Source organism: Corvus moneduloides, chromosome 2, assembly GCF_009650955.1.
Source record: "Corvus moneduloides isolate bCorMon1 chromosome 2, bCorMon1.pri, whole genome shotgun sequence".
Lineage (NCBI taxonomy): Eukaryota > Metazoa > Chordata > Aves > Passeriformes > Corvidae > Corvus > Corvus moneduloides.
In genome coordinates this window covers 92,840,360-92,898,375 of record NC_045477.1, presented here as the reverse complement: position 1 = coordinate 92,898,375, position 58,016 = coordinate 92,840,360, and the positions used below count along the sequence as shown (strand labels likewise).

At 41.6% G+C, this 58,016-nt stretch overlaps 2 protein-coding genes across 5 annotated transcripts; one reads left to right on the top strand and one right to left on the bottom strand.

The window, feature by feature from the left end:
- Positions 1 to 10,365: 10,365 nt before the first annotated feature.
- On the bottom strand, positions 10,366 to 30,396 carry NMS (neuromedin S). 4 transcript variants are annotated; one of them, XM_032100362.1, is made up of 8 exons: positions 30,179 to 30,396; positions 16,435 to 16,490; positions 16,013 to 16,063; positions 14,859 to 14,918; positions 12,460 to 12,495; positions 12,001 to 12,042; positions 11,006 to 11,036; positions 10,403 to 10,517 (listed from the first exon to the last, which is right to left on the bottom strand). In XM_032100362.1, the coding sequence occupies exons 1-8, from the start codon at positions 30,246 to 30,248 to the stop codon at positions 10,501 to 10,503; spliced, it is 363 nt and encodes a 120-aa protein (XP_031956253.1). In that variant the 5' UTR covers positions 30,249 to 30,396; the 3' UTR covers positions 10,403 to 10,500. The 4 variants fall into 4 exon arrangements, with proteins under 4 accessions (XP_031956254.1, XP_031956253.1, XP_031956252.1 ...); XM_032100361.1 differs by lacking the exon at positions 30,179 to 30,396 and adding an exon at positions 16,619 to 24,596; XM_032100363.1 differs by lacking the exon at positions 12,460 to 12,495 and having other exon boundaries at positions 10,366 to 10,517; positions 30,179 to 30,282.
- Positions 30,397 to 33,223: 2,827 nt separating this feature from the next.
- Positions 33,224 to 54,304, top strand: CHST10 (carbohydrate sulfotransferase 10). Its single transcript, XM_032100359.1, has 6 exons — positions 33,224 to 33,329; positions 38,053 to 38,187; positions 40,910 to 41,007; positions 43,711 to 43,945; positions 46,196 to 46,301; positions 48,177 to 54,304. The coding sequence occupies exons 2-6, from the start codon at positions 38,088 to 38,090 to the stop codon at positions 48,712 to 48,714; spliced, it is 1,077 nt and encodes a 358-aa protein (XP_031956250.1). The 5' UTR covers positions 33,224 to 33,329; positions 38,053 to 38,087; the 3' UTR covers positions 48,715 to 54,304.
- Positions 54,305 to 58,016: the final 3,712 nt, after the last annotated feature.

Below are 58,016 nucleotides of genomic sequence, written 5' to 3'. Positions count from 1 at the left end.
TTTGGAGATGCAGAGGGTACCCCATACCAGTTGTCCAATGCCCTGAGGTGGTGGGAAACTCAACCTCACTCAGCTTGGACTAAATGCTCATCCTTATGGGAAAAGTGGGTGAGTGCCACAAATACAGGTGCTCTGAGGCTCTGACCCACAGTCGGTATCTGGCAGGCAGAACCAAAGGCTGAGCTGCTCATGACAGTTCTGTTGTCTGAATGTTTTGCCAGAGCCTGGGCTTCTGAGAGTACCCTCTGGTTTAAATAGTCATCTTCTGTGGCTGAAATACTGTTCACACCCATGGCTCTTGTATGTTGCTGGTTGGAACCTACTTTGAATGCCAGAAAACAAACACAGAATGAGCAGGCACTCATTTTTTTAAAAGGCGCTCAAAAATATTCCTTTGCCTGAGGTGAGATTTTTGCCCAGGTGAACTGAGAGGAACTAGCCAAGCACCCAGAACCACAGTAAACCCTGAGCCCCATCTGCGACAGTTACCAGAAGAGGGGGCAGAAGCCTAAATCTTAGGAGCAGCCCCATCACATCACTTGGTGGGGGTCAGACACAATGTGAACCAAGCATTACTCTGCCCAGGACACATGTAAAGCAAAACACAGTTTCCCCCTCCCACCCAACTAAAAATATATTTATAAAGCCCACTTTCCCTATGTACTTTTTTTATCCAGCTTCATCAGGAAGGAGAGGACTGTTTTTACACATAGCGTACAGACAGAAATACTCCAGCCAGAGTGGGTGAGAACTGGCAGTGTCCTAGTGAGACTGAAATGTAGCTATGGCTCAGCCTTCGGAGACAGCCTGCCTTCTTCCCCCTCACCCCAGAGAATTTGCTTCTCAGCAGCTGTAACATATTTCTTCATTTTGCCCCAAATCAGGGATTAGGTGAAGGAAGATGAAGCATGTGTACAAATGACTAATTAATTATCCAGGTGACCCACTGATGAAGAGAAAATGTTGCTAATAAAAAGGTTCTCAGCCCAGGGGTAGAGGTGTTATGTGGCTTGCCTGTGGTTGAGGCTAGGTTGCAGTAAGGCACAGACTAGAACAAAATAAGAATTTTTGAAGGTAATGTGATGCATTTTTCATTTATAATATATCTTGGAAGGTTTAGAGTAGTTGTGGGCTTCACGTTATTTTGTAAGTTAGCTGCCTCTATTGCACAGTATGCCTGTATTGTGAGTAATTTAGAAAAAGTATTGTCTGGTAATAGGGATAAGGAGTTATGGTTTGGTTTGCTTGAATTTTATTACGGGCTGGGGTTTTTTTATTTCTACTTTTTTTTTCTCCTTCTTCTCAAAGCTTATTCTTATTTTTCTTAAATACTTAAACCTCTGTAAAAACCCTATATATTAATGTAGGGATGGGTGTTCTTGTATATTGCAAACAGCTGTGCTGGAAGCTAACTGTCCTATTTACTCATAGACTAGAAATGTTATTTAAATGAGTATTTTTGCTACTCTAGTTGTAAGAGTATTCTAGTTGGGCTGAATTTCCTTTGTCATGAGGAAGTAGATGGTAATTTCTATTTTTCAGTCTGCGTTGTGCTGTCCAAATCAATTCATCCTTTTCCTGGTGCAGAAGACTTCCAGTAATACTCTCATAGCAGCCAGAGAATAACACTTGGGGAATTAATTTAAAACTCTCTATGAAAATGTCCTGGAGTATTTTGGGTATAACAAGCTGTGGGATGCAAGAATTTTTCCATTTTTAGATTTAAAATTGGAGGAAAGTTGTAACTTGATAGTAGAAGTTGTTATAATACAGATTCCTCTTGGAAGAAGAGACAGGCTTGGCCTCAAGTTAGCTCTGAGGTAACAGCCGTGGTGTTTAAAAAAATCTTACTGGAGAAGATCCACTGTGCCTCAATCCCAAATACATTCCAAGTAGAGGTAAAGCCTCTCTTCTTCTGAGCCTTTCATATCTAACTTCAGTAACCCTTGACAGGCTTTGCAATGAGATCCTTCTCCTAAAAGGCAGGCTGTAAAAGGGCAATAACAGCTAAAATTTTAGCTCTGCTCTTGATGGACTGTGGTGTGTGGTGAGCTCTTTCCTCAAGAAAAGCATGAGCTCTGTCCTTGATGTGGAAGAGCAGAAAGGGTAACTGACCTTGCTCTTGCCTCCTCTTGCTATCCATTAGCTGTAGCCCAAGCACCCAAGTATTTTGAAGACCTCCAGCCCTCTGTGTCTCCTTACCTGTCAGAATGTCTGGACGTGGAAAGAAACAAGCAGTGGCTGGCAAGCCTGGAAGTGCATCAAGGAGAAGCAAATCAGCCAGGGCAGGTCTGCAGTTCCCTGTGGGTCGTGTCTATAGATTCCTCCAAAGAGGGAAGTATGCTGATAGGATTGCTTCTGGTGCTGCCATCTACCTGGCTGCAGTAATGGAGTACATGGTAGCAGAGGTCCTGGAGCTGGCAGGGAATGCTGCACATGAAAACAAGAAAACAAGGATCCTGCCAAGGCACATTCAGCTAGCTGTGAGAAGTGATGAAGAGCTGAACAAATTCTTTGCCTGTGTGACCATTCCTCAAGGCGGGGTTGTACCAAAGATCCTCTCTCAGCTCCTTCCAAAGAAAACTAGTAGAACTGTTGCTTCGTCTCAGGAATATGGTGGTAGCCACTGAAACTCGCTTTTCCTGGTCTGGTCTGTGCACTTATGGATGATGGGACTCAGTACCACTAATTTGTATGTGTTTGCTTCTTTGTCAAGTATTTTGCCTGCTAATTTTAAGGCATTTTTAAAGCATGTAACAAAGTTTCTAGAATGCAACACTGGTCTCCTTTTCTCATGGATGGAAGAACAGAGAAAATATTAAAAAAAAAAAATAGCCTAGAATAGCACCTGAATAACTTTTTTTTTAAAAAGTCCAGTACATGCTTACTTTTGAAAACATGTTACAGGTAAGTGTTGTGAATCAGGGAGAGGAGGGAAAAGATATACACTGCTATTCCTGTGAACTTTTCTTCCATCTAGCACAGATTCATGGTGCAATTAGTTCAGTGCCTCAGAGGTTGTTTAACTCTGCTTTAAAAGTTAGTAACCCTGTGCATTTTAAAGCTGTATTGCTCATAAAACTGTACTGAGCATCTGCTTCTCTTTACACTGCTCCATCATTACTCTAAGTCTCTATCACGGCAAAGCATGCAGAAACTGGTGCAGCCATGTCTTCTCTCTTAACACAGATGACAATTTCAGTGTTTGTCTATTGTACAAAGTTATCAAGAACGTGAGAAGGGGTCTTACCCCCCTTCTCCCCTCCCTAGTCCATTGGCTTTCCTCTATGGATCCATAATTTTTTTTAAATAGTCATTTTTGCATCTTTTTAAAAAAGTAAAATGGCTCTTCCATATTCAGGGACATTTAACTTACTTTGACTGAAATTAACAAGTAACAGTTCCTCTCAAAGGAAACTTTCTCTGGTATTTGCTTTATAGCATGTTCCTCGTCAGAGCCTGTTCATTGCCTTCTTCCTCTGTACCAGGACACTCTGTGCTGGGGCAACAGGAGGAGGAAAAGGTCAAGTAGAAGTTGTTGTTGAGAGAAATAGTTCTGAAGTGGTGAGAAACTGTGAAATGTGAGAATGGAGATGAAAATGCTGTAAAAATAGAATGAGAGATAGATATAGACCATGAAGGAAAGAGCAGCATAAATGTCAGCAGGAAGTGAATGTAAAATTTGTGTGAGGTAGCATTTCACAATAGAATAAAGCGAAGAAAAATTCCCTGTGTGGCAGGAAGAACTGAGTGATACTCTTTTGTTTACACTATAAAGCTTGTCAGGCAAGAGGAATGTCAGGATACTTTCTGGCCATTTTTGCTCTGCATTTATACCTGCTGTCCTGTTACTTACACAACGGCACTACTGATATTTTCTAGACATATTCTTTCTTCCACAACACTTGTTAGAAGTGAATGCAGCTCATTAAGTTTCAAGCCAGCCCTGGCAGGGGCCACCAACAGATCAAATGTTCTCCTGCTGAAGAGGAAATAAACACAGTTATGGCACTTCACTGCTGCCTTACAACACATCAGCAGTGAAATTATAGATCCTCAGAAACCTGGGGATAAAACAATAAGAAAAGTTGGGGGGTTTTGTTTTGTGTTTTTTGGGGGATTTATTTGGTTTTTTTTGCTTAGAGGCGTTGCGAGTCTGAGAGGGGAAAAATGCAGAACTCAGTTTTGGCACCCAGTTTTGCAAAACATGCTGAGAAGCACTTAAACATTTACTAGAGTAGCACTAATTAAACTGATAAATAATGTTGCATTCATGTAATCAGAAAACAAGTTTTTTTCAAGGATAAATTCTCTTATTTGATCATAAGGTAAATTCTCAACAAATATTACTAGTCTATCATGGTCATTAATATCATTATTTGTTCTAACCATAGGCATTGGGAACAAGTTCAGACAAATATCCAGATCATCAATATTTGGCTTCCTTGGAAAGTTGGGGTTGTATCCAGGTTGATTAATAAGCCCTCTGAATTATTTTGAACAGAAATGCACAGAGTATCACAGCAAAACTTTTGAGGCTAAGTAACTATACCCTTTTTTCACAAAGGGGAAAGATAAAGGTGTCATCTTAGTAGTGTAGATGTTTAGCTTCATACCCACAGGAAAGCCCTTCTTCAATGAAGTGCTTGGAAGCATGGAAACTGTAGTATGGAAATCATACCCCAGGTGATTCTAATGAAATTGTGATTAAAAACTTTCTTTCATGTAATACAGTATAGGAGATCCTCTTCAAACTACAAATCTAATAGAAATAAGTTTGCCTGTTCTGTTGATCACCAAAGTGCTCATTTACTGTGACAAAATGAGACATTAAGTGCATGGTACTTTTGCACATGACTAGTTCTCTCATGTCTCATGCTATAGGTTTCAACTTGGCTCAATCACCTGTAGCTGAGGCCGGTATGTGACTTAGTTGCAAATCGAAGCAAAAAAAAGAAAACAACCATTCAAAACACAGCTCCTCTGGCAACTCTCTTGTTACCTATGCTGCAAAACACATTTATCTTGATGTGATGTTACTTTCCTAACTCAGTTATGTCATGGCACCAGTGTCTCTCAAGGAAAACAGATGTCTTCAATAACACCCATTAGAAAATGCATGTACATGGTGCTCCACAATTCAGTGAAGTGGTGGGCAGATGGAAGCATGGAGGTGAAATGATGCCTGGAAAAACTCTTCTTCTTTTATCTGTCTAGAGGACTGGATGCTGTTGATGGATGTCTTAGTTGTGCAGAGTGCTTGTAGTTCACTCTGCATTGAGATTTGTGTGTTTATAGGCTTGATATCTTCTGTCACCTTCACTTTATCTGTAAGGAGAGGAAGCATCCCAAGTTATGGCCTCAGAGATTCTTGTCTTGGTGAGTACAAGGTCTGAACTCATTCACTACCTGAACTGGTCAAGCTCAGCGCACGGTGGAGAGAGGTAGGGCCCGGAGTGCATCTGCTTTGAACACCCCAAATTTGATCCTGGCATTGCCCTCTGCTGACCAGTCTAAATATTGCAATTCCTAAACACTGTTGTCCTGGAAGTCAACTGCTGCTCTCGTGAAAGTCACAGTGTAGTGAATTTGGGTTGTAATCTGAGACTATACATAGTCTGTGGAACTATGCAGACTACACAGAGCTGTGAAAATGAAGGAAAAGATGTAGTATAAGACTACTGAGTCATAGCAAAAGCTATTTTTGGTGTTTTTTTCTTGTAGCAGTGTCTCTGGTGAAGTCTCTGGAGAGGCCAAGCTGTGCAGCGGTGTATGTAGGTGGCTGTGGCACATCAGTTCATGCCAGGGTCATGAGAGGAAATATGACCTTGGTGCTGTGCTGAATGAGGCTCCTGAATTTTGCTTCTTTTCTGATGGATCACACATGATTGCCTGTGGGTGCTCTGAGGTCGGTTCATGTGCGTTGCACATTTTTGCATTTTCTTTTGGAAGTTCTAGTCCATATTTAGGTATTTTTCTGGTTAATATTTAGATAACTGTACTCCAGAAGCCTGTACTTGTGTACGCATCTTTCAGTGCAGTAATCCAGCAAGTACTATCTGGACTGCTGTGTGGTAACCCCTGGGTGCAGAAGCTTTGTAGTAAAGATATGCAAAATACTTTTCTTTCAAGTTTGCCTTATGTTGTCATTCAGTCTACCTGTATTGATCTCTTAGCAGGTTGAAGGCTAATAGAGAGATGGTGTTTGGTGTGCAAGGTTCTTTGCACAAGAGAAATGTCAAAATTTTAGGTGGTGAATCATAACCTGCTATAAGATCAGTCATATTTTTGGTTTTGTACACTGGAAAAAGTAGATCCAGAAGTGACTGAAGGAGACTTAGTAGCTCCTTCTAGTTTTTCAGTGGAGAAATCTATCAGAGTGATAGATATATAGATTAAGACAGTTTATGCACTCCAGCCCAGTCAAAGATACGTTTCTACCCTGTTTAATAAGGTAGAGGGATGGCAATTGCAATGTGTGAGCTGTCTGGAACAGGTAAATCTGTCTTAAGAGTGATTTCCACATAAGAAACCAGTAGATATCCTGGAATCACTGCTTGACTCTAAGATCCCAGCAAATAAGTAAACACAGGCATTGATGAATGCCTACAGGAATGGTGAGCTTAAAATGAAGCATTTTATCATTCCCCTCCTCACACTTTCCTTCTTGAAAATCAATCCCACTTCAGAGTTCCAACTTTCCTTGACCTCTGCCTTTCCTCTTTGCTGGTGGTTCCCCTTTCTTCTCCTGTATTGCTCTGTACATGAAGCCTTACCTATATTCAGTAATGCAACACCTCCCCTGTGACAGTCTCTACAGTTTCTTATTCATTCCATGTTGTATTTTTGTGTTCTCCTCAACACTATGGTATTTGACTCTCTACAGTTACCCATCCCCTTTGCTGCAAAGCTGCAATTGATTATTCTTCACTATGTGTAATCACTTCCTTTCATCCCCAGTGAGCTGTACATATTTTTTTCCATATGCATCTTTGCCAAGATCATTCTGAATGCTGACTCTGTCCTGCAGCATTGCCATCCCTCCCAGCTTGCAGTTACCTGAAGATTCAGTAAGTGAGCACTTCCCTGTGGGAGCTGAGAAGGGAGTGAGGCTGTCCAAGGCACAAGATCACGAAGGGACCAGAGAGAGGGAAGTAAAACACCAAGAAGGTTTTCCTCTTGTGCTTCGTGCTCTGTCTCTTTGGTGAGCAGCATGTCATGAGGCCAGGCAGCACTCACTCCCCCACAGGTGAGTGCATTTCCAGGTCCCTTGCTGTGCGCTCTGCTGAGCAGTGCCTTCCTGAGCCCAGCTCCAGCAGGCCAGGCTTTTAAGGTCCTAGGCCAGCCTGAAGTGATTTTTCAAGTCAAGTTAGGAGGCACGAAGGTGTGCGCTCCTGACCATTCCTGCCTTTCCAAGAGTCCTCTGAGCTGTTCGTAACCACATGCTCTAAGCTGTGGCAACTGGTTTCAGGAGTTGATTAAGTGCTACAAAAAAATTCCCCTTTGCAGCTGAAATATGTTGCCTCTCAGTGTAATTGACTGTGCCTTCTTGATGCTTTTTATTACAAGAGGATGGATAGGCCCCAATTTACTCTTCTAAACACACTCATTACTTTGTATACCTTGTCATGAAACTCTTGATTTGTCTCTTTGTCTGACAGTGAGAACTGAGCTTTCACCTCTTTTTCTTGCAGAAATATTTCTGTGCTTCTAATTGTTGTTGTCACCTGTGTCTGCGCTCCTGAATTTCTGCCGTGGGTTTTGAAGTGAGATATTCAGAAAGTTTCAAGCCAGAGATGACCTTTGCATTTCTATATTATTAATTTCTCTTGTTTCACAGGTGACATTTGCATTGCTCCAGGGAGCAAAGATTTCCACTGAGTAATGAAGAAGAGCTCTTCTGTGTTTTTTATGGAGGAGCCAGTTACTACAGATGGCTGAGGAGCCTGATAGGTTCTCACCTGCAAATTACCACCTATTTATCAATCTTATTTAAGTTTCAAGGCCCAAATAGATGTTATTCTTGAAACCTGTTGAGGGTGAAGAAAGCCATTGCTGACTGTGAGAGCACAGCATGAGTTGCCTGTGGTGCAGTACTGCTGTGGTTTAACCCCAGCCAGCTTGTTTACTTTCCCCAAAGGTTGGGGAGAGAATTGAAAGGGTAAAAGTGAGCAAAGCTGTGGGCTGAGATGAAAGCAGTTTAATAGGTAAAAGCAAAGCAGAACAAGGAATTCATTCACTGCTTTACATCAGCAGGAAGGTGTTCAGCCATCTCCAGGAAAGCCAGGCTCCATCATGCCTAACTGTGACTTGGGAAGGCAAACACCATCGCTCCAAAGGGGGGGGGATGTCCTTTTCTCCTCCCAAATTTTTATTGCAGAGAATGACAGCTTATAGTGTGGGATATCCCTTTGGCAGTTGGGTCAGCTGTCCCAGCTCTGTCACCTCCCAACTCTTTGTGCACCCCCAGCCGCCCCACTGGTGGGGTGGGAAACAGGTCTTGTGCAAGTCCTGCTCAGCAATAGCTAAAATATCCCTGTGTTATCAACACTGTTTTGGTCACAGATCCAAAACACAGCACCATAAAAGCTGCTGTGAAGACAATTAACTCTATCCCAGCCAATACCTGTACCAATACTTACGCAGAACTGAGCAAAACTTGATACTTTTCAGATTTGGCCTCTGACATGAAACAAGCCAGAAGTGCCATTGCAGTGCTTTTGTGTCATTATCTCTTATTTATTTGCATTTCCAGAGTGCATCCCCACCACTTTTATTTGGCTTAGTTGTTCCTTCCAGAGGGACATCCTAACTGGTTCCAGATACCTGAGAAGCCAGAGGAGCCAGCATCCCATTCCAAGGGTGAATAATTTCCTACAGGATTTGACAACAGCAACAGGGTGCTATGAGGGCACAAATAGGCCTCAATTCTCTGAGGAGCCTGCCTGGGAACCCCCCCCACCCCACCAGCACCCTCTGCCCAGGAGCTGTAATTCAGCCAGGTCTTGACCCTGTTGGAGGCTGAAATAAATAGCATGATATTGTACTCATGTCACAGGATAACTGAGGCTCGCAGGGACTTCAGGAGGTCTCTAGTCTGGTCCCAAGTGGGAATTCAGACCAGCTGTTGTCTACTCTGGTCTTGAAAATCTCCAAGGACTGTCCTCTCTGGACAACTGGTTGCACTGCCTGGAAATTTCAACAGCTCTTGCTTCAACTTATGCCTGTTGCTACTTGTCCTCCCACCCCACACTGTAAGGAGCCCAGCTGTCTCCTTGATGACCCTCATATGCACTAGAGGGTATATTAGATTCCCCTGAAGGCATCTCTCCTTCAGGCTGAACCAGCCCAGTTGCCCTTGCATCTCTTCAGGGGTAGGTGATGCAGTTCTCACCACCTTGGAGGCCCTCCCTCCAGTTTTTCCATGGCCTTCCTGTATTGCGAGGGTCCAAACTGAACACTCTACTCTAGATGCAGTCAAAAATTGCCGAACAACTCCTCACTTCTCTCTATCTGCTGACCAAACTTCTGTTAACACAGCCCAAATTGGGAACTTGCCCAGATAAAACCCCACAAAACAACAAAATTGCAGGTATCTCAGGGTTTGTTTTTAAAGGTGTATCCAAATCACATGTGGCTGTGCCAGTGTAACTGAAATGGTACTATGCCCCAGTAGCCAAAGAGAAGGAGGGGTAACAGAGGGCTTCAGGAAACCAATCGTACATTCAGGAATTGCAGCCTCATTTGTATCCCTAGACCCTCAATTTTACTATGTTCTTCTCTTCCTAAGGAAGTAACTGCTTAGTACTTGAAGTTTTGTGCCCATAAATGTCTCCAAAACACTCCATACAGTGCAAGCACAAGCAGCTGCACTACATTTTTAAAAGCATGATTTCAGGAGAAAAGGGCAGATGTTCAGAATATTTCTCCAAAGTGCATCATTTGTGCTTTATGATAGCCAGTAAGGCAAAGCTGAAAAAAAATACATGATCTGATCAAATCATGTCTGTGTGTAGCAGCAGTACTTGTTCCTCTTCTTTCAAAGTGCTTTGGCTTCATCAATTATCACACTCAAGCACTTAGTTACTCAAAATAAATCATTAAAATGTCCGTGATGATTTTAATATTGTGCTGTTCCGGATGCCTATTCTGAAATAATGGGGAAATATATTACCTAGTCAAAAGGACAAGCTTATCATTTATGACCATATTAAAGAAGATGTTATAAAATTCACTGTTGGATTTGAAAATTGTTGATATTGAGATCATCGATTTCCTTTGATTACAGCTAGCACCAGGCACTGCTCCACTATAGCCCAAGGAAGCCTGGTATGGGCTTCAATAAAAAAAAGACAACAAAAAGAATTACTGATTGCAAATTTATTACATGGAACAGCAAATTCCAGACAACTGCGTCACATAATAGACAACCAGTGCAATGGGAAGTCTCTTTCCTTTATGTAAACCAAGTCATCGAGTTGGTAAATGAATCCATGAACTTCATATTCCACGGTATTCTGAAATGAATTAACACAGTATCATCTTTTATGTTGAGATGTTGATGTGAATATGACTTAGTACTCAGAGTTCTGTGCATCTGGTTCTTCTCAAAGTTAGAAGTTAAATAGCTTCAGATTCTAATACCAGAAGATTAAGATGCTTGAAAGTTTAGATAAGCACCCAAATCTGTTATTTTTGCTCAAACATGAATCCTCCCTCCTCACACAATTCTCTTTCTACCATGTTGTAACCCTGCTGACCTTCTTTTAGAGTATGGAAACATGACGAAGAAAACCATCCCTTTGTCAAGGGTGTGTACTCTTAAGTCTGTGAGCATGAAAAAACCCCATGTTTCTGTCAAGACAACTCTCAGTGGCCATATGAAATGTGTGTTTCATAGATTGGTACTAGGTTTGTAATGCTTCTCAGGACCTTCTTTCGTCATGAGGATCATCATTAGTGAAAAGGAAGAAGAAATTCGTGATGCTTTTGGCTGCCTACTTACCACTGCCTTCAATAGTTCTTCCATTTCGAGGCTGAAAAATATAATAATTAGATGATTGTAAAGAAGTAATGGATTACAGACCTATAAGCACACCAAAAATACATTCCCATTGTGCAGAGGACTGTATAAGACTGTAGTAAGATTTTCTTTACAGCAACATGTCAAATTACAGGGGACCCATGCAGGGTGGGTTATGCCTTTGAATATGAGAATTTTCATTCAGCCTCTGCCCAAAAACCTAAACATTCTGGCTTTAATTATTCTCATTCAGGGTTTGGGTCTCAATTCATTGGGGTAGTATAGGCACATACCTAAGAAAGAGCATATAAATACCAGCACTGAAAGAACCTGGATGGACACACTTGAAATAACTTGAATTAAACATAAATTACTGCTGAATTGGGACTCTGGTTACCTGACATGACCTACTTTACAATATTTTAAATTTTTTAAAATGTGTTCAAGATATTCCTAAAAATTACTTTGGTGTTAATCAGGGAGTGTCTAAACCAGCACATTGGGTATTAGACCATGTCATAGCTCAGCAAGCCCATGGGTGAAAACCATGACAGAAATGATGATCATTTTGCTTTGGCTTTTCACCGTTACGCAGCGACTTCGCTTCCTGCCAGACCTCTCAAACCAGGTGGACACTCAGCTCAGGCACATGTTTGATCTAATTTATTTAGCATCAGTGAACCTTGACAGTCTCAGAGATACAAGCCACATGGATGATTTGGCTCAAGATAAAACATTTGCAGAGGCGTATCTTCAAACAAAAAAAAGTGTTTAATCCATTAGTACCCCAGATCTCATTATCTTGTCATATTTTAGTCAAACCAGAGCTTTTCGAGCAAATGGCTCCCTAAGCTTTCAAGCAAGGGATATTTGGCCTCTCTTCAAAACAACTGCAGCAAGAATTTGTGAAACAGCTGCTCATCTGTGAACATATAACAACGTTATTGAGAATCTTTAAAATGAAGAGACTCAGATACCCTGAAAAGGAAGAAAGGCCGCCCCAGAGTTCCATGACTGTCCTGTAAAATCAAACACAAACAATGACAAAATACTTTAAACTCAGTTCCATAGATCCGTTGCCAAATTTTACCTTTCTATCAGAATATCGGTAATTTGGGGCCTTTTTCAGCAGCATGCAAACAAGATGTTGATAGTCCCCAATGCCCATTCATCTGGGATGCTGATTAAAAATTAATGCCTAAAGAACATTGTGTCGAGTGTAAATATAATAAATTACCATAATTAAAGATTCACAGGGTTTAGAAGAGATATAAAAGAAAGCTTTACGCATCGGGTATAAGCAGGGTCAGCATAGATCACTTCCCAACCACTGAAAAAAAACAAGGTGACTTTAAAAAAGCAGCAAAAGAAACAAGGAAAGGGACATACTTCCCTAGCCACTGCTACTGCCACTGCTTGTCTTCACATTTACATACCTTCTTTGTAAACTTTGCAGAAGCAATCTGTGATTCCTGCAAGTGGACACTGTAAGTTAATCAAGATGCCGGCATGTTTTGGTTTGTTACAGTGACCCTCTATTACTGATGAGGTTGGTACACTCCATGTGAGAAGAGAGAGAACCTTACACTTATCACCGACTGATGTAAGAACAGCAGCAAACTGATCTTTGTAAAGATTAATGTGGAGTCTTGCCTGGAATGTTACTCTGTTCATTACCATCATTCAACAGGCTTCCCTTGCTGTACAGCAAAGTGCAGCCATGCTCTGGGGGGTGAAGCAGAGCTTAGACTGGAGCTCCACTCCTCAGGCTAGAATTGTACTGATAGCTCTTACCTTGTTAAAATGTGGCTGCTCTTCACCTTTCAGACTGCTCTTGGTTTTAACCCAGGAAAGATTGCTGGGTTTAAGCCTTCCCCTGCACTCTTTATTCTTCAGAAAATTGCTCATTTTTCTACTCAGCCTTACTTCAGGGAATAGAAATGTTCCCCATGACTTTACGTGAGCAGACTAAGTTCAACATGTAACGCAGCCCTGAACCTGCAGCCATGGTTTGGGAGCCCTCCTGCTCAATCAAGGTGCTTTAAAGTATGCAAAGGAGGAGACTACTGCAGAGACAATATGAATGCTACCCTTGTTCTGATATGATTATTACATACCAAGCAAAGACAGAGATTGACTCATGACTTAGCCTGAAGTTTCAACTATCCTAACTAATTTATAACAGGTGAGAGATTACTACGTGGAAGAAATATGGTAAAAACTGAGCTTCCAAACAACTCTAGGATGGAAATTTCAAACACACAGTGAAGTGATTGTGATGTACATGGGTTTAGATAGCTCTTTTTGCTTTCTTTGAAAGCACCATCTACAAGGTTTACCCAAAGATTAGACAATGATGTTAGTCTTAGCTCTCACAAAATATTTTAAATTCCCCGGGTGGGGTTCAAGTCCCATTCAAGCCCAAATTGCCATGGACTTCACCTTTCACAGTGCTGAGGCCTCATTCATTCTCTTGAAACCCCACCTACCTTCTCTATAGAATCTCTGACTCTGACTAAATAATTATTTTTTTATTCACAGAAATATAGGATAATGTAGAAATTTAAGTTCAGCTGCCATTAGTAGGATTTCATAACTTTTTCCTTGGACTCACTACGTACAGACTCATGTTTGTAGTGTATTCTCAAGATTCCTTGTGGGCTAAGAAAGTATAACTTCATGTAATATGAGATTTGATCAGCTGGGTAAAACTTCACATAGTTCTTTTTCCATATTTCACATATTTACTTTATCTGCTGCTTTACTCAGACCACACCTAGAAATCATATTGCAGACATGTAGCTCATATTTTTTGAAAGGCTATTGTATGAGATTCAGCTTCTAATCTTGAGGACACCATTTTTTGCAAAGTTAGTTACTACAACAGTAACCAGGAATAGGACTCTGTTCAAAGTTACCAGATGATTCTGGATGTTCCCTCATTGGCTAAGTCGTGGAAGCATAAGAGTCAATAGTGAACTCAAAAACATTTATTAGACATTCAAGACTGAAATGCTAGAATTTTTTTATACTATCAGCTTCAGTATTGTAGAGTTTTATTACTGCTTCAGGAAAGCATGCTTGGAATTATAATAAGCCAAAGACACTGGCAAGAAGAGATATTGAAGTGCATTTCAAAATACTTTCTATTATTGTCTTGCAGGATCTACTCTTGTTTTGAAACAACAGAGGACTCAGCCTCCACAAGTAAACTGGCTTTTTAGCTTACACCCGGGGGTGAGTGAATTTTCTGGAAAAGGTTGTTAATGAAGTGGTGATAATAAAATAGTGATATAAAGCAGAACTGACACTGAGGTGGGTCTTTATATGACTGCACTAACAAAAAAGAACTATACTCAATAACTCCTCAACTTAATCTCTTTAATCTGAGTCAGAAACACAAAGAAACCCCAAGACCATTTCAAATAGAGTATTAAAATCAGTAAAGCAATTCATACACCTCCATGTTCAGCATGATACAAGGTATGCTATTGATCCAGTGTTATGTATCTTTTAAGCATATTTAACCCAGTGTTATTCAAAACTGAGGGTCAGGTTAAAATACTCTGACTGTAGGTGCATGTTTTGGTTCTTGAGCTCTAAATTGGTGAAAAACAGCAATTTCATATAAATAATTTAAAGTAACTAAGAATTACAAGCAAACTACTAACAAGAAGAAAATATTTTATATACTCTCCTACATCTCTTAAACCATCACACTATTAGATTCTACATTATTGTTTGGAGAGAAATGTCAAAAAGTTGATCGTGGAGTGGTTGCTTTTTAAGTTTAAGAAAGGGGTGCTTTGAAACAAAAGAAACAATGGCCCCTTACCTCATTTTTATGCATGCTGTTGAATATGGAATAACAGAGATCCAAAACAGTGCTGGAGATCTGAAAAAACAAGCAATACTTTAACATATTTACTGGGAGAATGTGGTGTACATGGTTTGATAGAAAACAGGCTTGATTCTGATCCTGAATCAATTTAGATTGAGCACAGTTCACTAAAAACACTCGTAGCAGGGGAAAACTTACTGATGCTATTATGAGCTGAAAAATTAGTCTCTTGTTTGAGGAGAATACGCAGAATACAACAGTTGTCAATACAGTCTGGTGCTATAAAGAGATCTAAATCAACCTCACATTTAAAATACATTTTTCTATGCTAATTGTTCTAGGGATAGCTTTGGTTTGTGGCATGTTTAATCTGTGCTCATTTTCACCTACAAGCATTTCAGTCAATCAATGCTATAATCATTAACCATGAATACTGAAATTACTGTCCCATAGTCATTGCCACAGGACAGGGATTTGCTTATGCATGCAATCACATTAGGTAAGAACTACAGGAAGTGAGGTGTAAGACACCTCAAAAACAGGCTCTGGGAACAGTTTTCTACAAGTCTTGGTTCACAAAACTGTAAGATTTCAGACAGAAAAAAATCAGCACAAAATGTTAAAAATTTCCAAATACTTCCTGATCCTGCAAATATTTTTCTCCCCACTTTGAAAATAACCCTTGGGCTCGATATTAAATGCAGTGTAGCTGATCTTTCACATACTAATTTTTTCTTCTAAAGTGTTTGTAAGCTCTGGGCCAGCAGAAGTGATCTGTGAAAACTTCCCCTTGCTCCCCTCTCCTCTGAGCACCCCAGAAAAAACCCATCCACCCACCAAGCACCGAGCCAGGACCACATAGGACCTTTAACTCCTGCAGAACTGTCCGTCACTTCTTGCTTCAGTGTTAGCTACTACTGGCATGGCAAGAAAGGAAAAACAAACCCGTGCTTTCCTTTAGGTCCGCATTAGCTTCACTGGGAGGAGAGCACATACACCAACAAACCAGCTCTGCTCTCCAGAGCTGCTGGCTCTCTGGCAGAGGCTGTGCCACCTGCAGGCATCGATGCTCCGGGTTATACAGGACAATTAGTATGTCTGGAGGAGAGAGTCTCAGCAGATCAAACACACTACCAGAGTCAAATTACCTGAGGCTGATCCGACATTTCCATCCATTGACTGAAACACAGTGCCAGTTGCTTTAAAAAGTAAAGAATAGACATTAACAGTGAGTCTATCATACCTTCGGACCTGTGTTTTCACTCGGGAAGTCGGGACTGGCTCGTTATTAGCCTGTCCAGCTTTTGCTGACCCAGGTGTCCTATTCTGCACCCGGCTGCACACCACACCCCTGCCCACACCTGTTCCACCTGCCGCTGCGGAGGGCACAGGGCGCCAGCCTCCCTCCTCTCTTTACCATCTCCCCCAGGGTTTTTAATAAGGCATTGCCACTCCGTTGCCGATTTCCTACCTCTTTTCCCTGCCAAAGACGAGTGTCGTTTTCCACCTTCCTCGTCTCTACCCTACCTCTCCACCGCGCATCGCTGTCAGACGACAATGACAGACGTACCTGGTTTTGGGGCAGCTCCACACCGTCCCGGTAGCGCGAGAAAGGCTGCGGGAACCCTGCGGGACGGGACACGGGTGCGTTGGGATGCCGCGGAGCCCAGCCCCGACGGCGCTCCTCTCTCGAGAGGAGCCGACCCTTTCCGCGGGTTCTCCCGCGTTCCCCTGACGCCGGTGCCGGGACGTACCTGAGCCGCGCGGGAGGGCGCAGAGGCAGCAGGCGGCCAGGAGCCAGGGCAGGGCAGGCGGCGCCGAGGGCATGGCGGGCCGGGGATGGACGGATGGGCGAGCGGACGGCTCCTTTATGGGGCCGCGCCGAGCCCCATATGGAGCCGCCGAGCCAATGGGCGCCGGGGCGGTCCCAAGCAGCGCTCCCACTGTCGCTCCCGGTGTCGCTCCCGCTGCCGGACAAGCACTGCCGCCCCCACCGCCCCGCGGCTCGGCACGCCGTGACGAGAAACCCCCACCCCAGCCGTAGGGACCCCGTTCTCCAGCCCCGAGAACTCTCCGTCAAAGCTGCTTTTCTACAAGAGGTGACTGAGAGGAAAGAGTGAGAGATGAAAAGAAGATGCTGTGCATGGTCACATGACGGAGCAACAGAAAATTCTGTTTTGTAGTAGGGCTTGCTGAGTGTTTGGAAATTATTTCTCCTCATGGCAGTTTGGGAAATAAAGTTTGCCTTCTAATTAGAAAGGATGTGAACTTTCATATTGAACAAGTCCTGGCCCATTTTACTACATTTACCTTCACGTGAAATAAGGAAGGCCATCCACCTCTTTGTTCATTTCGCAGTGGGTATGGCTGTAGAAGAGATACAGATCTGCTCTCGACAGAAAGTGAATCTCCTTTCTTCCTGATTTAATCATTGTGTTTGACTATGGAAAACTCTTCCTGGTTTTCTCTGTGCAAGTTGTAAGGGCAATGCTTTCTAATCAGATCACAGACTGAGAAGGGCAGAGCCCTCCCAAACTCTTTTTTTAATAGACTTTGGGCCTGCTGAAGCAAATACATATTCAGTTGTCCAACTTCTAACATAGCGGGGTTGGAACTACATGATCTCTAAGATCCCTTCCAACCCTAACTATTCTATGATTCTATGTACTAGACATGCTTGGGAGGCAACGGCTCCAGTGTGGGATATGAGACATAAAGAGCTGCAGAAGCTATTATTTTCACAGCATCCCACCTCATCTCATAATGTCCCTCAATGGCTGTGCTGCACACTAAAAGGATGACGGTAGGACTGTTCCTAGTGGGAGCATCTCAGAACAGTCAGGGAGGAGACACACCTGCTTTCTCACCAAGAAAAAGGGAGCCAGACTTCATCGACTTTGTCAGCTACACAGCTGTGTGTCCTGAACATGTAAAGAGGCACTGGAGCAGCCGAGTGACCCCAACAGTGTTAGTTCACCCTTTGTTCCTTCCCCTGGGAGATACAGCTGTCTTCGCCTCATCACAGCCTTTTGGGGGCAATAATCTGAGTAGGGAGATGTCAGGAGAGGTCAGACATTGCTGGAGTAGACACTCAGCTGTCAGATTCACACTGTCTTAAGTGGAAATGGGAGTTTCAAGACAGGATAGAATTCAAAGAGATTAGTCCCTCTGACTGTATAATTAGTGGGAGCTAAAGCAGATTGCATCAAGTTTTGTGATGATAGTTTCTCACAGCAAATCCTCCCAGGCTTTCATTAACAAGAAGATGCAGGGTTCCAGGAAGCCCATAGCTCCTATTTGCAGTGGTCCTGCTTTCTACCCAAGCCCATGAAATCCTGGAGTGAAAGGACTGTCTGTGTTTGTTAAATTCGCTCATAAAAGGAGGATGGTGTTTAATTTTTGATAGCAGCAAGAAGCAGGTTTGTGTTTGGTGTAATTTATTTAAGCCAGTGTAGTCACAGAAATGTGAAAGCAGAGCCCCACTAAGTGTGAGCTGGGCTCATCACAGGCAGACAGTAAAATGAGAGAAGGTAAAGATACTCTGAAGGATTACACATTTTCATATTAACTATCTTCTTTCTGTCTTTCAACACTTTAACCAAACTTAAAATTATTTTTCACCAACAGTTTTTCTCTTGCCATGCTTATCACAGATCTTGCATCCAAATCACTCCCATGCTGCAGACTCACGGGATTTTGGAGAGCCATTAAAGATTCACTATTTGTTATTATTTTTTTAATGTTAACATATGAGATACCAACCCTTTTAAATCCTAATAACTTGCTATCTTTTTACAAAAGAATACTTATAAATTATTACCAGATTGCTAGTGATAGTTCACTGTAATGGGATGTGGTTCTCTGGCTTTCCCTATCTGAGTAGAAAAGCACAGTCTTCTGCCTTCTTCCTCAGGTCACCCATTACCTGCCTAAATTCCCACTTCTTTCTCACACAGCCTGCTATATAGTAGCCTCTTTCAACACATCTGAGTTTAGGAGTGGGATTTTTTTTGTAACAGCATAGGAAAAGTGGCATGTGATCATGCTGGGTGAGTAAAATCTACTTCTACCTTTCATAAAATACTGGATGCTACCTGAACCTTTCCTTCCTCCTTCTCATGCACAATAAACCATCTGCTGCTTTATTTCACCCTTTACCATGGAGTGCCCTAAGTGTACTCTGTGTCTTCTTTCAGCAAATTTTGCCTACAGTGAAGCCTATGGAGCTATTCATTTGCATCAAGTGAGGCGTAATACTTAGAGATGAGATAAAAATTTACTCATTCAAACTCCACTAAAAAAAATCACAACTTATCTCCTAGCTGAAAATAGTATTTTATCACAGCTGTGCAGTATGAGAGAAGAATGGGGAAAGTGTTGAGAACTAAAATTTCAAATACATGAGGGTGTTTTATAATGAACACACTCAGCTTCCTAAAATCAGAACTTTCTTTGTTGCTGGATGTTTCATTTCAAAGGTGTTAGCTAAGGTGCAGCTCTGCCAATGGATATATCAACACCAAGCCACATTAATGAGCCACACTTTTACTGGATAAATAAAATTACTGCTTTAAGTTCCTGGGCTCTCTGCACAAAGAGAGAAAATTAGGGTGACTTTCAGTGCCCACAGTGATTCACAAGTGAGTTTAAAATGAAGCTTTAGTAGGGAGTTGATGAGAAACAAGAGGATTTTTTTTTTATTGTGAGTAAGGAGGCTTGGCATATATTTAGCAACAGCAATATCACCCATAATTTTAGACTAAAACATGCTGTGATTGATAAATGAATAAGAAGAAAATTTGGTGTCAATGGGCAAAACAGATGAAGGGCTGGTTTCCTTTTTGTAAGTGATTTCTGCAATGAAATCAGTAGTTATTGCAGACAGCAAGGACAGAGTCTGCAAAATGTCACCATCGAGCAGTTCCCGAGTGCGTCCCAACCGGCTGCTTCTGCTTGCTCATGCCTCTCCCCCTCCGCAGCTCAGCAGCACTTCCTACAAAGCCTTATCCTGCTCTGAGGGCTTTCAATACCTCAGCCACGACCTGTTTGGAAAGATGAGGAAAGCTGCAGAAAATGGAGAGGATTTATGAGGCAAACCTGTCACAGAGCCTGCAGACATCTCCCACTGTTCCTATTACATATAACAGTGCCTACTTACGTTGAATACAAGGCTGTGTTTGATGTGGTTTTAGTTAACATTTGTTTACCTTTCCAGCACAAACAAGTGGTCCAAACAGTGGGAGCTTGTTTCATTTTTGTTTTCACATGGGCTCCACTGGGCACTCAGAGCTGTGTGCCCCAACTTTGCTTTACTAGCACATATCACACTTTTGTAAAACTGGTATCTGCTATAGGTGCTGATTTGGTTGTCAGAATGTCAAGTAAGTACACAATAGTCAGTCTTATGCTTCTGCTTGTGGTTGGGTTGCTATACCTTACAGCTATAAAGCCGTGGTCTTAAAGTTGAGTAGGCCAGCAAGTAAATGTTTCAAGGGGATCAGTTAAAAGCATGTCCCACAGGGCAGGAGTTCAAAGACAAGAACTAACCAAGAGCATCAAAATGGAGGACAGATGCTAGTGGTGAGGTTAGGAAACTAGACCAGGAATCTAAATATTTGCATTCTTTTGGATAGTTTCTTGGCTAATTTTTGGAGAAATGTGATTTTATGTCTGCTACATTCAGCTCCTCTGAAATGGAGCAATTTGTACCTATCATGTTGTGCCGTATGGAAAGAGTGCTGTAGCAATGGGAAGTATTTGGCTACAGTGGGATAAAGGATCAGTATAATTTCTAGATTTTGAGACATTTGAAAAGATCTTTAACCTGGAGCTCTGACTTGGCTTAATTTTATTTGGTGTTGCCCCAGCTGGACAGGGAAGCAGTATGCTCTTCTGCTCAGGCAACTGGTGGGATAACTCAATCAATATCTGCAATTGAGCTTTCATCAAGGATTTGTCCAGAATGATTAATTCCTGGCATCTTAGCCCTGCCATAAATTTCCAGGTGGCCTCTGAGTCAAATGCTGGAGTGGCTGACACATACTTCACAGCACCAGCTGAACAAATTTGATTTTAATAGTTGAATTATAATGCTGACACTGATTCATCCATGCCTCCTAAATCTAAATGACTTCATTTGTATCTTTAATTTTCTTTGAGTATAGCTATATGTAAATCATAATTTTGTGTTTATAGAGGGATCACCACAGTCTATGGACACCTTACACTGATTACTAGAGTAAAGGACTGAACATATGTATCATTCATCTCAGATTTCTGGCAAATACCCAAATCCTACATATCCATTACTATATGAGAAGAGAGTAGCTGAAAATAAATGTTTGTCTCACCAAGAACTGACTACAGGGAGAGCCAGTCCCAGACCATTTTTACTACCTGACTATGTTTCCTCAAAGATCACTCACTCTAAACCCACCAGCCAGAGAGAAGAAATCACCAGACTGTGTTACTCTATTTCAGTATCATATGACCCATCCACCCTGTACTAGTGATATGACCCATCATCTGCCTGACTTTAACATGATACACAAAAACCAACCCATCTGGGAAGCTGAGTGCTTAAATAACTGGAGCTCAAGCCTCTGGACACTCCAACTTACATGTCAGTTATTGAATGAGGAGCAAAGAGTTTAACCCAAAGCTCTGCTCCCTTAGCCATACTTATCAACAGTTAATCCTGTCAGACATCTGAGTTGAGGGCCATTCAAAATGAGTAAGTACTCAAACACTGTCACTTACACTTATTGCTGAAAATACCTGTGTTTTTCTTAAGTAACTTGACTTACTTAATATGAAAGCAATTCATTTTTCTCATTCTCTTTCAAGTCAGCTATATCTTTACAGAGTATTGCTGGTATTGAAAATGAAGTGATTGCTTCTTTTACACATTAAATGTCATTTGTATGAACTGTTGTATGCCTTCTGACTTAAGATGTAAAACTTAAGCTAATTTTTATGCTGTCCTTTGGCCAAAACGGTTATGCCTTGACACTCATTGGCCTCAGTATTTTTTAAATCTCATTAGATTATATCACTCCACAAAAGCTCTACTATATCAAAAAGCAAAACTTTTCAGTTGTTAGAGGATTTTATTGGCCTCAAAATATTGGAATTGCAAGTTTCATGGAAATGCACTTCTGGGTCTAGCAGTCAGACCAGACTGTAAACCAACAATAAACAAAGAACCACTAATACTAATCCTACTGCTTAGATTAGGGTCCAAACCTGTCTGTCAGTAGTGATGTGTTGTCCATAGCCTCTATTGAGAATTGCGTCTCATCCTCAGAAGCTGTTTCTCTCCCCACCTGAGTCCTAAAGCCCTTTGTGCCCAGAACACATACATCTTTCCTCTATGGCAAAAGATCTGCCTGGTCTGCCTGCAAGCAGCTGTCCAGAAGAATCACAGGCAAACAAAAGGCAGGTTTTCCTTTGAAGAAACCATTTTACAGTTGAATGTCTTTTAAAAGCTTTTAATCTCCTTCTCCAATAAATTTGAATGAGATTTTTTGTTATCCTTTCCCAAAGGTCTGTTTGCAGAAGCATGGTGGTATTTATTATAGATACAGAATTAATTTGTATCCATTAACACCCAATTTACACATTATCTTCTTGATTTTAGTTGCTCCATGTAGGCCAAACCTTGAATTAAGAAAGCTCTCCCTGCCTGGGGAAGGACTCCATGAATGAGCCCTTCTGCTCACTTGATCTCTGCTCTGGGAACTGTGTTGCTCAGCCCTTTCCAGGCCCAACGGGGGCTAAAGTTCCAGTCCAAGATCTAGACACACCATTAGACAGAAATGCATAGAAAAAGACCTCCCATAATATGATGCACCAGCTAGACAAGACAAATGAGGGAGAATGATAGTGTGGTGGCAGGAATACAGACGTTTTGGGAGTTCCTATCCTCCATCTGTATTTACTTTCTCTTCTTAGTAAGTATTTCTTTACAGCAAAATATTGGGGGGGGGGGGGGAATGCTTTTGTGGACCACCCTTCACAAAATAGCTTAGTAAGACAGGAAGCTGATTGTCAACAAGCACGAGTGGAACACCAGAAACTGAGAAGATGCTTGCCCAAACAGGTGCTGCTTATAGATGAAGACCATCACCAGGGTTTAACAGGAACCAGGATATTGGAGTCTGTTGAAATAGACTGAGCTTCAAAAGATGTGCAAAAGATGGACCAAAATTTCCAACAGAGGGTAGTGCCCTGGTGATGGTAACAGAGCAGGGTTTGACAGTGACGGGGGCCTTGCTCAGCACTGGCACTGCAGCACCCATGTGGATTGGGGGACACAGCTGGCACCCAGTAGGGATGACCCAGTGGATGTAGTGCAGATCGTGCACCTGTGGCCCAACAGGTCTCACTTGGTGGCATGAGGGTTCAGGGAGTGTTGGGAGCAGTGGGGGATCACACACAGCCAGAGCACACACATCCCCCAAAGGAGAAGTAGGCAGGAGTGGAGCCCATTACCCTGGAGACAGCGGTGGGCATTTGTCCCTCCCTGTGCAGAATTTGAGCATTTGGAGATTAGTTATACAAGGGTGTTTAAAAATTTCCAGTTCAGTAACAGTTTGTGAGTGTCTAATGTTGAGATTTATCTCCTGGTATAGCTCTTGAATATATTTTTCACCAGTTGCTGACCAATTATGTGCTGTTAATAATTCAATAAACTACTTCAGTCTTGAGTTGGTTTAAGCTATGAGCAGTTTTTCCCTGGGATAATTATGCACCTGAATGTCCCTCAATGCTAGCAACATCGTGCACAAAATGCAGTAAGGCCAGCTTGCTTTTCCCCTTCATAACAACACATCTTGACAATGCATCGTCTGTCCTAAATGGCAACTGCTGCACTATCTGCTGGCTCTGAAGGCTCCAAGATAAAGAAGGAATTACTCCAAAGCCAAAGAAGAAGGGGAAAAATTTGAGAGAATTTGAAGGAAATAATGACCAAAGAACAGAGCGGAGAGCTTATCCACAGGGAAAACTACTTTCTGACTCAGCAGAGGACTACTCTATCCCTCATGTTTTGTCAAATGCAGTCCCTGCCTGTCTCAGCCCTACTACAGAAAAATGTGGAGGCTGGAGCCTCTGTAGCATGTAAGTGGAGAAGACAGACTTTTCTCTGCAGTATAATTTGCTGTAAGGCACCCCACTTAAAAGTGAGCAGAGAGCTTAGGGTTTTACCTGGAAAGACTTAATTGTTAAAGATGAAGGAAAAGCCAAAACAGGCAGCCACATCAATGGTTATATCAGGTACCTTTCTTCTAAGTACATGTCACTGAGGAGAGGTTTAGCAGAGATGACACATTGGGACCACATCTCATAATTTGTTAATATAAAAAGATACAGTGCACTAACTGGCAAATCCTGTCTATTTTATCACTGCAAACCTCAGAGATTTATGATGGCCAGAGGTATGTGCTTATCATGAAGTCACATGAAACTGGAGATCATGTAATGTTTATTTAGCTGGATGAATAGTCCTGAGACAGGAGAATTAACTGCATACAATTTCAATTTTCTTTTTCTTTCTGTTGACAGAGTTAACATATTCCCAGCTGGCAACAGAGTGTCTGAAGAAGATAGTGTTTAATGGGATAGTGAAGAATGATGTAAAGTCAAAATCAATTCATCTATGATGAAATACAGTAAGATAAATGAGTACAACATTAAAGAAGCCAATAAAGACCTTGATAAAGCTTCATGAGGCATAATAAAGTTACAGAAACAATTTCTAGAGAGTGTATTGGATATATTTCCAAAACCCAAGCTATCATTTGAAAAATATTTTTAAATGTCCTCTGTTCTACATGAGAAACATATTTGTGTATCCAATTTCTGTTGGTTTTACATTAAAAGAAATACACATTCACTTCAGAGCGTAGCCTGGCAGGTTCTAGCAATTTGCAGAGTTTTTGGCATAAAACAGTGATGCTGCTGCAGTTCCTGGTCTGCCTGCAACTCTGAAAGGCAGTCTTGAGGTAACTTCTATATCAAACTACCATTATCAAGCATTGTTTTAAAGCAGTGTTATTTTTGCCATGGAATCAATAACATGCTTCACTTATCCAGTTGTAAAATGCTAGTGAAGAAAAGAGATTTTTCCTGTGTGAAGGAGTTGGATAAGATGAAATCTGTGTGCAATGGCTTAAGGATAACCTCATAATGATGCCTTTTCTTGGTCTTAAAATTAAGAATCAAACATGGTTAGAAGGGAAAAAGGGGTTTTACTTCAGTATTTATTTTAAGGATCCTTAGGTGCACCACATCCAGGTGGAATGTGTTGAAACGCACACTGCAATGCCCACACCCGATAGATCAGGTATAACATTATAGGTTTTACTAATTAGCATATCTATCAAAGATTCCCCAATGAGAGGCTCAAGTGAGCCCTTCTCCTCAAGGAACCTTCCCCTGGATGGTTCTACCTTAGTTTAAAAAATGTGTTCTGGAGAGGACCTTGGTGTCTGGGGCTTTTTGATCTTTAACTATGAGGCTTCTAAGATGTTTGGTCTCCTAGCTTAACAAAATAAGTCTAAGAATGTAGGCTAAAAAACACTAAGAATACAAAAAGCTATAAAAAGGTATATAAAAGGGGTATAAAAGAAAAGGCAAAAAATCATCATGGCATCAATAATGACTACAGTGTGATAATTAAAAAAAAAAAAAAGGAAAAATCAAGCAGGGCTCCCTGCCTTCTGTTTGGAGAAAACATAGCCAAAATTAATTTTCCTGTTCTAACTCCAGCAATATCAAGAGAACAGCAGAAGCTGATATGACCCATCCCTGGATGTGTTTAAAAAAAGACTGGATATGGCACTCGATGCCATGATCTAGTTGAGGTGCTAGGGCATGGGTTGGACTCAATCATCTTGAAGGTCTCTTCCAACCCAGACATTCTGTGAATTCTGTGAACTTCTGTAACAGGAGCGCATTTAGACAACAACAGAGCAAGACACAATGTGGCACCACGAGTTACCCAAGAGAATGAGGCTCAGTGTGTTGCTGTTGTTTATCGTTCCTGAAGGAGAAAATAATCTGCCCTCTTTGCAGCGGCTGGATCAATGAGTCACTGCTTAGTGACACAGTTTCCTTAATGAAGTGAGTGCTCAACAAAGATGTGTAAATTAGGGAATAAGGATGTCGCAGCAAAGTACATGCTAACTGCTCTGGTAGGGTTTTTTTCAAACCAGGAAAGCCCACTAGTTAAATGATGCAAAATATAAAAGGACAAAATCTCTAGAGGGAATTGGTAAGTGGATGGATGGATGGATGGATGGCAGCCTCCTTCTTTTCTGGGGATACAACTTAAAAGAAAGACAGTGTTGCTGTGGAAATATGCCTGCCTAAGTGGTGTGATGCTTCCAAATGCAGGGCTGGGGTGTTCCTTATACTAAAAAAGAAATAGTTGTAATTCTCAAAGATTATTGTGAGCAGAGCCTGAAGGTGAACAGAGGATCTAGTGCCTGACAGCAAGAGCTGACAGCCTAAGAAAGGGAAAGGTTTGGCTCCAAATGGTCAAAAAAGATTGTATTTAGTAAGAATTTATGCTGCAATATGGTAAGAGAGGAATGCTTAATACAGCTGATATAGGCTACCCACAATATTTTTAAAAGAGCTGAGAAAGAGTCTGTAGGATCTGTGCTACAAGATGGTATCTTGAACCACTAAAAAAATGTACTTTTAATCATAACACTTGGTTCATACTTGAAAACAACATCTTGGCTTGGCTTACTCTTTTTTTATTTCGTTTCATTATTTTGAGCTCAGATGTAGATTTTGCAATTTAGAGCAACATCACTTGAAAAAACACATAATGATACTTTCATAAACACTACAGTGATGGATATAAAGCATTAAACAATGACTTTTCTTTTCTAGAAGTATAAAGCTGGCACCTTCAATATTGCCTTTTATCAAATACCAATTGCAATAGCAACAGGTGACTTATTCATTTAACTATGCTTTGTAACTGAGTATCTTATAATACTTTTCAGAGATCATCTGTGAATATGAATTTCATCTTGTTAACCTTCTTTCATTTAAGTTGAATGCATAGAAAGAAGATGTAAAATCATTCTCCCTCTTTTTAGGTGAATAAATTCTGGAGATAAAATCTAATGCTTTTCATGGTTGATCTATCATGGCTGGTCCTGACATAAGGTTTGATGCATGGCTGGCGGTCACAATTCCAAAACATCAACTGCTCTTTGGGTGAACTGAATAAATTGAGAGGCTAGTTGGTGACCATCAGTTATACTTCGGGAGATCTCAAAGCTTTACATTAAATGTTGAAATCATCTTATATTCTCAAGCCTTTTCCTTGTAGTGAGGCTGAAAGCAGTGTCACTAAAACTTGCCATATTTACCCTACCCGTCATATTTTCAGGGATCTTTTTGGTGGTGGTTGCCATAACTGGTTAAATTACACCTATTTTAGAAGTGGGCATTTTCAAATAGACAATCTCCTATGTGTTCTCACCTTAGTGAGAACAAGATTTTATTGTTGCAGCCCAAGACGGGCTGTGCTCTAATATCTTCAGAAACATTGAGTTGAAGGAAATAAAATTTGCCACAGAGAATCAAGGTAAAGCTAGATCTTGATGTCTCTGTTTTTCAAGGGCAAGAAACTTCAACGTAAGTTTCAGTGACTGAAGAATTCATCTCACCTCAGTGTTACAACTCCAAAGGCCTGTTCTTCAAAACAATCCAACTACTTCCTCTTAATTTTTCCTACCATCCCTATTTCTGTCTATGTGGTGACTGGGGAAATTCCTTGTCCCTTTTTTTGTTTTTTTATATTGTAGCATGTGAACATGCATGGTAAGTTAAGGACATATGGTAACATAGTTAACAGCTCATATTCAGGAAGGCAGCAAAAAAATCCCCTAAAAACACAAAGAATTTGTGTTTCTCTTCTTTTGGGGGGTGAGGGGATTTTTTTTGTTGTTTTTTGTTTGTTTTAAAGAGTCAAGGAAACTATGGAGTAGGCATCAGATTTTGTAAAATGATGGGTTCTTAATTTCCATTGGAAACAGTCACATATAAATAACTCCAAAATTATTATTGGATGAGGACCATGCCCCCAGAGGACCACACTCTGAGGTATGGCACAGGGGCCACACTGTGCAGGAGGACGTGGGCCCTCCCTGGGGAGTCACTCCCTGTGGCCAGAGCACAGTCTGCATTTGCAGTGCCTTGGTCAGGAGGATGTGCCAACAGAGGTGAAGTCCCACCTCTCACCCACTTGCCCTCCCAAGTCTGGATTGTAGCACAATGCCTGTCATTTTAGGATAACTCTTTTAGACTTACATTTCCTTGAATTTCTGGCACAAACATTTTTTTCTTGCCTTCACAAGAGTGGTGTGATTCCTAATTAATTATTCAACTATAAGGATATGGGAAACAAATGTTCAAATTCCTCCTGATAGATACCACATCTGCCACCTCCCAAGAGCCAGCCCTAAACAGCAAGTTATAAATTATTTGAAGCACTCAGTGTCCCTGTGAAGGCTGTTCCACTTAACGTAAAATATTCTAATCCTACATACATTCATTAGCAAATGGGACCCAGGTTCTCTGCCTGCCCCCTCTTTTCTTTTTTAATCTCATCCCCCCATGACCCAAGTCACCCCTCAGCCTCCTTCAGGTGTTTCTGCTTACCCCAAAACTGGTCAGTTTTCTCATGTGGAGATAATCAAGCAGAAGACAACAGCTCTCCCAACCCTTGCTACAGCAGTACTACTGGTATCAGATATGTCAGGAATTGTGTCTTCTGCTTAGCATGCTGTCCTTAGGTGTTTTTTCCAATATTTTAGAGTGTAATCTCAAACACTGGTAAAGAGAAGTATTGGTTCAGAGCAGCACAGCTGCCTCCACTCAATAATCCTTTTTGAAATGCAGTGACAAAAAAAACCTCCACCTGAAATCTGCCTTACTTCTTACTGAGCCTAGAGCAGCTCTGGTGCTCTTTATTTGTGCAATGCCAATCTTGCAGCTCCTCTTGAGGTAAGGCACAGCACTGGCAGGTGCACGGGCACCTGCAGTTTGTCCTCACTGGAGCCTAAGTCACAGATGCAACCGTGAGCGCCATACCTGCAGGGTCACAGCAACTTTGTCACCTGGGAGTAGCCTGGAAATAACTTGTCCCTTGGGGAATGCAACAGGTGAATTTAAGACTCAGCTGCTTGCCAGTTTGACTCTGCCAGCCATAGAGCAAAATGAAAGTTGGTGAATCCAGCTGTCTGATTTGAGCTGTGGGGAGAGCGGAGGGTTAAAAGAAGGTAGCAGGTCGCTTTGCAATACACTAACTTGTTTTGAACACTAAGTGGTTCAGTCAATTGTCTTAATTTCTCTACTTTGGGAAACACCCATAACTGGGACTTAAAATTCAATTGTTATTTCTGATTTTTATTTAAAGAATTGACTTACCTTGCTACATTGACATGATAGTTTGCTGATTGGCTGCACTCATTTTATGACCTATATAATTAATTTTGAATTATTAGGTTCAATTTTAATTGAAATTGGTTTGATAATTAAATGTAGTTCTTAGCTACTCTAGTCCAGCATCTAGCAGCATGTTTCGTTCTTTGCTATTAATAAACTTCACAAAGCTGTTTTCCCTTTTCAAACTACCAGCTCAGACTAAATGTCTGAAGAATATAAGATAAATTAGATGGTTCAGCTAATGACCTACTTACCTCAATCTAAACTTTTTGTCTCCTTCTCAAAGGGCAATCAAATTGTGTAATGATATGCAAAGATTTAAGAATTCCAAGGCACTCGTCATCAAGGTAAAACTTGCCTCTAACCCAAAATAAAAAGTTAACTTAATCTTCAAATGAACACATCTCATTTGCTGCTTATGGATTTGATTATACTCCTACTACAGGCAGTATGTTTTTGCTACAGATATCAGCCCTAAGTCCCCCCAGTCCCTCCACACACCTCAATCTTTCCTATGAAAGAGCTGTTTTTGACATGCACTTTATTCTTTGTCAAAGTTATTTTATATTTTAAAAAATCCAGGAAACACATGCTACTTTATGTATGATATTTATGCCATATTAGTAAATCCTGCATCTGTGTGAGGCTGTATCTCCCTGCATTCTTTGGCCTGCCTTTTTTTTTTTATTTCTACAGTGTCTCTTAATAATGTAGAGGCCACAAAGTATATTATATGTTGTATCTTGTATCAACACAAACCACATTTAAATAAGTTCCCTTAAGTTCCAGAAAGAGACAGAATCTGGTGACGAAGATCACACTCTAATAAATGTGTTACATACCAAAGGTGCCATGTCTGATCTGCAAATCAAGGTACTTGTACCCAAGACATCTCCTTTGGTGATCAGTCATGCTTCAGAAATGCAGTCATGAAACAAATAGATGATTTCACTAATAATGGCAGTGCACTAGGAAAAGCACGTCTTCCTACTGATTTAAATAAGATTTAAATCTTCGCAAGTACTTGATGCTGAGCAGGTGACTTGTCTTAAGGTCAGCTCTTATGGAAACAAAGCCTGACTCAAAAGGGCTACCAAGACTAATCCTAGTAATTGGCATTGGATTTAAACCTGAAATAACTGCAAAGAGCAAAAAATAAACATAGCATAAGTTTAACAATATGGGCAAGCCCAGGCTTCTGCTGAATAGGATGAGCTTGGAAGGTCAAGGAAAATAAAGGTTCTTTCAGTGTGATTAGGCTGGATGTGCTCAAATGCAAACTGCACTATGGATGATTGCTTACCTTGTCCAAGACAGAGGCTCATTTAAACATTTTGGTATGCTTAAATGCTATTTAGAATTAACTTATACCAAGGGCAGTCATGACAGCCTGCCACTGACAGATAACTTCTTAAAATGCTTGTATGAGCTATACCTGGTCTTCCCTGAGTGGCCAACCTGCAAATGTGGATCTTTTGTAAGACTGTTCCAGGAGAAATGTCAAACCCGGAATAAAGATATACAAGAGTTATTAGGACATACACCCCTTTTTTTAGTGGCATAAACATTAAACATGTTATAAAGATCAATTTTTTACATTTAGGCCCATGTCTTTACAGAAAAAATGGGTACATCACTTCCATTGGCTTTAGCATCATATATCTGGGAAAAACACTCTAGAATATCCCAGAGAGAGCAGGGTGACTTTTCACCAGCTCACTTATCCTTTACATCTCTTTGGCAATGTAAAAATTCTCTAGTATTAAAAAGAACCTAGACTCACACATCAATTTTGCTGCCTATTTGAAATGCTAAACTCCACTACAATTTAGCATTATTAGTAGCAAGAATCCTGTTGGCCTGAAGTAGCAACTATATAATCCAACAGTACAGTTGCCTATGCAACACATTCTTCAACTTCATCAGACACTTTCAGGCCTGATTACTGACAACAAAGCTTATTGACTGTGCTTAATTTGGAAAATTGGTCTCTTTTGTACTGGATTAATTATTATACATGTCAGTAACAACATACTTGAAAGGTTAAAGTTCCTAAATTGAGCCTGATAATCTGGCAGGAATTGGTTCCACAGCTGGAGACTGCTTATTAATAAATCTGTGTGTAGCTGAAACGGTAGTCAGCACTGAAACCTGAAGAAAGGAGTAGCTTTCTAGCCTGTGCAAGACTCAGACTGGTGACAGCCACAGATTTCCAACGTGCTTTGCCAACAAGGTAACTGTCACAATCATCATTTCTACTTCACAGGTAGAGAGGAAGGCATGCACAAGAATGTGGTGTCCCAAGGTGCTGATACAAACAAACATAGAGTCAGTCAGAGAATTGGTTTTCTGATTACTGGCTTTTGGCCACTGGTTCCCAGTGAGATCTGTGTTTCCGCTGCTTCACTGGAGACCAGCAGCCATCAGCTGAGCATATAATTGCTAACGCATTTGCATTACCCTGTTCTGCTCCATAGGTTGGCCATGGTATCTGTACCAGTGACAGAATCCTTGGACTTCCTTGGTCAGGCTTCAGCAAAGTGCACCACGGTAGTCAAGTCTGAAAAGACATGGATCAGAGGGGCTAAATCCTCCTCTAACAGGGAGGAGTGCCCTGTAAGACTGCAATATGTCCTCAAGAGGACCTGTTTAAATAGATGTTAAGAAGATCACCATCACCGGGTTTTCATGGGGTTTGTGTGTATCAGAGTCCTCAAGGTGAGCATTTTGCTTGTCCACTGTGAGCATGTTTCTTGTCCAGTGAGCTGAGCACTGAGTGTACAGCTGTGTGCAGTGACTGTGTGCACTATGCAGTGCCTTTGGGGGAAAAGGAGCCTGGGCTTAGCTAAAGGCTGTGGACAGCAGCATTCAGACAACACCCGCCTTCACACTACAGCTGTTTCTCACAGTGGTTTAGGGCAGTGTTCCTCTTCTCCTGGAGCCTACACCCGCCCTGTGTCTACCGTGTCAGGGTGAGGCGTTGGGCAATGCCTGGCTCTGCCAGCTGCTTTTACATTTTTTTTTCATTCCTGCCTGGCCAAGGGCAACTTTCCTGCCTGATGGTGGGCCTCAGACAATTGAAGAAATAGTAAGAAGTGTTTGGAGAAACATCAGGGAGGAAGAGTCACATGGAAAGGGACTCTTCATCTCTACAACTCCCTAACAGGAAGCTGTAGCCGAGCAACGATCGATTTCATCTCCTAAGTACAAGTGATGGGGCCAGAGGAAACAGGCTCAAATTGCACCAGAGGAGATCTAGGTCAGGTTTTTGGGAAAATTTCTTTGTGGAAAGGGTTGTCAAACATGGGTGCAGACTGCCCAGGGCAGCGGTGCAATCACCTTCCCACAGCACCCATATGGATGTGACCCTCGGGGACACGGTTTAGTGGTGGCCTTGGCAGTGCTGGGGAAACGGTTGGACTCGAAGATCCTAGAGGTCTGTTCCAATATTAATGGTTCTGTGATTTCCACATCTATATGGTTTTTTTAAACAGGAGCATTAGTGACCTACGAAAGATGTTTTAGCCGTTAAAAAAAAAAAACCGCAACAACCCAAACACACGTATACACGTGTATTATATGAGTCCAGCCGGAAAGCCACACTCGAGGGGAAGGAGGGAAGAGGCGGGGAGAGGAGGGCAGAGCTGCCCAGCCCTCCCTCCTTCCCTCCCGCCTTCGGGCGGCCGGGTGCGGCGCTGCGTCTTCTCGCAGCCGAACCGAGCCGTCCCCGCGGCGGCCTTCACCTTCCTCCCCTTCCCGGCGGCGGGGCTGGGGCCTGCCCGCGGCCCTGGGAGGAAATGGAGGCGGCGGCGGCAGGGCCGGGCGGCGGCGGCAGGGGCTGAGCGGGGCCGGGGAGGCGCCGCCGCCGCCCGCAGCCGGGCGGGGGGGATGCGCCGACAGCCGGGGCTGCCCGAGCGGGCCGGCCGTGCTGCCGAGTGAGGCGGGACCCCGCCGCCGCGGGCCGGGGCCGCGGGCAGCGGCGCTGGAGGGCCGGTAAGCCGGGGAGGGGCTGGGGAGGGCCACGGGGGGAGGCCTGGCGGCCGCCAGCCCCGGGCACAGGCTCCTCCGGCATCCCGGGTTGGGCGGGGAAGCCAGCGGGCGCTGCGGGCATGTGTCGTCCGTCCCTCCTGGGGGTGAGGGGAAGCCCGCCCAGCTTCGTCGTCCTCCTCCAGAACGGGAAAAGTTTATGTCTGTTCAGCCCAGGTCCTTGCGTCCGGAGCCGGGCTGGGGCTGGCCATTACCTCGGCTCGTCCCCTGCCGGTCAGAGCACGGCCCTGTCCCCTCTTCTTGGCGGGGACCGCTCTGCTCTTATGGAATGAATGGAGCACCCAGGAAGCCTGGGTGCAGGGGACAGAGGAGCCGCTGCCCTTCCCAGCTGTGAAGAGCATGGAGCGCTCGCTGGAGTGGGAGCTGGTGTCTGTCAGGGCACGGCGTACGGAGGGGAGGCAGGGTCCCGGCGCAGCCCGGGGCCGCGACACCGGCACACGCCGGGCCTGCCCCGGGCTGAGGTGGGTCACGAAGCTGGTGCAGGCGCTGCTGCCCCGGGTCTCGGTTCACATCCCGCTGACAGGTGAGCTGCGTGCGCAGGCAGCGCTCCGCGCCCCAGCCGGAGCTGGAAGAGCAGACGCACAGGCCTGTCAGTGCCCTCGGGAGGAGCAAAGCCTTAGGAAAGAACCAGCCTGTTACGATGTATGTTACAATATTTAGTAGCACCACGCAACTTGCCAAAGGACCGTCTGTGATAGCTATTAGTCAGGAATATTTTTAAATTTAACAAATTGGCCAGATTTTCTTACCTGTAAGATAACACAAAGGAAGCATTGATGAAAATGGCTTAGGTGTCCCAGTTAGTTGCTGCTTTCCTTACCAGTTCCATTTCTAGTTACGTCATTAATCATGTGCTGATTGGGCACGCAGTTGGGAGTTTGAGCCTCCTGGCGTGTCACTGCCATTCACGATGCGTGCAAGGACTGTCCTGCCAAGGAGCCCCTATGCAAGCAGCATAAGCTGCAGAGCAGAGACTGCACTGAGTTTTAATGCTGCTTAAATCTTTCGCACTTTGTCCCATCAGTCACTTGAAGACAGCGGTCTTGTGCAAAGAATGAGTGTTTATTGGAGGTAGCAGGTTACTTGCGGGCAACGGGTCAAGCCTGCAACTCTGTGTCTTGATCTTTGGTTCATGTTTGTGTGTGTGTTGGTGATCCCATTTTTTCTCATGCAAAACTCTTCATCTGGCTAATCTGAGGGTTATGTGGCAGTTTGTGGTAGCCCGAGGGGGAAGGACAGAGGAATGGGTAGGGACAGGAGTTTTGAGATCACTCCTAAAAAGTGTAGAATTGCAATAAGAGGGAGAAAGAGTAACCAGAAAACTCTGTGTATTTCCTTGTGAGAAAATGGACTAAACCGTCAACATATTTCTCATTTTTTTCTACTTGTAAAGAAAAATTGTGTTTTAGGCAACCAGAAATAGAAGACTGTTTTGGAAGCTGAAGGAAACTATTAAAGAGGAAAAACAGAAGCTAGTACTTGTATTTACTAGAAAATAAGTGCAAGAGAAGCAACAGAAATGCAGTAAGGTTGGAGATAAAATAGGAAATGCAATTGCCCTATGTGAAAACAATAAAAATATTAAGGTAGAGACAGAGAAACAACATAAACACATTATTTTTTTACAAAGTACTGATCATTGCATTTAAGTGAGCATGTTGAGGTACTTCTGTCTGTAACTTTGAAGAGTTCTGCTTCTTGAGATGGGTGATGTGCTGCTGATACAGATGTACTTTAGGATGCTAGAAGTGAGTAACAGTGTAGTAACATCATAATTACGTTATGACAGATCCTCTGACAAGGCTCTTACATTCATGGGTATGGTTGCAGATTTCCTGTGCGCATTAAAAAAAAAAAGAGTAGACAAGACTGCTTAATGTTTTCCTCTCAGCTTCCACGTCTTCAAGGGTAGAAGTGGTGGTTCCTATGGATGTGGCTGCAGTTCTGACCCCTTCCTACTCTCTAAGCCCTGTGCTTGAGGTGAGAACTGTACTGCTTGTAGGTGACTTTGGCTGAAATGCTCTCCTGTCCTTACAGCACAGGACCTGGCAGCAGGGTCCTGTCTACACTAACTGCATTTCAGGTCAGAGCACATGGAAACTGCATTTCCCATGTGACTTAACACAATTTCTTAGAAATCCAATACATAAATTACGTAAGGGGATATGGATCAATACTTCTTACTGAATGGTGTGCATCCGTCACCATTATAAAAGTGGGCAGACTAGCAGGGATGCTATGAATGTTGGAGGCTGTTTCTACCCTGCTTTATGTAGAACAAATATACTGAGTTGGGCAGAGAGGTTTGGCCCAGACCTTTCATTATACCTCTGAAAAGCCTGTAGCTGATGGTTAGAGATTTTCCTCCTGCAGAGTGTTCTCTGCAAGCTTCTGTCAGCCCGCTGCATTGTGTTTAGAATGTTGAACGGTTCTCATGGTTTTAGCAGAGCTACCCAAAAAGTAAAAAATGTTGTTTCTACATTTTTGTGTCTTGATAGTCAGTCTGAATTCTGTCATCTGTGAGAGTTGGAAATGAATGTGATGTCTGAAAGTGAAGGTGACAAATCTCAGTGCCTAAGTGGAAGATGGTGCATTTCATGGCAGACTGAAAAATGAGGACCTTTGAGACCTGGTGGTTTTCAGCATGAATCTTAGGGTAGGCTTTGCACTAGTGCAGTGGTAGGTTGGGAATAACTTTTGAACTGCTTAGCTGAAAAGAGGCCAGACTGAAAAGTCTGATGGAATTCATACCGTATTTGCCTTTCCTGGTCAACAGTCTTCCAGATCATGAAGAATAAACATGTTTTGGACATGGTATGCTCAGTTGTGAGCCAGGGAATTGCAGCAAAAAACAGGAGATGACAAACATTGTCTTAATGGAGGTCACAGCACCTCTAAGTGTCCAAAAGACAGTTGATACCTAGGTGTGGTGTTTTTAGAAGTACTTAAAAATGAACTCATGAAAGAAGAGGGGGAAAGAAGGGAACTTTCAGAAGCCAAGCTGAAAAATGCTGCACCGAGAAAATAAAAGTAGGCCTGAACACTGGCACCCTAGCTAAATTTTTTTCCCTTTAACTGGAGATACTCAGTTCTTTACCTCCTCTTACCCATTTTGAATACATCATTTGGGTCCCAAATGTGTTTTGAACTGCTTGACTGCCTGCACAGACTTTCAGCATATCCTGAAGATGGTTCACTGCTGTCAGCTGTGGAGAGAACTCTTCCTGGAAACATTTATATTGCTGGAAGGCAAAAGCTAGTTGGAAAAGCAATTGGCACCTGTAGCAGTAGTATCTTACTTTTGTTATTGATGCTTTGTGGGAATGAAGAAGATGGAATACTGGTATATGACTGAAAAACTTAATAAACGCTTCCTTAGAAGTATTAACTAACATTTTTTAGCATCATAACTGGGAATGAGGGCATTTCTTACATTCCTTGGCAATTCACTCAAATGGCTGTATAGAAATTGTGATCACAAACCATGCAGTTATGACTCTCGCTGAAGTTGCGTGTGGCTACTTTAGGACTGAGTTTGATCCTATTGGTAGTTACAGGATTGCTGTGAGGATGTAATTGTATGAGATTTTTGTATTAGGTCCTCTTCAGTTAAGTGTTCTGATGTTGTGTTGCATACGTCCTCAGAAGGAAGCATTCACTCTTTCTTTTGAGTTCAGCCCCTCAGGTGTCTTACCTCTCCAGCAACAGTAGAGACAATAGAGCTGTGTTTTTCTAGGTTTTGGTTGTGGGTTGTTTTTTATTTGTAGTGGAGCTTCACAGATGCCTGATTCCACCCCTGTGTGTATTGCCCATCAGAAGCTGGCAATTCAGCAAAAGATACAGCTTAACATTTTCCATTTCTCTTAGTGGCTGGGAGCTTCAATCCTTTTTATCATCGGTTTCCTTATATTTAATCTTAACTTACAGTCATGGAAAATAATTTATTAGGATTGCAGTTTCAAAAATCAGGATAAAACTGCATGTATTCAGTCTGTTCCTGTGGGTGGTTTCTTTGCACATTAAAGCTGCAGTCTCAACTGTTTGGGTAACCCTTCCTGCACTCCTGAGAAAGTTGTGTCTTTGAGGCAGGGATACAGCTACAGGTAGTAGGCACTGCTGCAAGGAAAACGAAAAATATTTGGCCAGGTTAAGCTTAGCATTGCAGCTTGGTAGCTTCTGTAGGCCGGACAGGGGAAGAGTCCATGTTATGTGTCATAAGCTGACTTGGGATAACCAAGAACAGTATTAATGTTACATCTACCACTGAGAGCACAGCGTTCTTCATGCTCCCTTCCTTTTCTGCATTGGGCTGTCTTGCTAAGCTGAATCAAAAAATAAACTCTTCTTTAAAAAAATCATGGGTTTTGCTGATCTGTCTCCCCGAGCAGTCAGCCAGCCAGTGCTATTCTCAGCACAATCAGGAGGCTGGGAATGTGTACACAGGGGTGAAGAAGTGAAGCCTCCTTTTGATAGCAGTCAGTGGTTACATTGCCTCAGCCTTAACACTGGTTAAAAATATGACTGAATGGGCAAAAAGTAAAAAGTGAAATCTACTGCTGTGTTTTACGACACACATACGTATTAAAGTTTTTTCTTTTAGGTTATAGAAAGTATTTTTCTAAACTGTAGCAAAAATAACTAGTGTTTCAATCTTTTCTCTTTCAAACAGGAAGTGCCAACTTTATATGGCTCACATCTGACAACATGCACCACCAGTGGCTGCTGCTAGCTGCATGCTTTTGGGTGATATTCATGTTCATGGTTGCTAGCAAATTTATCACACTGACTTTTAAAGACCCAGATGGTAAGTTCAGCTTTAATGTTTAATGTGAAACAGAAAATTGAATAGTGCTTCACACAAATACTCTTTTCTATGAAAAGTAGTTCTTGGCATGTTACTACTTCTTCAGTAGGACTGAGAACAGAACAACTAAATTTCTAGAAGTGACAGTGCTGATATTCAGCTCCTTCTTTCCTTGCTAGAAGTCTGCAAGTCTAATGTCATGGTGGGGGTTTTGATGGTTAAGAACAGGAGGGATCATGTTTGACAGTACTGTTTTGGTAGGTCTGCTTTTTCAAATACATTTAGTGTCAGTATCTTGATTTACTAGGGGTAGGAGTTGTGCAAAAACAACAGAGTACTATTACCTGTTTAAAGTTAAAAGAGACTCAGAAGATATTGAAGAGTTCATTTCACATGATTCTAGTTTCTGTCTCCTTGTGACTGCTTGTCTTGTGGCAGAGGTATTATGTAAAACTTGTGGAAAGTTTTATTTCATTTGCAATGCACTTTGCCTAGCCACCTCTGCCCTGCTTCTTGCATTCAGTTTTATCACCTGCTGTTTGACTTGTAAACAGCTTACAGGCTTTTGCTTAGCTTAAGTAGCTGAGATGTTATTAAGATGATGAAGAATTTAAGCCATTTGATGACACCACCTAGCATTTTAGTTTTCTGTCTGCTGGGGAGCTGCTCTTACAAAGCCATCCTACTCAGAGTTTTGGGTGAAGGTGATGATATGACTTACAGTCTTAAGAGGTCTGTGTTTCTGAATCTTCCTAAGATACGCAAAAAAAAAATAACTTTTGAAGCACTGATACTAGGTGCCATAGTTTTCAATAACTTGATAAGGGGTAAGTACATTAGGTGTACCTTTATAAATAGTACGCATCTATGTGGAGATTTATTCAGCAAATCTTGCAGAGGAGAACTGTAGACTAACTTAGCTTTCCTTGGACCCGGCTGTTCTGTCCTGGTACATCTGCAAATCAGCTAGTCTTACGTTAGGTAGTTATATCTTCCAGTATTTCACTCTATGCCAACTCGTTTCCCAGCTCAGGTGTTCTTTGAGTGGTTCTTTTCATCAGAATTTGTCAGGAAAATTAAAATGTAGTTAAAAAAAATAATTACTACAGCATACCCTCTGCATTTACTTGCTTTTTTTTTATCTTGGCTTGCCGAGTTTTTTCTCTTTTTTATTTTTTTCTATGCTGAATCTTCCACTCCTTTTAAATAGCTCTCTAACCAGATGATATATAAGTTCTTAAGCTTGTCCTGCAAAGGCATGACTGTGGTTAAGTGTATATATGTGTTGGAGTGTACTAGAACTAATGAAGGGAAATACTTTGAATATACCAACAGAATTTTGGAGAAAGTCCAAACAGGATGGTAAATTCTGGAGAAGCTCTTCTAGACTTAATAAAATATGACTTGTCAGAAATTCTTCTTATTTGGATGTGTCTTCTTAGCAGATAGAATAAAACCAGCAGATGCTCAATGAATCAATGTTCTTTTGTTTAAGCCTTTTACTAATGTCCTGGGTGCATGAACAGTAGGAACTTCTTAAGGAGCAAGTTTCTGTAGCATCTACAGGCATGCTTTTACACAATGATAGTGAAAAACAGTTTAGCTGAATCGGATTACTTGTATTTTCCAGAAGAATACCATGAAGTAAGTCTGCGCACAGCAATAATTACAGTGCTTGAACGCTTACATTGCTTTCAGTTTTAACTTGCTTTTCCATGCGTGCCCTTTGTTAAAATCCAGTGTAGGCAGAGTACTCCCTGAAGAAAAGGACATAGGCAGTACACACATTTTCTCAACCATAAAGCGGTAAGCCCCTGTGGATGCAGATGAAGAAACATTATTCATAGAAGAATCTGTATGAAGGGAAAAGTAATCCAATATAGATGGAAATAAATTTTCAGAGAGAAATTGTGTTCTTTTTGCTTTGTAGTTAGCGAAAGCTGCTTTAAATTATTTTTGATCTTTCTGCAATGTGTAGACTAAAGCTATAACCTTGTGTTATTTTTTGGTTTTTCTGTACCATACTAAATGCAAAAGATGAAAAGGGTTCTTCCCTTACATGCTTTAAATTGGTCTCAAACTATTAGCTGCCCTAAAACCAATAAAAGGAACAAGAGTATGAGCAGAGTTTGTTGTTGTTGTGAGAATTTCTAAGGAAGGCCATTGGTCCAGTAACAAAGGAAGGGGGGATCTTTCTTTATTGTTGGTTATAGGTGCTTACTTAGAGTACCACAGAAATAAAAGGGTGTCTGTAACAACACTTCTTCTTGTAAGTTTAATAGTTTACAGAAGAAGAAACATTTCTACTAGTGCAAGGGGAGAGAGAAACCTGATAGATTGTTTTTTATTGAAAATATAAATCTCCTATGCACAAGTCCAAATTGTCTATCAATTGCGATATTTGGATTCAAGATTTCGATGTCTATCTGCACAGTTTTTAGAAAAAAACAAAACAAACAACCAAAAAAACCAAGTAAAAGATGATGGGCATATTTCTTTGATAAAACTCAAATGAAATTGCATCCAAAATTCCCACAGAGTACATCCTTTAAAATATTCATAGTTTGTGCCTGTCTTGTCTAGTGCCTTTCCATGTAGAAACAAATTCTAATGTTTTGTAAGCTTAATACAGAACGTAAAGTTCATGTGTTTTAGTTGTAAAGCAGAAATAGTTGCCTTCTCCTCATCTTCTGTAATGCTGTTATCTCTCTTCCTTCTTTAGGCTATGGTGCCAAGCAAGAGCCATTGATACTGACAGCTGTTACAAAAGTGGAGGAGGTACATGTGCCAGAGGAAAAACATTGGCCTGAAGAATTCCAGGTGCATACTGTTGAGATAAGGGTTATGTGTGTTAAAGAGTAGAAAAAAATAAGAGCTTAAGGAAGGGCTTCCTGATGTTAAGGTGAATTGATAGACAGGAATTACTTATTCAGACTGTTCTATTTAGATAGAGCCAACAGAATTCATTTTAACTTCACAGAGCTGGTTTGTCACGGTAACCTGCTGTCTTGTTTCATCTGAATGATTGAACTTAATGTGTTTCCATTTCTAGGAGAAAATTGTTACAGTATTCCTTTATCAAGTCAGAACAGTCATTTTTGTTAGCCTTTTTCATATAATGGCCCAGTTTTGGATTACTCAAGTTCTGTCTTGCCATAGAGATCAGGTTGTGGTTGTTGAGGGCAGGCCTGTGTCTTCTCTATTCTCTTAGATCTCTGCCCAATCTCTCTGTTTCTTTTTATCAGTGTCAATTTCTTTTTCATCTTTTGTGCTCTTTATGTGTCACATTTCAGCATTTTTCCAAAGTAGAATATAAACACAATAGTAATCAATACCAGTTGATCTTTTGGATGCATAGTTCCGTGCTTTCAGCAGATTGACACGGAAACTCTGAAAATCCTTTATACAAATGTAAATTTGAGACCATTTGCAGAGTGGGCTAAATCCCAATTTTTTTTCTTTTTTTTTTGCATTAATATGTAAGTCATCTTATATTTAAAGTATTTTTATGATGCAGCATGGAACATAGGTTAGTTGTATAAACACGACTCTTTTTGCTTTCATTTTTCAAAAACATGAAATTTAAGTTACCCTCAAAATACTTGGGAAAAACACTTCATTCAGTGGAAGATTGGCAGATATGTGTAGTGAGTTTTAAATGCTTTCTTTACTAGTATGGAAGAGGATAATAAGGTTTCTGGATCTAAACCAATTCCCTCTTGGCTTCCTGACAGCATGAAATGTAGAATAACAACATTAATTTTGGTTGCATGCAGAAAGAATTGTTTGGACAGATAAAATAATCTGACAGACTGTTCAGATCGCATTCTGAGCAGGGGATATTGAAGAAGAGTAACAAACAGAAAAAGGAGAATATTTTTTTCCTTGTGGAAGCTTGGGACAAAAATAATTCCTTTTTCATCTGTAACTTGGACGCTGTACCTAAAATCATAGAATCACAGAATGGTTTGAGTTCGAAGAGACCTTTGAAGATCATCTAGTTCCAGCTCGTCTGCCGTGGACAGGCACACCCTTCATTAGAACAGGTTGCTCAGAGCCCCATCCAACCTGGCCTTGAATATTTCTCGGCTGGACCATCTACAGCTTCTCTGGGTAACCTGTTCTAGTGCCTGACCAGCCTCATAGGAAAAAATTCCTTCCTAATGTCTAAACCTATCTTTTTTCAGTTGAAAACCATTACCCCTGTCTTGTCACTACAGGCCTTCGTAAAAAGTTTCTCTGTCTTTCTTAAAAACCCCTTGTGGGCATTGAAAGGTGGCAGTGAGGTTTTCCTGGAGCCTTTTCTTCTCCAGGCTGAACAGCCACAGCTGTCTCAGCCTGTCTTCGTAGGAGAGGTGCTCCATGTCGGACCATCTTCATGGCCTCCTCTGAACCTTCCCTTCACAGGTCCAGGTCTTTCCTGTGCTGAGGCCCCAGGGCTGCATGCAGCACTCCAGGTGGCAGTAGAGCAGAGTACAGGGGGAGAATCACCTCCTTTGACCTGCGGGCCACAGTGCTTTTTTATGCAGCCCATGGTGCAGTTGGCTTTCTGGGCTGCAAGTACACACTGCCAGCACATACCAATTTTTCACTCATCAGTATCCCCAAGTCCTTGGTAGGGTTGGTCTCAATCAGTTCATGCCTTAGTCTGTATTGATATTGGGGATTGCCATTCAGTTAGTGGAAAGGTGAAAATTTGTCAGTAGAAATTTAAGCTTTCCCATCACCTCTTAATCAGAGAAGCTCCTTTTTCCTCTCACTGCACTAGTTGTGAGGCAAGAGGTGGTTGTGGTTCCCATCTAAGTCTCAGAAAATGAGACGTGTGAAACAGCTCATCCATTTTTGGGGAGAGGTATCCTGCTACTTCTTTTATTTGTCACACTGATGCTCATTGTTCACATTTTTATTCACCTGATTTTATTTCAACTTGGATAAATGGAAACAGTGAATGCCTACAGGTGCTAGCAAACAACAACACAGAATTTTTATCCTAAATTCTTTCCCTGCCAGATGGGTCACAAAATATTCTGAGTTGGAAGGGACCCGCAAGGATCATCAAGTCCAACTCTTAACTCTGCACAGGATGTCCCCAAGAATCACACCATGGGTCAGCCCCATTTTCTCAGAGTTTAAAGCATAATTTATGTTGAAATTCCTGTCCTAACCTCTCAGAAGCTTTCTTACAGGTTGTTGAAACTCTGTGGGAGTTCCAGTATTTGATCAAAGCATGTTTTATCCACACAGATAAGACACTGCTGCTGTGCAGCAGACTTAAATTACTGTATGGAAAAGCTCTTACTACTGTATACTACCATGTAATGTCTTAAGAGTTGAAACAATGTATAGCAGCAGCGCAGAAAGCAAACTGTGGGCTACTCCTTTAATTAATACATAGCAATGTTTTAATCATGAATCTGGGAGTCATTAGGGTGCGTAGTTTGGGGATTTTTATACCTGAGAATTTGATCTGAAAACTGAAATCTTTCACTTTTGTTTTTTCTTTCTCCTCTGCATTTCATAAAGCCAACTGGAAAAGCTTTTTCAGGAAGTCTGATCCGCCAACCCCTGGTTCATATGGAAAGACTCGAGCTTCTCAGGAATGTCTGCAGAGACACTGCATTGAGAGATCTCTCTCATACTGCAGTTTCCAAGTTCGTCTTGGACCGAATATTTGTGTGTGACAAGCACAAGATCCTGTTTTGTCAGACGCCGAAAGTGGGCAACACTCAGTGGAAAAAAGTCTTGATTGTTTTGAATGGTATCTACTCTTCCATGGGTGTGTGGGTTTCTTTGAAGAGCAGGAGGAAACAGAATTGCTCTAACTGGGGCAACTAAAATGGATTCTTTCTGCATTTCTGTACACTGATACTTAATTTCAGCTTTGCATTTATCACAGTTGTTTCTAGTCCTTTCAAAAGATCCCCTTAAAATGAGATCTATTCTTTCTGTAAAAATAAGTATTGTTATTTCTTGGCTCAAAAGTTATTTGAGTCATGACAGAGTCCCCATATGCATGTGGTAGGTAGGTTTCTGATCTTTGAAGGGGTGCACTAATTTACAGAATTTGAAAGTATATGACAAGGTATCGTAATTCCTAAGTAGCAATAATATGAAATTTCTGACTAAAGGCCAGTGACTTTTAACTAGAGATCTTAGCTATGAAGAAAGCCAGTTAAAACTTGGCAGGTGCTGTTGGTCTATATTGCTGAAATCTTGTGTATGTTCTATCAGTGAACCATCTTAAGAGTTACGAAGATTCTGAGGTGCTTAATGCAATAGTTTGCTCACCAAAGTTATGTTATAAAAAATGGTGAAAGAAGGAATAAAGGGATGAGTATGTTTGAAAAATAAGCAAATGAACTGTGTGCCTCAGCAAAATTTTTCTAGCAAGCAGTACTAACATTAAAAACTTTAATGTTTGTTTCATCCTTGATCTATGGATGTGAGCTAAAAATCTAGCAGAGATACACCCATACCTGTGTGTGTGCATGTGTCTTAGTACCTATGAAAGTCACACTCTAAGTACTAAATATGGAGCTATATGAGGACATTAGAAGTACCTCTCTTATCAGCATTTAAAAGATAACATGCAAAGAACGCCTCAGGATGGGCAGGGATATATTGGCTGCGCCAAGTGGAGGATAACTCACATCTTAAAAGCAGGGAACTTTTCACCTTGAGTTTCCTAGTTTTATCATGTTAGATAATGATAAAAAATTGTTTCCCCATAAACACTGGTCCCTTTTGCCTTAAGCTGCCACTTAAGTGCACTGGTGTCTGCTGATGAAGGCTACTGCTGTGGTTGATCTAACTTTCTCCTCTTTGGGTAGTTTCAGAAGGCAGGGCTCGTACTTGAGGGGGAATAATTTATGTTCAAATACCTAAGTGGTATTTGGAGATTCAGGATGGGGAAATGCAGCTGTGGCACTGTGGGGGGGGGTAACTCTGCTACTGCTTGTACTGAATATGTTCTCTGAATAAATGCAAGGTATCGGTTCCTGAGGCTGTCTAATCTGACATCCGTTGTCCACATGTGAGTTACCTGTAGTACCAAAAAATACAGTTGAAAACATGAAATTGCTAAAATACAACTCCAGTCCCCACCTGTCATGCCCTGCCCCCTCCAGGAAAAAAAAATTGGAAAACTGAGCAGCTGACTGGTGTGTATTATTCGCTTCAGTTCTGGAAACGAGAAGGCTGTAGAGACTTTCACCTAACGGGCTTGTTTTGTAGCGCCCTGTGCTTGTTGCAGGTTGATACTCTGAAATGATGCGGTTGTGTGAAGGCTTATGCCTAAAGCCCAAGGGGCCACATGAGATGTTTCTCAAGGTCATAAAACTTTCCTGGATCAGGATATTAAAATGAACGCAGCAGAGTTAAGTGACATTATTTTTCTTGTCAGCTTATGTGCTTGCAGAAATTAGTATCTGGAGACTTTTTGTTGTTAATTTTAGTGCCTTTTAATCTGTGGAGTATTCTCTGATTGGAATTTTTGTTTCAGCACAGCATACTTGTTAAAAAAACTTTATGGATCCTGACAGCAAAGTACTTTTGCATTGAAGCAGTTCCAAAAGCAGCTCATAGCATTTATTTTTGTTGGTGGTTGAAACTCAGCCAAAAAGCTGGTTCCTTCGTCTGAGTTAATCTTTAAAGTCTTCCTCCATTTGCATGGGCAGGCAGAGGGAAAGGGAATGGGGACACTGACATGTGAGGAGTTACAGGCTTAGACATAATTGTTGATGAAATTTGCATAATATGCTTTTCTGAGAATTTCGGGGCCATTTGGTCTTGGACCTCGATGTCATATACCCTAAAGAATTTTAGCAGGTTTCCACTTTGCAGTCAGAATCTCTCATAATTTAACAGTTTTAAACATAGTAACTTTAAATGGTAAAAATAAAGAAAAGAGAAAGACATAAAACTGTCAGCCAAAGGCACACATGCTTGCTTATACTCACTGCTTTTTCCCTTGAATGAATCACTTGCTCTGTCATTTTGATTTGTCTAGGAGCATTTTCTTCCATAGAAGAGATCCCAGAAAACATTGTACATGATCATGAGAAGAATGGCCTTCCACGCTTGTCCTCTTTCAGTGACTCTGAAATTAAAAAACGGTAAGTGGCCCTTCTGATGAGGGACGGGGTTGAGGTCAGTGGTGTTATGAGCAATCAAGGGTACAGCTGAAGTCTGCATCTGAAACTGAGGACAGCAGAGTTTCTGCTCCACCACTTGTATTATGGCACTATTCTGTTACCCTCACAGATGTTGCTGTGTCTGCCTTCCTACTGGCTTTGAAGGAGAACACCAGTGTAATTTGTGGTATGGTTAGCTGAGCGAACCAACTCCTTGGATATAAGGTTTCTGTAATTCAGTGCATACCTAGTTGTTAGATAGCTGACCTTCAGAACTGAAGGTTTAATTGGACAGCCCATTCCTGATGTCTTGCATGGTAAACCTTACTGCCTACGGGTAAGATTGTCGTTGCAGCAGACTTAATTACTGGGATTGAACTGGTTAGATTTAAGTTGTTAGTGCTTCTTAGCCCCACAATATTTTCCATTCAGCTGAACCACTTTTGTCTTCCTGTTCAAGTGCTTCTAGTTATTTTCAGAGCCAAAAAATACTCTGCAATAGAACATCTACATTACTTTGGCTAGATCTTTAACTGTGCCTGCTCTCATCTCTACTGGAGCCTGTGCCATATATAATCCCTGTAAGGGGTGGCAACATGGACAGAACAGGACATAAGATGACAGTGAACACGTGTAAGCGTGTGCCTGCATGGGGTTTGTGTGCATTATGCCATTCTGAAGACTCAACCCCTTATACATGTGTCAGATGTCAGTAGAGCTCAGCCCAGGGTTTTTTGTTGCATGCAGTGGCACAAGGACATTTATCACAGCTCTGCCTGTAGAATTGGGGTCAGTTGATTGGATTGATACTGTGCAAAGCAAAGTATTGTCACTGTTTTCTTGAGAAAGGGGATCTGTTCTCCCTCCCTGAGTGCAGCCCTGAACACTGTTCACCTAGGAGTGCGCCCTAGTTAGGATATGAAATTGAATGCCACTATTGCTTGGGTTGCTGCATTCTCTGCTCAGCATGGAAGCTATGCTGCAGGTGTGTAACATGAAATTACCAGAGTTTTAGGTATGGAAAGCAGGATGGTATGGATCTGTTGATGTAGTTTGCTGACCTCTATCTAGCCCTGCCTGGCTAGGAGTAAGTCGGGAGAATCTGAAGTATGATTCAAGTGCTCTAGAGGCTGAAAAGAGTCCATCCACATCCAGTCCATCCTTATTTCAGTGAGGATTGGGCTCTCAATCTCTTTTCTTAGTTATTTATTGAAATAAGCTTTGTTTTCAATTTACTTCTCCTACAGATAATCTGACTACAGAATATTACATATTACAGTATCACAGTAATACGTGAAATTCATTTGAAAACTGTGGTCACATGTTTCACTGTTGAAACATGTGGTCTCAATAGTGTTCTCAGCCGTTATTGAAAACATGACAAAACATCAAATAAAATACTTTTTTTTTTTTTAAACTTAAGCAGCAATTTATCTAACTGCCTGCCAGTGAAAAATGCAGCCTTCTGTATGCATTTAGCTTCAGCAATGCACTTTTCCCCATGCCCTTATGTATTTTGCTTTTTGAGCTCGATCACATGGCATAACATATGTCTTTGACTTGGAGTTCTCTGCATCTTTCGTCTCCTGTTTATATGGATTGAGATAAACTAAACTCCTCCAGTTTGGAAAAAATGTAGAAACTGGGGTAAACTATTTCCTCTTTGTCCTGTATGCAAAAACTGCTAGTAAGAAGACAGAAATGGTATTTCTGGTCCTATTGATTATAATACTGGTAGACTATGCAAGTGCTCTGAGATTCACATTGCTGTGGCTGTGTTCAGAGTTTATGTACATTTTTAAAGTATGTGCTAAACACTTTCCTTAATTCTTTAATTTTTTTTCTTCCTCTGTTTAGACTGAATTTATACTTCAAGTTTTTTATTGTTAGAGATCCATTTGAAAGACTTATTTCTGCATTTAAAGACAAGTTTGTGCACAATCCTCGGTTCGAACCTTGGTACCGGCATGAAATTGCTCCTGGCATCATTCGTAAATACAGAAAGAATCGCACAGAGACCAAAGGGCTGCAGTTTGAGGATTTTGTGCGCTACCTGGGTGACCCGAATCACCGATGGCTGGATGTTCAGTTTGGTGACCACATCATTCACTGGGTAACATATGTGGAACTTTGTGCTCCCTGTGAAATCACATACAGTGTGATTGGACACCACGAGACCCTGGAGGACGATGCTCCATATATCTTGAAAGCAGCTGGCATAGACCACTTGGTGTCATACCCCACCATCCCACCAGGCATAACAGTGTACAACAGAACAAAAGTAGAGCGGTATTTTTCAGGAATTAGCAAGAGAGACATAAGACGCCTCTATGCACGATTTGAAGGCGATTTTAAACTCTTTGGTTATCGTGAGCCTGATTTCTTGCTTAACTGACACCTGGGATGAGATATGAGAAAGTGTCTCATGGATTAATCTAAACCTGCGTGAATACCAGCTGCAACTCTGACAGAGCTGAGAATGACCATTTGTTTTCTAGCTTTTTGATGTTGCTCCACCTTTCAGTGAAATATTTGTCCTATGAACAAGTAGGGGCTTATAGTTGTTGTTTCCTGACCACGTTTTCAGTACATGACATTGCAATTTGTTAGGAATTATGTCTCTGTTATCTGAAATACAGAATTTGACTTCTCCCCTTTTCCCTCCAAGAAAAAAGAGGGAGAACAAATGGGCTATGATCTTCCTCTCCTCCCAGACAGAAGGCCATTTTTGAAATGTTGTGAAGTATTTATAAAGATGGCGATTCCACTGTGGGTTAACCCTGACATGTGGGTAAACATGATGATTCCTGCTCATGAGAAAGTCATGTAGTCTCCCATGAGCTTTGTTAAGGAGAGGCCAGTACAGGACTAGAAATTGATCAAATGCTTGACAAATATAACCATCTAGGTTCTGTCATGTGACTGCTATAATAACAATAATGCTGATCTAATCCCATTCTTGTTTGTCAAAAAATGAACCTAATTAGACAGAAGCTTTTAGAGATGTAAGAAAATGAACTGGTTCCACACCCCAGTTGTGTCTGTATTTTTGTCAAGTGTTTACTGTATTTACTACTGATGTATTGAGCCTCATAGTTCTACTTTTGATTTTCAAGAGATTATTTGACTCCTGGCTATGTAAGTTATGTGGGAATACCAGCTGCAAGCAGAGCATAGAAGAAATACAAAACTGCTAAGGAAACTTTAAGGAAAATTAATTTAAAGTATCAGTTGTATCTGTGGGAGCACATATAATAATCACAAGATGCTCTCACGCAATTTAACTTGTCTTCTAACAGTTAAGATTAATAAAGAAGTTACAAAAGCAAGATGTCATATTAAAGAGCTGCTTACTTGGGTTAACGATCCACCTTTTTCTTGTATCCAGCCTTGCTCAGTTGAGTACCTCAGAGAACAAAAAGTTTATCCCCCTCTGGAAATTCATCTCCCTACTGCTAAAGGAGAGAAGGAGACAAGATGAGTCCCTGATTTTTTCAGTGATTCATGCCATGGTATCCCAAGTCAAAAATGACCAATATTTATGTTACTGATGTGGTGGATTGGCTATTTGCCAAAGGTTTGAATGTCACCTAAATTCATGTACCCATTTTATGCATTAAAAAAAAAAAAAGAGATCTGAATTGAGTGGATGCAGCCATCATAGTTGCTTGTGCTTGTATTGTGTCTTATAAAGAGCAGTCTCTTGTCTGAGTTCACCAGCAATAAAAATCAGTGTGCTGCCACTTCATCCCACAGGCCATAGAGGAGAGATGGACCAAATATCTGAAATACAGGAATTGCTCTGTTGGCAGTGAGCATGTGAACAGTATTTTTTAAATCATAGCCCCAAAAGATTTATTTTCAGATAATGTTGCTGGCTAGAAATGCTAATGACAGCCAGTGCTATGGAATCTGCTTTTAAATCCAGCCACTGTATGTTTTTGATAGCTTTCTGTATTAACACAAGGAAGCATCTTGCATTTGTGTAAAAGGAAAGCTGTGCCAAGCTGACATGTGCTGCTACCCACAAAAAGGAAGCCCTGTTGTAGCTGGAAATGATTTCAGAAGGATCTCAACAGATGAATTGAAATAAGGGAGAATCACTAACTGGGCATCATTGACAAGAGAATAATCCAGGGTGGCAAAGTTGTAAGGTGGGATATTTTTCAGGTTGGTTTGCTTTGATTTTTTTAGCAACAATTACAGTGCCCTAACTTGTTCTTAACCAATGATAAAAAAGATGTTAACAGCTCCAGCTTTTTCTGTGGTTTTCTTAATATGGGAACTTATCAAAATGCACTGTTAAATGCATTTTGGAGCTAATAACCTGATTGATTACCTCGCTACCAATTTAAAATGTAACAGTGAATCATGTGTAGTAAATTCAGGCCTTAAAGTTTAATAAAGTAGAATTGTTTTCCTCTGAAAGCACGAGCTACGGATCACAAAGAAGGCCAATGTATGTTTTTCTTTTTCTTGGTAAATTACTTAATGTATTGCTTGCCTAAAAATTGCCAGGTGGAAAGTGCTGCATAAATATTAAGTAATAATAATTTTTTCTGATAGCTTTCTCTGCATTGATTTCTCTTGGGCATCTGTGAATAGAGCTATGGACTGACCTAGGCAGAGATGCATAATCCTCTCCCATGTCCATGTTCCCAGGCTTTTCAGGCTGGAACTGGAATGCATGCTACCATTTCTTCAATTCAAATGCAATGTTTCTCCTTTCAGTTCCATGTTTCTGAGCTATATTTTCTTTCTAGAAGAGTGGAGGTTTTCTTTCCTTACATGGCTGAAGTAACAATGATGCAATTTTGGCATGTCTCTTGAAGAGCCTTAGATACCGTGATGGTCACTGGCAAGGTGTGGTAGGGCTCTCCTTAAATTGGTGTAGTGCAGGTAGGAGGGTCAGAGTGTGCTGTGTTAGGGAGGAGGCTCTTGCTATGCTAGTTATGATGAATTAAATGCTTGTGGTTTGTTTTAGCTTGATTGTACTCTGCACAAGGCTTTTACAAATGTAGTCTCAGTGGCATGCACAAACATAGTTTGGCTGTTCAGATGTCATTTGCATACCGCTTTCAAACTGCAGATGATACTTATGTCATATTTTTGGAACTGCTGGCCCAGATTATTCTTTCTCCTTTCTTATTATTGTTACAGCTTCAGGAAACAAATTCATGTCCTTACTTTGTACATCTCTGTCTCTTTTTGTTGTCTCTCCTCAGCAGCTTTTGAATCCTTTGGCCCATTCTAGCCACATTTTACAAAGGAAAGTCAAGGGGTAGTGAGTTGAAGTAATTTTCTTGAAAATAGGAGGAAAAACATTCTTTGTACATCAGAGTCCATGCTGTATGTTGGCTTTAGCGAAAGTAAAGACAGGGAACAGTTTTACTGTATCTGCTTGTATGGAGCTCCTAGTTTCTAATGGACTCCCTTCCCTAGTACTCCCTACAGTTTGGCCTCTTTTCCCAGCTAACAAAGACAAAAATTAAATTAAAATGTATTCCATGGGTCTGTTATCTTCATGTTCGTAATAAAATTGAGCTGACTGGATTTTTTGAGATCTTGGGGGTAAGAGGGTTTGTCTTGTGAAAATGGATTCAGAATTCACTTGCTTGTGAAACAACTTTACGGTAAAACCTATCTCCTTTCCTCTTAACTTCAGCAGGCAGCGCATTGTCTGCTGTGCTTTCTGATTGCGTGCCATGAAGATGTTTTTCTGTAGTTAAAAATACATGTGCATTTTTTTTATTTTGGGCACTGTTCTGTCAAAGAAAATGTCTTGAAAATATGTATTCTTCCCCAAAAAGCGTGTTGTTTTCTGATTCATGCGCAGATGCTGCCCTGTTTGTACTGGGGTTAGGCTCCCTGCTGCTCCACGTGTCTCCATCCTCAGATTAAGGAAGCCATCAGACGGCTCTGGCTTTTGTGTAACATCACTTTTTCCTTGAGGTGTTAATAACTTTGTTGGCTGGGAAAGCAGCCTTTGATCTTATCTGTGCTCCAGAAAGCTTGCTGGGAAAAAGAATGATTATATAGGAATTGCTTAAGCTTATTTTCTCAGATGAAAAAGGATGTCTTCTTGTCAGTGTATCTGCCTGTATCTGATATCGCTTAATTGACAGAGAGAGAGAGAGGGAATGATCTTTCTGCTTAATGGCCGTGTAGTGATTTATGCTAAGCCCCCATCCTATTGTTATAGCAACATGAAGGGACCTGGAAGGAGGTGTAAAGTCAACATGTGCTTATTTGAAATGTGAGGGTGTAAAGGAAACTTGACATAGGAGTTGGTTCCTGGAGATTTATCGTGTCCAATTACTTGTTACATGTCATATGCAGAGGCTGGTGTGGCCTATGCTTGAGAAGATTTATGCGAGGTAGAAAGAGGCTTGTGGGTGGTGGAAAATTCCCTTTCAGCCTAACTTAGCTGTGCGTGTTCCTGGGCTGCTGCCATGGGGAAGGTTTTAGAAGGAAATGATCCTATTAGCAGCAAAGCCTTGCAGGTGCTTGGGCTGGTGAGCAGAGTGCCTCCCTCCTGGAGGCTCTTCGGCTCACACTGATGTGTGCAGCCAGCTTTGGTGCTGCCTTGTATAAATCTCTATTTTTGTGCTTTTAATGCAATTGTGTGCAGCTGAGCTGTCAGCTTGGTTTCCTGTGTGTGGCAGTAGCCTGAGGTGACTCATCTCGCCACCAGAGCAGCTTTGAAAGGCCTGCAGCCTGTTTTGCTATGCAGCAGGAGACATTTCCCTTATGAAGAGAGCAGTATTAAGCCTGCAGCCATGCAGCTGATGACAACTGGCTGGTGTAAGCACGAAAATGGTGCTGTTTGGGTCTTCCTGCTGTAAAATCATCATTTCCCCTTTTAATCCAGGCAGGAGTGAATGGGAAAAAAAGATGTGTGTTTGCTTTGAGTCACAAAAAGGAGCTGTCCTGTTAGATATTCCAGACTGGTAAGCCCAAGCAAGACAAAGTCTGTGAGAGCAATGCTGAAAAGAGCCATAGGTGGTATTTTTAAGGCCCCTGGAGATGTTGAAGGAGAGTTGCCGAAGCTTTCTGGGAGGTGTCAGGGGAGCAAGCGTGCTCCCCGTAGCATGTATGTGCATGCCAGAGGAGCAGATGGTGATGGGACAGCATGCACATGGCAGGCTGAAAAGTGTGAAGCATCTACTGTGGGTGTCTGTTTGAAATCACAGAAAGGAGGAAAGAAAAAAAAAAGGTGGGAAGGAAGTAATGAAAAAATAATTCTGAAGGCTGCACCCCTGGAAATGCAGTACCCACTCTTAACAGAAACATGCCGACTGCCCTGGATGTGTACAAATAATTTCTGAGCAGTTTGCAGGACCAAAGCAAATCTGCAAATGGGAGGGTAAACCACAATCATAGAGCATCCTGTAGGTGGTCTGCAAAGTGATTTAATACTGAGAAGCTAGCCAAAGCTCCCAATTGTGCCTAAGTAAGTGGATCTCATCTAGGAAAAATGCATAGCTATACTGGAAGCATACAAGTAGAAAAAGCTCTTGTGGGATAATTAGCTCTCTAAACAACCAAGTGTTATGCACCTGCTGTGATTTAAGAAATAGGAACATTTTCTTTTGAACATCCTTTTTTCCTCTTCTCTGCAGCCTTTCTGCTTTATTCAGTTTTCTTTCCTGTGTCCTGAGAGGTCTTTGGACAATACACCGCATTAGGATACATCATTCTTCTCTTGTCAGAAGGGTGGAAGAGGCTGTAGGAAATACAAAATGTTCTCTGTAATTTTGAGAAACTCAAGAAAAATACAGGGGAGTTTTTATCAATCATGAATGAACTTGTGGTGACTGAAACATTAAGATTGCATGGGTTACTTCTTAGATGTTTCATGTGTTGGGCAGAAATTCACTTACAGAAAAATGATCACTGTTCTGTATTTGGCTTCTTTGTTCTTATGTTTTGAGTAAGGTTTTACAGCAAGTAAAATCTGAAGTCTGCCATACCACAAAGCTTCACTTTGGATCCACTTACTTTGCTTTCATTCTTCTGTATGTATTTTGTAGAGTAAGAGTCAACTCTGCTCTTGCTCAGTTTCTTTCATTTCTGACTGTTCTCTGCAATGCTGTGGCACTTGTGAAAAGGCAGTGAGCAAGAGGAGTCAGCAAATACTCTGGAGAGAACAGGACTCCAAAGCAGACCTTTATTTGTATGCTGCTTCCATCTACAGCATCTGCTTCCTTTTATTATCTTTTCAGTCTAGTTCTTTGCTGTAAAACCTGCTAGGGTACGTATTTGTGGTTAAAGCTACAGATTTAGAAATGTGTAAGAGGGAAGGGATTAGGAACAGTGTTACAGCAGGAAAGAAAGAAGCAGCATGAGGAAGGGGCTTCCACACCCCCTTTCACAGTTCCAAACCTTTTGCTCCTTCTTGTATACTCATGTTTGACAGCTTTTAGGACATAGGTTCTTGGCCTTATGGGAAGCATGCTGTGTAGTTTAGCTGGGTTTCTCAGTGTCTCAGCTGCATGCTTGCACACACTTGCTCTTCTCTGATAGAATCAGGAAAGATTCTTACAGGTGAGACCTTTGTTCCATCAAGTTACAGTACTGCATAGCAAAGATGGAGCAAAGGTGTTATTTCCTTCCTTTCTGAGCAGTAACAGTGTGTTCCTTAATTCTCTTGTCTACTGGAGAGTATAAACATGATTTTACTTTTCTGGAAGATGACCAGTAATAACAGTGTTTTTATCAGGTTTTAATCTTAGAACACTGTTTAGATCCATCTCTGTGTGACAGCAAGGTACTGCAGTAAATTATAATTGGTTTTTGTGGGTTTAGAGTTGACTTAATAGATCATTGGAAATGCCATTCTGATGGAAAACAACTTAGGTGCATTACTTCTATCTCCATGTAAGGATCTGTCATGTGATTGCATGCCAGTCAGAGAAAAATAACTTCATTAGATAGCGATGCTTTTTTATTGTAATCCTCTTACTTGTGGATTTGGGTCTTAAAATACAGCATGGTAGATTTGTCTTGTGTACTCCTCTCCTGTTCTAAAGTAGAGTTGGCAGAAATTTCATACCTCTATTATTTTGGGAACTCTTTTCTGCAGCTTCTAGTTGAAACCGTTTGAGCACTTTGCATTGGAAAATGTGTAATTTGACTGTGGGTACACCGGAAGGACAGTGTGAAGGCTTTGATGAAGAACTACAAGCCAGCAGTGTAACATGGCTGTGAGAAAGCTACCACCTGATTCTGCATGCATCCAGGTAAGTATTTCCAGTAGTGGCCAATAAAAATTAGTACGGTGACCAAGGCTGTGGAGAGGCCTTGCCTTGACCCCATTTCCAGTTCTCATCAGCTGTGACTCTGGGGAGCTGGCAGAGTTGCAGAGCTGCTGGTGTTTGAGCAGAACGACCACAACTTGTTCAGCCTGAGAAAGGAGAGGGGGGTATAATAGGTGTCTAAACCTGTACTGGGACAAATGAAGTAGTGAGAGAATCTCACATCCAGAGAAGGAGGCAAGCCAGAAGACAATGCAGTCACAAAGACAAACCAGTTTGAGTTGGCCAGGAGCCAGCTGAGGCTGGAAAATAGGAGGAGGTTTCTTACCCTGAGGCTGTGTGTTGTCATTTTGGTATATACAAAGAGAGCAAAATAATAACAGGCTGCTCTGCCACTGCCTGTTCAAGCAGCAGAGACCTTGACTTTGTAGACTTGTTTAGGCTGGAGAAGACCTCTAAGGTCATGGAGTCCAACCATTAAAGTAACACTGCCAGGTCATCACTAAACCATGTCTGTGAGTGCCACAGCTACGCGGATTTTAAATACTTCCAGGGATGGTAACCCTACCACTTCCCTGGGCAGCCTGTTCCAGAGCTTGACAACCCTTTCAGTGAAGAATTTTTTTTCCTGTCACACCTTGAGGCCATTTTCTCTTGTTCTGTCACTTGTTACATGGGAGAAGAGACCAACCTCCTTTCAGGTACTTGTAGAGAGCAAGATGGTCTCCCCTGACAATCCCAGCTCCCAGCTATCCTCAGGTCACATGTCTTCTCTCAGTCCAGTGAGCTGTGGCTGCGAGGACAGCACAGCAGGGCTGGTGCCTGAATGCTGGGTGATCTGACTGGGAGGAGAAGGATCCACAGAGGCAAGTGGGGCCAATCTTGCACAGCCACATACATTCAGCTCAGTCTTGTATGCCGTGACATGGGTTATATATCTGGGGAGATGTTGTCTTCTTTTCTTCTTTAGCACTTCTTAATCATGTTTGGAGATGGTGAAAGAAATGTCAAATTTTGAAAGAAGCCAAGAGCACAGTGACAATTCCCTGACATTTTCTTTAGTGGAAAGTTTATGGTTCCTGTGGAAAGCTTATGGTGTTTCCCCTGTCCATGTTTGAGTTGATGTTTGATACGAACAGAAGTGACTTGGTAGAGAACTAGAGGGGAGGTAAAGAGTCTCATGGAGTAAATTCTTCATTTAAAGTCTTTGGGATCCCTGGCCTCTTTCCCTCCTAATCCAAGGGAGAGGTTAGACAGCATGGTGCAACCAGACTCCAAATCCAGAAATCCCATCTCTAAATGGCCTGAGTGACTTGACTGTCAGCATGGCACAGTGCACAGAGATGTCATTGCTCAGAAGGACCTCTGCAAGGCATCACTGCTGCAGGCTCTGCTGATCCCATTCAAACAGGTATCTCCTCTGGAAAATGAATCATGAATCTTCAGTCCACCTCCTCTTTCGTGTCCCTGAAGAGGAGAAAAAGAGCACTTTTTTGCAGCAGGGAGCTGCCGTTGTCAGACATGAAGCTATTGCTGAGGGAATATCATACCAAATAAGCTTTATTGATGACTGAGCCCTACAAACAAAACTTTTGCTATGAGGCAAAGTACTGAAGGTATTTGTAACGTGTTTAGAAAAGGTGAAAAGTTCCTGTAGGAGACAGAGCAGAACTAAAATATTTATGGTTTTATTATCAGCAGATACCTTTAAAAGAGAATTGTAACCTCTGGGTTCAATCATGCAGAGTGAACTTAGCATGTAGGCTGCCAGTGCTTAGAGCTAACACAGGGTACATGGAATACTGTCAAGAGCTTGTTTTGATGCATTATTTTAATTTTTCCCTGGCACACAAATCATATGGGGTGTGTTTGCAGTCCGGAGCAACCTAATGCTCCAGACTGCGAGCAGTACTTTGATTTGCCATATGAAACTTTAACATGTATTTGAGGCCTTTCCTTGTAAAGTATTATTCTGAAACACACTAAGGCTGCTAGGCATTTCACTTGAGCTAAAGGTACAGAAAGATCTAGTGGAGTCTCTGCTCCACCTGAGAGGGCAGAGTGTCAGGGAACCTGGACTTCCATGCAGTTACCTGAGTTTTGCTTTGTTTAGCATCTGTTACTTGAGGTGAGTTCTGCAAGGGCAGATCACCCCATCTTCAACTTGGAGGAGCTTACAAGCAGTTTAGGGTATTTGGCTGAGGTATTAACTTTACAGGCTGTAGTGCTGATACTGCCAGGTGCAATTAGGTTTCTGAAATGCTTTCTTTATAAACCTCTGATTACTTCTAATTTTGCTGACTGTATCTAAGAGCTAAAATGGTTATGTGATTTCTGAGAATACCCTTAAGTAAAGTTACTTAGGTTGTGTTGTGCCCTTGATGGAAAAAGAAATCTTGTTCTGCTACGCTGGTCTCTAGCAAGGGATGAAGGATTTAAA

Coding starts and splice junctions, on each gene's coding strand:
- NMS (XM_032100361.1), bottom strand. CDS start 16,691: ATGCCCTCGGCGCCGCCTGCCCTGCCCTGGCTCCTGGCCGCCTGCTGC. Junction 16,491..16,618: donor CGCCCTCCCGCGCGGCTCAG/GTACGTCCCGGC, acceptor CCCGTCCCGCAG/GGTTCCCGCAGCCTTTCTCG. Junction 12,496..14,858: donor ACAGCATGCATAAAAATGAG/GTAAGGGGCCAT, acceptor GTCCACTTGCAG/GAATCACAGATTGCTTCTGC.
- CHST10 (XM_032100359.1), top strand. CDS start 38,088: ATGCACCACCAGTGGCTGCTGCTAGCTGCATGCTTTTGGGTGATATTC. Junction 41,008..43,710: donor ATTGGCCTGAAGAATTCCAG/GTGCATACTGTT, acceptor CATTTCATAAAG/CCAACTGGAAAAGCTTTTTC. Junction 46,302..48,176: donor GACTCTGAAATTAAAAAACG/GTAAGTGGCCCT, acceptor TCCTCTGTTTAG/ACTGAATTTATACTTCAAGT.